Raw genomic sequence first — 61,585 nt, 5'->3', positions numbered from 1 at the left:
TGTCCTGGCCCTTATTGTATTGAAGCTACATAAGTGTGTACCAGTATTACCACAACTTAAAAATTTTTTTCTTGTTATCCTTTAGAACTGCCTCCAACTTCTCTCTTCAGCAGGCTTTAGCCGTCTCACCCAACCATACCTTAAATAAATGCATAGCAGTTCAACAGTCTATTACCTTTCCAGAGTTTCTCACATTTTTATGGCAGTATATTTTCAATGAAGTACTCTAAAAGAGTTTCCACAGACAGTATCGTATGATGCATGCAAAAGTATATGTACATTGGTGGATTTTTCAAATAAATTAAATTATAATTCAGATTAGCTAGTCATGTACTCATTAATACACATTCCAGGGATGATCAACTATTATTTTATCAGAAAGTTCAAATCCTTGATATGACTCATACAAATATTTCAGCTACCTTAATCTCTGATCAAGACCAGAAATGTTGCTAACTAGCAGAGTGCAGGTCATAAATAGGTTTTCATTGGTGAAACTAATTGTTGATTAATAATTATTATAAACATTATTTATGGGTTTTCCCTAGCAAAATTAGAAGTATTCAAGTAAGGAGTATTGGCTAAAATATTTTAGACACCCTAGATAGGTAACAATGCTTGTAATCTGTATCTTTAGGGAAGGTACCTGTGGCTTAATCCCTAAATGATCTTGAGTCCAGTTATCACTATGGAGGATTTCCTATTACCTCATGTTGACCAGAAGTGTAAGTGAAATCTGCCTCTGAAAATGAATCTTCAGTGAACCTTTCCTGTAAGTCAGTGGTTGAAGTATCTTAAGGAACAGCAAATTGATACCTTACCAGGTTATATAGAACAAGTTTTGTGAACTTTTTTGGGGTGTGTGTGCTGGCTTATACATAAATATTTGTTTGATAATGTTTGTGAGGGCAAAATTTGTTCTGTAACTCTTTCATTATAAACTATTAGCAAGGTGGTATATGAGATAAGTAAATCCATCTGTTTCAAACTTCACCAATAGATACAATTATTTACTAAAGGAATTAACAACTCTACACAACCAAATTAACTAAGGTTAATGTGCAACACTTAGTTCCTGAAATTTAATTCGCCTTTACATCTATAGTTCGAGAAAAGCACCCAAAAGCCAGCGATAGTTTTCCATGTTTGCAGGAGCTGGAAGCATTGTTATTTCTCTGCAGTACAAAATTATATATTTTTAGTTCCATATAGTGTTACATACTTTCTGCCAGACCAAATGACGTATTTAAGTGACTTAGCTTTTATATTCTGCTAAATGAAGCATTTGATTTTAGATCATTACTTAGTGAACAGTAGAATTTATCACCAGTAGTGTTATATTAACTTTGTTCTAACTAGTCTCGGTGGGATTTTTCTTGCCTATGATTTGAATTTTTATTTTATATAATTTTTCTCCTAAAATATTACTTATTAAAATTGCATGTACTGTATGCTATAGAGAGATATTGTCCCTTCCACTTCTAGAACTAAATCTTGTAAACATTCTTCTATACTTATGAATATTCAAATAGTTTCACAGCCTCTTCAAGAGTATTTTGCAGTTTTCATACATGTGTTGCATAAGGCCTTCCTAAAAACAAACAATTATTTATTTTGTTTTAACTATATCCAAGATGATTGAAGGGAAATAGGAAGTGAAGATAATTACTTTAATCATAAATTTTAACATTGTATGGCATGCTACTGGTATGGAAAATTAGTATGGAGGAAATTAAAAATCAAGTTATGAAGTATCGATATTGTCCATCTAAAAACTATAGTGAATCCTAGTGCTTTTATGCTAAGATTATTTTTGGCTAATGATAAAAGTTACCTCCTTGCTTCCACAAACCATACATGAAGCAATTGATCTTGGAAGTATCAATAAATTCTATAATTGGTTTAAACAATATTGCTATGTCTAGCAGTTTTGAAGTCCATCAAGAATCTTTCTCAACTTATTTTAATTATTTTAGGATAAGACAGTGTTGAAATTGATGTGATTAAACTTAATGATTCTATAGAAATGCTATAATAAACAAGTGAATTGCAAAATCTGAATCTTTATTGTTATTTTGAAATAAACTCATGTTTTCAAAGACTGGGCCTGAAAATGTTAAACTGCAGTAAATAAAACATTACCAACATACCAGAGACCCCCTTGTGCACTTTCTCAGTCTCCACCTACTCCATGAATATCACTATCATAACTTCTGACATTACAAGCATATTTTACCTGTATCACAGATTATTACTGGAAACATGTGACCTATATTCTTTTGTATATGTGTTTTTTCACAGAAAATTGTATTTGAGAGATTCATCATTATAACACAAAGTTCATTCCCAATACTGTATAATACTCTATTATATGAACATACAATATTTTAATTATCTATTCAATGGTTGATGAATTTTCAGATTATTTTAAGATTTTGACTATTATAAATTATGATGCCATAAAATTCTTGGTTATGCATTTCTATGCATAAGAGTAGGAGTTTTGAGGGTATATATCCAGGACTGAAATTGCTGGTCTTAGGTGTACATATGTTCAGTTTTAGTAGTTATTACTACACACTTTAAAAATTCCCATGAATCAATAACAGAAAGAGATAACCCAATTGAAAAATAAAATGAGCAAATACTTAAAGAGACGTTTTACAAAAGAAGATATCCATGTGTCTAGTAAACAAGAGAAGATCTCAATTTCATTAGCATCAGAGAAATTCAAATAAAACACCCAACGTTAATACCATTAGACACCCAGCAGAAAAGCTAAAATTAAAAAGAATGGCAATACTAAATAATGGCTAGGATGTGGAAAAACAGGAAGTCTTATGCTCTTCTAGTATGAATGTAAATTGGCACACCCAATTTTGAAAATCATTGATGTATCTGGGAAAGCTCAACAAATACATATGTACTTATACATCAATTTCACTCTTAGAAATATCCTGAGCAGAAAGGAGTGTATATATTCACAAAGACTTATGTAAAAAAACTTTAAGCTGTGTCAACTGTAATAACCCCAAATGGAAAATATCTCAATTATTCTTCAAGAATGGAATGAATAATGCACAGTATTTTTATATGATGGAAAAATATACAGTTATGAAAATGAAAGAACTCTTACTATATCCAACCACAAAGATAAATCTCACAGATATAAAGTTGAATGAAAGAAAAGAGAGAGAAAATAATACATATTACATGATGCTATTTATATAAATTACAAAAACAGTCAAAAGCTATGGCATTTCAGAAGACCAGGGAGTGAAGTAGGTGATGCACTATTGACTGGGAGGGTACACTGGGTAGCTACTGGAGTACTGGTAATAATATATTAAATTGAAGAACATAAATTTATCATTTTTGTGCTCAAAAATGGTCAATACTGGCAATTTCATATGGTTCAACCTGTCATTTCAATACCTGAGTGCTGCTACATGGGCATATTTTCTTTGTGAAAATTCATCTAGTTGTATACATAAGTACATAATCCATAAAAATGTGTTAAAAATGAAACGGATGGAAATAAAAACACATTAACATATAAAACCAGAAGAGCAAAGCTTAGGATAAATGGGTGCACTTTATCCAAGAAACCACAGACAGACTCTGGGCTCAGATATAGATAGAGCAGCAGAAGGGGGTGGTAAAACTTAAATTTGAAAATAGAGGAATTATTTAAAAGCCTGTATAGATAACTCTGTCAATTGGTAGCTCAACATCCATGGTCCATCTTACAGACAAAGATAAGCATCCCTATTTATCTATATTTAAACTGTTGATAGCAAATATTTATAAGGAGCTTTCTCATTCATCTTTGACACATATGAGTAGCAACAAGTAAATTCTCTAGGAAAATCACGGTTTAAATACATTTGAATAAAACATACATTTGAAACAAGTAAAGTAGTTAAGTTTCACATCCATTTAAAATGATTTACCTATGTCCCTTTATGCTTATTGATTGATATAATTCATTCGTTAAGATAACTTTGAGTTCTTATTATTTTTCTGGACCATTTATGTTATTTGAAACGATAAAAAGACTGAAAGAGTTAGCCTACTTCAGTGAATATCAAAGAATATTTAAAGAATTCAAAAGGAAAAAAAGATATTTTATTTTATGTTTATGTCTAACTCAATGATGCAAAAAAATGCTGAGTTGAAAGTATTGCTCAAATTTTCACTATCTACACATTCAGAAGAAATGTTATTATAGCCTAGACAATAGCATCATAAAAAATCACAAAAAGTCTAAGTTTATAGTCATAATGATTTGTTATTACTTCCTTGTAGCAATTAGTCAAATGTTTTTCAAACTATCTGACCATAATCTAGATATTAAGACCCTTATGTTTTCCAACTTTCATGCCTGCTTGTCAACCATACTTTGATTGTTTTTTTATTCCCGCATTAACTTTAACACAGGACACTGCACTTTTAAGTTTCCTTAAAATTTTTACTTTACATAAAAACCCACAGGAAACCCAATTTTAAAATCCCCCTTAGATATATGTATATTCCTATTTGTCCCCTTTCAGCAGCATTTCAGCATCGCTGCACTTCTCTTTGATTCTTTTCCAAATGCACCTAGCCTAGATTCATATCTTTTTTTCACTCAATTTCAATATACTCATTCTCTATTCAATTATGTGGAACACTTTATCCCTATCCCAGCCCTTACTTCTGAGCTTGCAAACAGGAGCCCATGAAGATGTATGGAGAAAAAAAAAATCCACAAGTAAATATTAAAGCGCACACACACACACACACACACACAAATATATACATACATGCACATAGAGACACACACTCCTCTCAAAAATTAATAGACCAGCTCTTTACTCCCTTAAGTAACTGTCACATTTACAGCAAACGATTAAGGTTTTTTCCCCTGTTGTTGTAAGGCATATACAAGAAGACAGGATCCCAAGATATGTTTGTGGAAAGATCTCTACACTATACCCAGTCATCTCTCTCCTGGTGTGATAGAGGGTGCCACCTTCCCTACTGTCAGTAGATAGATTTTACCTCTGGTGTTTCGTGTTTAAATAGCACATTCATCTCCTCTTCCAACCAGAACTTTTTGGTACACATCAAATTCTTATAACACAATTTGCAAAACTCTTCTCTTAAACAAAGTATGTGCCAAGGCCCATATTAAGCACAACACAGTATCATAGTACATATACATATTCATCCATGATTTACTTCCTTATGCATTTCACAATTTTGCAGAGAGAACTATTACAACCCAACCAACTCATCTGTAATTTTTTGTAGTAATGCTACTTCATATATGAATGACATATTTTATAGTGTTGATATTAAAACTATACATCCTTGAGAGTTTTATAAATATATGCCTGTTCATGATGTTAGCATACAATTGTTCAAAAAACATAGGGTTGAGTTCTTAATGAATTTCTACATTTAATATCCTTAATGAAAGACTCACTCTTTCTTTTCAAAACAATAGAAAATAGAAATTTTATCTGCTTTTGGTCCCTATAGGTAATATATATTATTGAAGAACATAATATTTCCCATAAAAAACAGAAATTAATCATCTGCATTCAGAAAAACATTAGGTTTCTAAATCCAAACCATTTATTCTTAAAAATTTTGGAGTCATTTCCTGTCTATATATCTCATTTATTTTAATTATTATATTATATTTTATGTACATTTTTAGACATATGTACTGTATTCCACTCATTTCTAGAATCATTTATCTTTCTTTTTTTAGACTTTGTAGCTCTATGTCTGAACTCATTTTTGTTTTGAAATGAGGAAAAATACTTTTTTTTAAAAGGACAATTCTACCATTGCCATTTTGTTGCCTATGGTACAAAAGCAATATAAATGCTCATAAAATCCTGTAAAGAATTGAAGACCTCTGTAAATCAGTTTTAAGGTCAGCTGTCTTACCCTTGATGACTGGAAATGCACTTAGCCTTGAGATCCTTGCAAGCAGAGAAGATGGTAATTCTCCTTACTTGTTGCCTGACAATACACTTTAGTTTAAAAACTTGTTCCTTTCATCATTCCAAAAGTATCAAATCCTAAGTTTTGATTTCTTTAGAAGTTATTTATATTTTATTTTTTCTTTTCAATATATATTTTTATCTCCATATTTATTTCAGAAGATTGCATAAACATTGATTCACATGGAACTTAATGTTTTATTATAAAGTTTTAAATATTTTAACAAATAATTTTATTAAAAAATTGTATTACATAGATGAAAAGTTGAATAGCTTTGGTCTTATCTTGGCTATTTTGTAAATCACTAAATTCAAGGGAATTTTATTACTTAGTTTTTTTTTGGTGAGGAAGATTGGCCCTGAGCTAACATCTGTGACCATCTTCCTTTATTTTGTACTTGGGTTGCCACCACAGCATGGTTTGATGAGCGGTGTGTAGGTCCACACCTGGGATCCGAACCTGCGGACCCCGGGCTGCTGAAGCAGAGTACATGAACTTAACCACTATGCCACCAGGCCAGCCCCTTTATTAGTTAGTTTTAAGGTAGTAATTTAAAAAATTTAAACCAAGCTAGAATTAAGTATAATATTGGGAGATATCTCTCTAGGAAAATTATCATCTCTCCAAGTAGAATGAGTTATTTCCTTACCAAATGGTGTTACAAAAAATCAGTGATATGATTAAAAGCCCCTATAAGATTTTTGCTCTGCTACTTCCAATTGTTGATCTTTAAAGAAGCTATTTAACTTTCTGTTTCCATTTCAATTTCATTACTTACAGCAGAATTTTCAGATCATGAGCTCTTATTTTCAGATTGGTTCATAATTTTTTTCATCATAAAAGTCTCAGAGTTCTATGTGGCAGTGATCAACACAGTTGGCCTTTGTTGGTCCTCAAAAGGGCTAGCAAGCATCTCCTAAGCTTTCTTGAGTTGTCAGATTTTGATAAAGAATTACTTCTAAAATTTAGAGGTAAAAATTTACCTCTTAGGGGCCGGCCCCGTGGTGTAGTTATTAAGTTCACATGCTCTGTTTCGGCAGCCCAGGGTTCATAGGTTTGGACCCCAGGAACAGACCTACACACTGCTCATCAAGCCATGCTGTGGCAGAGTCCCACATACAAAATGGAGAAAGATTGGCAGGGATGTCAGCTTAGTGACAATCTTCCTCAAGCAAAAAGAGGAAGACGGGCAACAGACGTTAGCTCAGGGCCAAACTTCCTCATGAAAAAAAAAAAATTTACCTCTTAAATTCAGAGAATAGTCCTGATTCTAATAAAGTTCTAGCCTATAAATACAATGTTTTCAGAAATCAAAATAACAGGAGTTGGAGAATGTAGTCGTTATGGACCAAATGTTTGGGTGCCACCAAAATCCATATGTTGAAACGTTACCTCCCCCCATGTGAAGGTATTAAGACATGGGGCCTGTGAGAGGTCATTAGGCTGAGATGAGGTCATCAGGGTAAAGTCCTCATAAACAGGATTAGTGCTCTTATATGAGTCACAAGAGAGCTTGCTGCCCCTCCTTGTTCTCCGCCCTGTGAGGATAAAAGGAGACATCAGCAGTCTGCAACCGGGAAGAGGGCCCTCATCAGAATTTGACCATGTTGGCACCTTGTTCTCAGACTTCCAGCCTCTAGAACCATAAGCAATAAATTTCTGCTGTTTCTAAGCCATCCAGTCTATGGTATTCTGTTATAGCATCCTGAACTAAGAAAGCAGTGTGTTTTTCTTTGACAATTGTACATGAATGTTGTGTTTGATACTGCTTTTCCTACATATTTTACTTTATGAATAAGGCTAATCCTTATACAATCTAGTTTTCTTGTGGGTCTCCCAATCATTATCTTCCCTGGATTTGCCAGATACTGGGAAGCTTATTGGTTTTTCAAACACTAAACTTGATTATTCTAGTCTCTTCCCCATATTTCGTTATATTAGTGACTGTGATTTAATCTTATCTGGAAACACTATCACTAATATTTATACCATGAATAAAAAATGCTCCAGTTAATATGGGAATCACATTGAACAAGAAAAAAAAAAATTAGTCATTCTCTCAGGCACATGGCAGCATTCCCAGGCCAGCTCCCAGAAGGAAAAAAAAACACTTTATAAGAACATTATTCTTGACACTACGATTTATCCTTATTTATTAATAGAATTTCTGTCACTGAAAAAAAAATTGGCTTTCTGCATTTGTCCTGTGATGTTAACAATGTCAGTGCTTCTCTGGGAGCTTGGAATTTAATCTTTTTAAGGTATTTTTATCATTTAGATCCTCAGAAATTTAAGTTTTTTCAGTTGAGCCATACGAAACACCAAAAAAGGAAAACAAATGTTGGAAATCTTCTGTAAATCAAACTTATTTGCTTCATCTTTTTTTAATTCATTATTAATATAATATAACTGGTGAAATCAAGCACTCTAAAAATATGTATTCTAAGCTTTTCTCTTAACAAATAATAAGAAATTGGTTTGACCTATTCTTACTCTCAGGAAAAAAGTTATTTATGCAGGGTCAGATAATCCTAATGTCATTAGAGATCAATATCGCAATTGTAGCTGGCACCTAAAGAAGAAGGAGGATCCAGAACATAGAAAATCAGAAATAACTTGGGAAAGGAACTTCAGTAACAAAAGAGAGTGTGGTCTAGAAGGAAAGGAAATACGAGACCAGGAGGCTGCAGAGAGCCATGTTTCTGACCCAGAGCATCAGGTTTTCAACCCCAACTCGGCCACTTTCACTTGGTAAAGAAATGATGGGCTACGGCAAGATCAAGGTAGCCTGATAATCAGAGCTCTTTTCAGCCTTGCTGTTATGTTTCAATGGGTGACATTTGGAGGGTAACTTAATCCCTTTTCTGCAAATTTCCTCATCTGTAAAATAGAGATAATCCAAGTACCTACCTCATAAACTTGTTGCGAGGTTACATAGATTAATTGGCAGAATGTGCTTAGAAGCATATCAGCCTTAGTAAGTGCTAAATAAGCATTATCATGTGCCTTTATTTGATTGTAAACAACTTCAATCAAATGTTCTTCACTCTGCCATTAGCATAAATTTGTTTTTTGTTTTGTTTTCTTTTTGCCGCTTTCGTTTTTCTTTGCAGCACCAGTGTTACCTTCCCAGGGTGAATTCAGCTGTCTGAATTGGCCCCACAAACTTCACATTACTGTCCTCTCTTTTGTTGAAAGAAAGTTTCCCCTGCCCCAAATTTTCTGAATCACAGGCACTGGTAAACTTTCACTCAAGTGTCTGAGATCCCAACTTCTACTGAGAGAAAATATGAAAACATAAATTCAAATGGAAATTTTATATGGCACTGAGATTTATACTGATTCTGCCTCTAAAAACATATATACATTTCTAAAGTTTAGGAAAGATTGTTCTGAGAAATCTGTTTTGATTCCTGTCTCCTGGAAAGCCTGGATATGCACAAATAAGTTGTAACTGTCAGCGTTTAGTCAGGAAAACAGAGACCACTTGTATTATTTTCCGAGAGCTGCCATAATAAAGTACCACAAACTTGGTGGCTTAAAACAAAAGAAATTTATTCTCTCACTGTTCTGTAGAGTGGAAGTCTGAAATCGAGTTGTCAGTAGGGCCATGCTCCTTCTGAGACTCTGGAGAGAATCCTTCCTTGCCTCTTCTAGCTTCTGGTGGTGGCCAACAATCCTTGGCATTCTTTGGCTTGGAGCTATGTCACTCCAGTCTCTACCACTGTCATCACATGACATTCTCCCTGTGTATCTCTGCCTTTGTGTTCCTTTTCTTTCTTATAAGGACACCAGTCATATTGGAATAAGGGCCCACTCTACTCCAGTATGACCTCATCTTAACAGATTACATCTACAAAACCCTATTTCCAGATAAGGCCTCATTCTGAGGTTCTGGAAAGAACATGAATTTGAGGATGGAGGGACACTACCCAACCCAGTACTTCTCTCAAGTTTTATTTTTGTTTTGTTTTGTTGTTAATTCTAGAATGATGTTTAATCAGGGAATTAGAGACATTTATAACTACTGGAAGATTGTGGGAGTCATGGTCAGGAAGTACAGGGGCACAGAGAAGCTACTACGACTGATCTCAGCTGCCTGCAAAACCAAAGTGATGGCATCTAGGATGGTTTCTAGAGACTCTGGAAGTTCTCATTGCTCATCTTGGTTGTTTGAAGTCTTGAAATGGATGAGTCTCAAGAGGACATGTGAAAGTCAAGGAGAGAAGTCTTCCATATGGCAATGCCCATATCTTTCCACAGCTACTACCACAGAAAGACTGCATCTCTCTTTTGTCTTCTAAATCTCTATGAAGTGCCCCTCATGATTAAACTTAATTGAAAAACTCTACTCGCAAGTGAGATGAGGAAACATAGTTTCCAGTCACTCCTTTTCCCTCACTCCCACCTTCAGTACAGGGAGAAAGTAGAAGAGGAGGGCAGGTGCTAAGGACCACAATTAATGTCCTTCACAGAAAGATTTCTAATCACCCTGCTGAGACAATCACCCCAATGACCGTGCAGTGGAACATAAATATGTCGTCCTCTCCTTTCATATCTCCTCATAAGAAGCCCCTAGTAATCACTGTGGAAAGAAGGAATGTGTAGTTCCATTTGGAATGAGCAACTGTCATTAAAATAGCACTATGCTATTAGAGGGTCAAAGATGACTTTAAAAATGGGCAGAGTTCATGGAGAAAAATGTTCTGTTGTTTTTCTTTCAAGGCAAAGTCAAGGATCACAATAAGATCTCTAATCACAATAAAATGGAAAAGAGCCATTCATTCCCAAACTCCTTCCATGCATGTCCATCAGCCTGGGCTACCTGTCAAGGCATTCTGGTTACTTAGCCACAAATGAAGATAATTCTGGCTTCTCACATTGCGCTACAATCATTGAGCAAGTTCTACTTTGGTTGAAGATGCACAAGAAAAGATCTAGGACTTTCCTTCAATCAGCAACAATTTTATGACCACATATTCATAGTTCCCCCCTCTCCCTATGTGTAAGTATTTGTATGTATATATATATAGTAAAAATATATGGTAAAATAAATGTACACATACAGCAATATATAGATAGATACTTTCGTATATATATAGCCATACGTATATAATGGCTAGCTTTCTAGCTATCTACAGAGAGAGAGAAATTGATTGGAGTAGATTCTAGGAGAACTGGGGAAAAATATCTACTTTCATTTACCAGGCAAAATGAAGGACATCACATTTGTTTTGTACACCCTAACCAGAAACTTGAGATACTCCAATACTATGACATTTCTAGATAAAACTTTAAAGAGAAGACGAGCCAAATTTTGAGAGATCAGTACAGGGAAACTAACAACTTTAGCTAGGATCAGCACAGAACAAGTATTATTTAACTCTTATCAGATATCCAAGTGTCCCTTGGGCCCCCTCTGTCTACAGTGAAAAAGCAAAGTGAAAAAGAAGAAAGTATTCCACAAAGTGTTAGTTGTCTTCAATCTGTTTATGTTCTATCATGGACTCTATTTGGAACAATCTTCTTTTGAAATAATTCTCTACCTCATGCTTTATGCAGAAAATCCAATATATTTAACTTGGTAATCACAATAAAATAAAAAGAAATAACCACAAGAATATATCACTCAAGTTTTTGGCTGGGGTGTTGGGGGGGTGGTTAGGAAAAGGGGTGTTAATATTCCAATATAGAAATCTTCCAATCTCTTAAGCATATTTACATTATTTTTCTCAAACAATTTTCTCTTAAACATTTTTCTCTTAAATCAAAATGACATATTTTAGCATTTTATATGAATAACTGATAAAAACATTTTAACGTGACAATACATTTAGTGCATAAAATGGATTATCTCTTCCAGAACCAAAACTATGAATATCTGAATTGCTCTATCAGATATTTAACCACTAATTTCTACTACTAGCAAAACAAAACAAAACAATAAATCTAAGAGTAGGTCAAAGAAGTTGCAATTGTTTCTGGAGGATGTATTCTTTGAGTATGGCAATTTGTACCAAAATGGCTTGAAAGAGTTAATTTTGCTTCCAAACATAATAATTGTTAGTAAATAAGTATATTAGTTGCCATAGTAATAGAGTTAAACAAAAGTAAGGTAAATAAATAAATACAGAAGAATGATGGTCTTTAGCACATAAGGCAATTGACTAAGTTATTCAATTTCTTTGGTTACTTGTAAAAAACATAGATGCAGAAGCAAACAATGATAAGCTGGAAAAAACATGTAAGTTTTAATGTTTTAATAATAAGTCACTTCCCAAGATAGCAATAACCGTTTTAAATTATATATTTAGTATTTTTGATTAATTATTTTACTTAGAATAATCTTCGTGTGAATAGTCACAAATCACTGGAATTATCATCTTAACGATTCTTTAATTCAATAGTTTTTAGGTAACTTCAAGTATAAACATTTATCTGTTGTATCCAATTACAATGACAAACCTATATTGCTGTACATTTCTATTTAAATTTATGTTCTAAAATTTTCTTCTAAATACAAATCAGAGATTGTTTTCAATAGTAATGTAAAATGAGGCCCTGACTTTTTAATTATTCGTAAGTTGTAATTGTGAACTATGCTTATTGCATTATGTAAAAACTCTTGTAAAGTTATTTAACACAGTTCCCTGATCTTTATCGTTATAGTTCAGTACATAGACAAATAAGATGATGGTATTCACCTAAACTGAGGACATTTGTTATAGGAAAAGATAAAAGCTATGGTCATTGTATTCCCTGTCTTCTTGTCTTGCTTTGTTTTTTTCTTGTCTTGTGTAAATTCCAACTCTAATTTTGCATTTTCTAATATAAGCCATGCTCTGGTTCTAATGCATATTTTATTAATGTTCATTCTTTATCATTTTAAAATCATTTGGATATTTGATGTTTTTGAAATGAAAGGAACATGTTCATTATCTATGACAGAGGTGCATTTTGATTTCAATGAAAAATATTTATAAAAATTGAGAATTACACTTATTAATTTAAACCAAAGAAGTTATCAGTCATTTATATTATTCCTAAGTAGTCAGAAACTATCTTTTTAGTTTTCTAAAATAAGTCATTTCAAATGTAGTACTTCTAGAAATAAAGAAGTTATTCACTTGCATTTATTTTGTTCTCTTTTTTCCTCTTTTTCTCCCTGTCTTTTTCCATCTAAATGGCTCAACTAGAGGCACAACAAATGTATAACTAGGTCCTTCTCCGACAGAAGAAATAAGAGCAGTCAAGGAACATAACTCACAGTGACATAAGCAGTAACAAAAAGTCACCACGGTCTTTGGCGTGATTCCCAACGGAACAAAAACTGAAAGCCAAGCCTCCCCCAAGGCAATTCCAAGCCACTTAGAGTTCCAATAATCTCAAACATTGTGTTGGCTTTAGACATTGGTCTTTAGACTTATCCCCTTTTCAATGGGTACTTGAGTTGTTCTAACTACTCAGGTTTCTATGGTTACAAATTTCTCAAGCAATTATCCTTTCTCTTTGGTAGTGGTTAAGACTTTTGGTATTAGACATCTAAGTCATGGGCACTGTCAGTGTTTGAGGAGTCTTTTTACCAACTCCCCTTATATTCTACAATCCTTTATCCTATCCTCTCGTATAGGATACTGGCCACTGTGGCCAATCCACTAGAGAAAAGAAACCCAGCTCCAAATACAGATGAGGGTTTGGGGCTGTACTTAATAAGCAATTCAGCCAAATATTAAGGTTAGGATGATTCATTAATGAGGTAGCTAATGTTTAACATCTAAAACTAATAACCTAATGTATCCCGAAGTAATAAATCTGATTCCCTATACAAAGAAACTATATTTGAAATTCTCTGGTGAACCTTTAATAGACTTGAATCACCATACATAGCAGACAAACCATTTCTAACTTAATTTTTAAATTCTAGTTACAAATAGGAATAGATCCTGTTCATATGGTGTAGTAATAAAATACTTTTACTGTCTTGATTTTCCTAAGAAAATATTATATAATAACCTTTCAAGTAGTAAAAAAAAAAAAAAAAAAGATGTAAATATGATGATATGGCTTCAAATGAAAAACTGTTACTGCCCAACGTGGGCCTTCTGCTCGCCGCAAGACATGCCAATAGTCAAGAGGCAAGGTGGTAGGAAAAAAAGGACTTTATTATTACAGCTTGCTAGCAAGAGGGAAGATGGCCGACTAATGTCTGAAAAAAAACATCTTAAGGAGGCACAAATCTTCCAGCAGTTATATAGACGGGTGGGTTATAGGGCAGGGAGTTAGGAATATTGACCTTCTGGTCTTACAGACTGGAAGTCACCACACCAGATCTTTCAGTTTTCATTGATGATGGCTATTAGCATAGATTCTCTGTTCGGGGGTCATCACATTCCTAAGGAACTCAGAAGAACAAAGTTATCATCTTAGCACAGCTGGGAGGTCCATGCACAAGCAGGGGTGGTAAAACCTACCTAGCAGTTAGATCTCCTGGAGGGTGCAGACCCAGCTGGGTTAGTTTGTCGGAGGTCATTCACAGTTAACAACAGAGTTTTTCTTTTCTACTATATGGCTTCCCTTATGTCAACCTTGTCTTGAGCCAGTATCAATTCCACGTTACCTATTATTAAAAATGATATAAAATATAAATTAATTAGATATTTTATAGTCTATTTTAAATGTTCTTGCAACTAGAGTATCTCTTAATTGGAATATTAATTTTGTATAAATTATATATTTATTATTTTAAATTTGCCTTAGATGTATGCAATTCTTTTTCTTGTATTTTGATAAAAGAGTTGAATTAAAACATGTTTTTGAATGATGCAAGTGGTATCATCTTATTACAATAACTGGTATTAATAAGTTAGAAAACTTTTTTGCAGTGGAATTTCATTTCTCGGTAAAACTAAATTAATTATATTTCACTTTAGGTGAACAAAAACATCACTTATTGAAATAATATCATATTACTCCTTAAATATCAGACATTAGACCCTTGTTTGGTATTAGTCTCTGGAATCAGATGTGAAATGGAAAAAAAATCAACAACAAAGAAACGAAAAAACTCCTTCTATGAGATTTCAACTTAATTCGTAATTCAATCAAATGCAAATATGATTTCTAAAATGTTATCTGATTGGTGGGAAGATAAAAAAGAAATTGAGTTTATAACAATGTATAAAAAAATACTATGTAATATCAATAAAATAAATAATCATTTATAGAAATTAGTTACTTATAAACCACTTAAGTTCTATTTAATGTAGCTTTGTGCATTGCTCCAACTGGGTGACTCACGAGTCAAGGTATGCTATACACGACTTGTAAAAAGGGTGTCCCTGTGTTTTCAACATATCAGACATCAGAGTAACTTATTAAGTCAATCACTCTCTAAACATACCGTTGGCATGTTGCCAGTGCATTTCATTGGGTAACTAGAGTCAATAAACAGATACTTGGTCTCATGCAAAGACAACTAACATTTTAAAGATTGGAAGTCATTATTTAAGGACATATTATTATAGTCTGAGAAATGACTAGGAAGACTTTAGTTCTAAAATTGATGAAAGTACTAAAAGTCTTGCTACACTTTAAATCTAGGTTATTAAACTTTTCAAACCTTTCCCTTCGCAAATCATTTTTATTTTTATATTAATTCTACCAGGAGGATAGGTCATTCATCTAAATTATTTAATATATCTTAATTTTAGACAATTCTGATTTAAAAGGAAGCTGAAAATGACAGAAGATATGATTGATAAAATACTATATTTCTAATTAGTTTCTGATTTTATATCTTACTGCTTGCAAAATGATATTACACCATATTTTATTATGTGAGACCTAAATGTCTAAAATTATACTCCTTCTATAATAGTTTAAGTTTGTCTTAACTTTATAAAACTTTACAAGAGAATTTAACACAGATCAAAGCCTGGTAAACAATAATGTCAAGAAATAAGCATTGTTGATTTTTTGTAGTTCTGTTCTGTATCTAACCTATCTTCCCATTAATATCCTGAAACAATCAATAAGACGTATTTATGAAATAAATTGTAGTCTCAGTAAATTTCTTAAGTTAGAAAGCATTTATGACATTTCAGACCTGGTATAGCTGAATCAAATGATTTTTCCTGACAGGCTCAATAAATTCTAACAATACCAAGACAAGGTAAAGGACTTATAGGATTCAGATACTTAGAATTTTTTCTTTTTTCTTTTTCCTTAGTATATTAATATATTAAAACAACCTGAGAAGTGATATTGAACCTTTAAAATATTGGACCTTTGTCTATAGGCTTAAAAATATTTTCAGTTCTCACTATATAATCTCATATAATATTATAGATTCAAAATTCCTATTTTCTGTAAAACTCACTCTCAATTAAAACATGAAGACTTTAATACTGTTATATTTACATTCCTTAACTGCAAGATCATAAGGTATGTCATGTATATACATGACACAGCTTATGGAGAGCTGTGGACAGAGGTTAGGAAAGATATAGATGTTCTGCTAGAAGTACTGCTACTTCACTGTAGACACAGAACATTCTGAAACTTTGCAGGCTGTACTTTCTCTGAGTGCAGTTAATGACTCTGACTTGATCTCCAGTAATCTCCAACACCTAAAACGAATGACCAGTTTTCAGTCTTCATGTCACTTGAGTTATCATATCATTTGGGATAGTCGAGTACTCACTTGTTCTTGAAATATTTTCTTTACTTGACTATCAGGACAATATTTTCTTTTGGTTTCTCATCTATTTCTTGAATCGACTGTTCTTCTTCCTCTTCATCTCTCTTACTTTTAAACTCAAAATGCATCAAATGGAAATTACAGGTTCACAAATATTCTTCTTCATCCTAGACTCTTCTTCTTAACTTGAGACATGGATGTTAAATAGATGTTTTGAACTCAACACGTCCAACTTTGAATTTCATTTCTCCCCTATATGTTCTTCTGCTCGTTTATTGCCAATTTCAATTAACGGCATCTCTGTCCTTCCAATTACTGAGGTCTAAACTTTGGAATCATCCTTGATTACCAACTTTCTCTCAAATCCCACATTCAATTAATTAGAGAATATTGTTAGCTCTATCTTGAAATCATAACTGTAATGTGACCAGTTTCTATCTACCACCTTCAATGCTACTACTCTGGTACAAGCTACAAACATTCCTCATCTATTTTATAGCCTTCTCATTGGTTTCCTTCTTCTATCCTGATCAACTCTCCCCTGCAGCCAGAAATATCCTTTAAAAGTATAAATTAGATCATGTCAGTCCTCTGCTCAAAACCCTTTAATGTCATTCCAATCACTCAGAATAAAATCCAATGATCTTTCAATGACTGAAAAATCTATATGACCTAGCCCCATTTCCTCTCTGGCCATACCTCCTACTCTTCTCCTCACTGTTCACTCAGCTTCAGACACACTAGTTTACTTGCAGTTCCTATAATAGACTAAGGATTCTCAGGCCTTGGGGGTCTGGACTGGCTGTTTTCTATGCCTAGAACTCTTTCTCCCAGCTTACTCCCGCACCTCAGTTCTCCATTTATATGTCAATTCACGCTTTACCCTTTCCCTGACAACACTGTGTGAAAAAAGCATATCTTTCTATAAAAAATTTCCCACTTAGCCACACTTATTATTCTCCATAGCATTTACAACTAACTGCTATTAAACATTACCTGATATCTTTCTATAAAAAATTTCCCACTTAGCCACACTTATTATTCTCCATAGCATTTACAACTAACGGATATTAAACATTACCTGTCATACTATATATGAATATTTATTTATTGCCTACTATGTGTTCATGTATTAAAGTGAAAATCCAAGCTTTTGTAAAACTCATATTTTACTAGGTGGGTATAGGTAGGTCACTACTTTAAAAATTAATAAATTTTATACTTGAAAAGTTATACTAAGTATAATATTATTGAAAAGAGATTACCAAGTGTGAAAAGGAGGTGGCAATTTCAAATATAATCATCAGGAGAGGATTCATTAGAAAAATGTCATTTGAAGAAAGACTCGAACAAGGAAAGAGTTAACAAGTCATGTGTACACCCAGAAGAAGGACATTCTAGGCATATGGAATACTAAGTGAATAGCTGCTAAAGCAGTAATATGCCTGGTGTGTTTGAGAAGCAGCGAAAATGCTGTTGTGACTGGATTAGAGTAACAATGAGGAGGAATTGAAGGTAGTGTGTAAGAAGTATTGCAATTTTAGGCGTAGTTGTTAGGACAGGCTATGAAGATACATTTAAGAAAAGCCCTGAAGGAAGTGAGGGATCATATATGGGGAAGAACATATTAGACAAACTAAAGAGTGCCAAGTCTCTGAGATAGGAGCATGCCTGACGTGATGAGGGGGAAGCACAAGGCAGAAATAAGGGGAGACTGTTAGGAAATGAAGTCAGAGGTATTGTGGCCCGATTGCTTAGAACCTCTCAGGACATTGGGGGGACTCAGTATTTGCTCTGAGTGAAATAGAAAGCTACAGGAGGATTTTAAGCAGAGAAGTGACATAAGCTGATACACATTTTTTTTTTTTTCTTATTTTATTTTTTCCCCCCAAAGACCCAGCGGATAGCCGCATGTCGCAGCTGCACATCCCTCCAGCCGCTGCACGTGGGACTCGGCCTCAGGAGAAGTGGTGCCTCGATGCGCACCCGGGATCCGAACCCGGGCCACCAGCATCGCAGCGCGCGCACTTAACCACCAAGCCACAGGGCCGGCCCAAGCTGATACACATTTTAACAGCATCATTCAAGCCACTATTTTGAAATACTTCTTAGGTGACATTGGTAGAAACTGGAAGAATTTGAAGGCTATTGCAATAATCCAAGTGAGACATGATGGTGGCTTAAACCACAGTGTTAAGATTTAAGATACAATACGAAATAGAATAAGAGAAGATAGGAGGGAGAGAAGTGAAGTCAATTCTTTTGAAGATATTTGCGTAAACTTAGAGGAAGGAAGTGGTACAGATTCCGAAGACAGAAAGTGGGGAGGAGAACACTTAAATGAGAAAAATAACAGTATGCTAGTATAATGAAGAGAAGTCGTCAAAGATTAGATATAATTTGAGATTAAGTCAACACTTGTCTATTTCTTCATATTTCTCTACCACACTTGAATGAATACAGGTACCTTGTCTTCTTTTGATTATTTCCATATCCCTAGGGCCTACGAAGTGTCTAGTACCTAAAATGTAACCCATAAATATTTACTCATTAAGTAAATAACATGAAATACGGAATTGCTGCTTAACTTGCTAAAGAATTAAAAGCAACAACAATGCTAGTTTCTGTATGTCAATGAGAGAGTATTGAGTCATGAATTACAAAGCAGAGGTGACCAAAACAATTACACTACGTACTGGAAGTAAACCTCACTTCTTCTAGCAACATCTGTTACATATAAGGGCAACTTGCCACTGTAAAATGGCTGTGAAATTAAGTATCATATATATTTTCCCATATTCCAAACAAATCTTACTGAGTCCAATAACATTTAATGCATGCCCACTATGTATCAAGTTGGAGAAAAACAAGAATGAAGAAGATATAGCCCTTGTCCACATAATTTAAATAGTCATAAAAATTAATTTTGCCTTAAGTAAGCCAAATCTCAGAGATAGGCCCACATTATAGGAAGGCTTTTATTGTTGGGTAGGATTTTGTTGGATAGAGAGGGAGAAATAATCCAGACAGAAATAATATGATTTACAAATATAACCCATGCATAACTGAGTGTGAAAGAATTAATTGGAAATACTCTCTGATTTTTGCAGCTGGAGGAGTGTTTTCTGGTATAACACAAAATGTAGCTTAGCATCATGCATTGGAGAAAATTATTTTATGTTTAAAGCTTACTTAAAGTTATTTTTTAATCCCAAATAACAACAACAACGCCAAAAACAGCAATAGCAGCAATGACAACCACATTTAAAGCAATTCTCTCTTTATTGTAGTTCACAGACTACACAGTAAATTCTGCCTGGAACACTTTCAGTTTATTTTGCATCCAGACACCATTAAACATTTGATGAATGTTATAACCCTTTTCCACAAAAATTTAAAGTACATTTGTGCATACACACAAAATTTTGCACACTATTTCATGTGAATTATAGCAAGTCCATGAAACACAACATTGAATGACCATTTCAGATTAATTATTCACGAGACCTACATTTTGCAGAACCTATTGAATAAAGCAATCTTCCGAAGCAATGAACTGCTAAGGACTATATCACTAGGGAAGTTGAAGCATTTGCAGATGTAAAAATCGAAAGATGTTTAATATGGTTTTAAATAATTAGAAATAAGAACATCAAGAATATCACTCTTCCAAGAGCTTTACACAACTATTTCCTTTTCAAAACAAACTTCAGTATTAAAATTGTTGTTACTTCCTTTAATAAGGAAAATTAGAGAGAGAAATTAAGCAATCTGTCATAGCTACATTTGAGTAAATGCAGGAGCTGTGCTATAAACCCAGGTGGTTTATCACAGATCCTGCTGTGTTAATCAAAATACTATATTGATTTTAACCAAGAGATCAACAAAAACTGAAATAAGATCATTAGAGTAGATTAAAACAGAGATTACTATCTATTCCACACTGGTTAAACATTATAGCCAAGTTTGAGTGAAGAAGAAGTTGATGTTTGTTTAAAATCCACTGAGGATATCTGCCTCCAGTATTGGCAGAACAGCTTGTTACATGTAGAACAACTCATCCACTGAAAAAGCAGAGCCAAATAGATAAAAGGATATCTTTGAAAACATCAGAGTACTATCAAGGAGGTGAGCACTTGAAGAATCAAGATCCAGAAGAGAAGGGAATCACACAAAGGTGAGCCTCCAAATTTGCGCTTCTGTCCTTGAGAAATTTGTGGAGCATAAGCTGTAGCTGTGAGTTGAGAGGTTCAGCAGCCACCGTACAGAGAGGTAAAGGGAACAATACTGGAGTTCGGAGTGCACCAATAAGGAGAGGCCTTAGTCGACTCCACATGTTTTCATTTGAAGACCACAGAGGTCCAGACCCTAGGAGTGGGGATGAAACATAATGAGACAACCCTCACAAAGACTGAACATAGCATCCAAACAGCTAAATCGATAATAGAATTAAGGTGATCATTCACCCGTGCTAATTGGCTGCCTGAAGTAAAAGCAAATTTCCCCATGGAAGAATTTGACCCCATTCTAAATTACCTCTCTATAATTCTTTACACATAATGCCTTATATATAGTAAAAAATTACCCAGTACACCAGGAAAAAAAGAAAACAAATGACTGATTAATAAGAGACGAAACAGACAAGAGAAGTATGTTCACAGAAGATATAGACAATGCTGTTATCAGACAGTCTTGTATTAGATATAATTAATTTATTCTAGAGTTTAAAAGTCAAGATAGAGAATTTCAAGATAAAGTGGAAGACTATATAACGGATGTAAATATAAATTCTAAAATTGAAAGAGACAGGAATAAAATGTGGAATTCAATTGTGGTTTAATTGATGGCGGATTAGATGCACCAGAAGAGAGACTAAGTGAATTGGGAGATAGGTCACAAAATATAATCAAGTTAAAACACAGAGAATTATAAGAGACAAATGGAACATTCTGAAATACACACACACACACACAAACACACACACACAGAGTCTAGAAGGAAAGGTGCGAGATAATGAGACAGAAGCAATATTTGAACACTTAATGCTTTTAATTATTTCAAAATTGTCCAGAAATAACAAATCGTAATTTTAAAAAGCACTAGGAATAGAAAGAAGGAAAAGTATAGAGAAAACCATGCCTAAACACAGTAGCAAAACTACTAAAATACAAAGCAAAAAGTTATAATGAAAAAGCAAATACATACACACACATTACATTCAAAGGAGGAAAAGCAAGACTCTCTAGCTAAAACAATGGGAGCTAGAAAACAAAGAAATTGTATCTTCATAAAAAAGAAAGATGATAGCTATGAACCCAGAATTCCACATCCAGTAAATATATCCTTCAAAAATGCAGGAAAATAAAGATATTTTCAAGTATACAAAGCTGAGAAAATTGCAGTACAGATAAGTTTCACATGAGAAGGCAACGATCTCATGTAAAAACTCGGAAGTGCTCAATGAAAAATGTAAATATATAATACATTCTACATGAATATTGCCTATATGCAGCAACAGTAGTAATGTCTTATGAGGTTTAAAAGACAAAATGAATAAAAATACATTACAGATCTGTCAGGAAGCTTAGGGTGACGTAAATAAAGTTAAGAGTTTCTATTCGTATTATTCATTAGTGGTAAAAGATAAGATTGTATGCTGTAGGGTAACACTAAAGAGTTACTAAATATTGTGTGTATGTAAGTGTGTATAAGTAATAAGTGAGTGGGAAAATAAATACCAATAAATATGATTTAATCTAGAAGAAGACTAGAAAGGAGAGAAAACTATAGAACTGTTGGGAAAAATGAAAATAGCATTTTAATACAGTAGATTTAAATCTGAATGCAATATTAATTGTAAAGAAGTCAGATATAATAAAGATCTTTAGAGAGAACATATTAGACTATTTTAATTTCATAAGACAAATAACTCATTCTTGTTCATTGTCTCAATATAACATTTAAATTGATATAGAATTTCATATTTTTCTTTTTATTCAATATTGTCAAGATTGGTATATTACAAGTAAACCCAAGTTACCACAATGTTGCTCAGTCTGTTCAAATATCTCATCAATTGAGAAGAGTCTTGATCTATAATGTCTAGAAAATAATCTTTAGAGATATTACATTTGGGATTTTTTATAAACGAATATCTTCTCTCACAGTCTGAAACAAATTTGGCTACTATTTTATAATTAACTTTTGTTTAATTCTAATGTTACATTTATTGATATTTCACATGCTATTTATTTCCCTTTAGAGAAACAAATTTGCCTAATATTATTTAGAGTATTTTATTTTAGTATTATAATATTAAATTATATATATTAGATTTATACATTTAATAATATATATTGAATATTAAATGTTAGATATTTGAATAATATGTAAATACAATTTTAAAAGCATTTTTAATCTGTTAAAAAGTAAAATAGCAAAAATAGATTTAATTGGTTCTGCTGTAAGCTCTTGTTAGTAAGGTTAGTGACAAGTAATGTCTCATACAAATAAATGTGAATAGTAAAAACCAAAAAGTAATTTTATTTTTCTCCAAATCTTATGAGTTTTGATTATTTGAGAATCTTCTATTGTTTAAGTGCATGCTATATTTTAACTAACTTACCTAATTAGTTTAATAAAATTTATTGGGCATTTCCATGATATTTCTGAGAGTGATTCCATGTTGAATTTGACCTGCTTAATCAAGATGTTCTTTGTGTTGCTCCCAAAATATTGTATATATAATTTGAATTGCTCTCAATATATCATTGCTGTGAACATAATTAAGACCATGCCTGATAGTATTAAATTTAAACAATGTGTCCTACATTAAATAGAGAATGCTTCTGAATTTTCTGGATTACATACCTATTATTTTACTACATTGGCACCATAAACCACATAAACTCACAAGTTTATCTTGACAATCTTTTAAATCAATGCATAATATTAAAATTTGTTTTATTTGTTATTTAAGTATAAATATATACTTTGTAAACTGGTATAAAACAATGACACGTTAAATTTAATTCACATTTTTTCTCTTTATATTAGTTCAACAATATATAATAAATATTAACTGTTCCACATTATTTCTTCTCACCTCAATAGAGTAATATTTTTCTCTCATTTTATATATATAATATTATGTCACCTTATTAATCATATCATTAACAACCTGATTTTGAAATTGTCATTGTAAAAATAGTTTTTTATTATTTTTTGTATGTTATATGCTCAGTCATCGTAACATCAAATTTCAAGATCATATTCCATGATTTCTGTAAACACTGTGCTTTTAGTGCCAAGAAATTTATTTTCGTGATTAACATATATTGAATAATGGCTTATGTATATTCTCTCACGTAAAAAGAGTATGCAGATTTTCTCTAACTTTGTTTATTCATCTGCATTAAATATTATTCATGCTGTGCTCTTTATTCAACTTTTTTTTTCAATTCTAGTGTTTGGCATGAAAATGACATTTACTATTCTTCTTTTTGAGAATCTAAGTATTTCCAGCATAATACCTGCATAGGTACTGCTTATCTTTAAAATTGGTTTTGAAAGAGGTAAAATTAAACCCTATCTTTTTAGTTTGTTTTCTTTTTGGTATGACAAAAATACACTTGCCTTTTAATTTAAAATATAAATACAGTTACTATAATTTTTTCTCCATTTCTCATTAATTTGGTATAAAATAAAATAGTAAATTTTCAGTCATGATTATCCATTGGAAAAATCATGATCATTAATTTGAATCAAGTAATGTCTTTTTAGATACCCAATGCTGTCATAAAGATGACTTGGCAATTTTCCAAAAACATCCTCTAATAAATATATTAAATCACCCTGTTTGATTTTTCCTGTCTAAATTACCAGTATCATGAATATAAAAGTGTTCATGTTCTAAAGGGTGATCCAAAGTTGCATATGTTGGACATTTCTATTTCTTTATTCAGCTGTTTTTAATGACATTTGTTTTATATTAATCTTTATCTAATATATTATTATTCTTTATAATTCAATGGATTATAGTATAATAAATGTAAATGTATAAAATGAAAGGAAAATAAATGAAATATATTTTTTTGGCATCGAAAAATGGTTGATTCCCTTCTAAAATTTTCAAGATCATATGGTAAATTAAAAAGAGAAATTTGTGCTATATTTAAGAATATCAGAATTACAAATCAAAAATATTTAATTCAACCATGGATTTTATTCATTTCCTGAAGTATTTATTACTTTTTAATTAAACATTAAATATTCTTAATGAACATTTGAAAATCTACTCTTCAATATCCATTTATATTGCCAAGGTAGTCATATATACATATATATTTATATATACGTGTAAGTGTAATATAAATTATTTAACATTGCAATTTATTCCTCAGACACCAAGTGCAACCACTACCAATACTGGGCTAATAGATGACTCTAACTGAATACACACAATTTAACACAAAGAGAAGTAAGAAAGTGGTTGTTCAGCACTGCTGTGAAATTATTCTTTATTATACAAGAATCTAAGTGGAAAGATTTGGCAAGATAATTAATTTTTCTCTTACCTAAGTGTTTCTGCTGATCCCCATCCTCTAAATCAATATTTATCTCCAAGTCAGTAGCAGCACAACCTACACGCATTCTTTGCTATCAAATCAAGGAGTCTTCAAGTGGTATTTTTTTCAATGACATGAGGCAAATGATTGGGAGAAGCATTTCTCCGTGATCTGAACAGTGCTATTTCCAAGAATGCATGTTTAGGGTCTTAAATCATTAGTACTGGCCTTAGATCTGGACAATAGTTTTCTCTTCCTTAGGTGAAAGTTGTAGAGGACGCGGATCTAGCCTTGACAGCTATGTTGCAACCTAAAGGAGGGAATCTGGGGGCAAAGGGAAATGCTCACCCAGATTCCATATGTACCCTTCTTCCAGCAAGAACACACACTTTAGATACTTGAAAACCCAGAATTCCCGGGCTAAATTTCTTAAGCCCACTTCCAAGGTCTTTCTGGGAATCTTCACTTGGTTCTTGCACAAAAAGTCAGACTACGCCACCTGTGTTTGAACTCCTATATCTGAGACTTTATATCTGAGGGTTTCTAAACTGCAGCGCCAATGACATTTGGGCCAGATAATTCATTGTTATGGCAGACTTTCCTATGTACTGTATATTTAGCAGCATCCATGACTTCTACCCACTAGATGCCAGCAGTGTTCCCCACCCCGAGTTTTGACCACCAAAAATGTCTCCAGGCATTGCCATATGTCCCCTAGGGATGGCAAAACTAACCCCAGTTAAGAACTACTGATCTGAAGGATCACACAGAGGTGATTCTTTGTGAGGAGGAATAGACCGAGTTTGGATGTGTGGGCTGGACTATCCTTATGTGCACACTTAATGTTTGGGAAGTAGTTGGGAGTGAAAAAAAGGGATGAGTCATGAGCAGGAAGTCAAGGGACCAGCTCCCTCCGAGGTCCACATTTCAGTGTGGAATTTGGAGGTATCTAAAAATTGTAACTTCAAACCTGGTCTTCTATGACACTGTGAAAATATGCTTTATTGAATGGTTTGTTAGCTTATTTATTAATTTAGCTATTTAGAGATATCGTGTATGAGCCTCCCTTTGTACTCTTGCCCTGGTCCTGAAAACATTAAGGGACAGCAAGTGAATCATTGAACCACAAAACTGAGCTCTGGATCTGCAATGACAAAGGGGCCATGTGGCTTTCCAAAAATTATTACTTTGTATATTTGACATGTGGGGCTCACTAAAGTGCGAGGACCAGTGCAGGAACCTCTCTTGTCAGGTCTAAGGGCAGTACTAACTGAGTATGCCTGTTATCATGCATCTAGACATTCCGTTTCTAGGTATAAACCAAACAAAAACACACACATACACACAATAAGACTTATACTAGAATGTTCACAGGAGCATTTTTCATAATAACTCAAATCTGGAAACAATCCAAAGATCCATCAAAAGTAGAATGGAATAATCATTTGTGATAAAATTACGTAATGGAATAATGTATGGCAATGATAGTGAACAAATTACTACTACATAAAACAACATGAATAAGTCTCCCAAACAATGTTGATCAATATATGCCAAACACAGACAAATATATACTACATTGTTCCATTTACATGAAGTTCAAACACAGTCAATTTAAATCAATGGTGATAGAAGGTAAAGTGGTGTTTACTTCTGGGGAAGAGAAGGGTGGTAATAATTGGGAAGAAGCACAGGAGATCCCATGGAATGTTGGTAAACTGGGGGGATTATCTAGGTGTGTGGACTTTATGATAATTTGTTAAACTGTAACATTAATATTTCTGTGTCATTATGCACTGCAATAAATTTACCTAAATTTGAGTGTTTATTTTAAAAATCCCATGAAACATTTTGGTATGTTTGGCATGTTTATATTACTGAAAATAGAATGAGGAAGGCAGAATAATGACTCTCAGCCTCCCTATCCCCCATACCACCAAAGACTTCTAGATCCCAATCCCCCGGAACCTATGAATATGCTACAGTGCATGGCAAAAAGTATTTTGCAGATTTGATTAATGTTAAGAACCTTAAGATGGGGCGATGATCCTGGATTACCCACTTGGGCTCCATCTAATCATATGAATCTCTAAAATTAGAGAACCTATCCCAGCTGAGCTGCAGAGAGAGACAGAGAGAGAGAGATTAACATGAGAAAGATTCGATACTCACTGCTGATTCTAAAATGTAGGGGATTTAGGCGCAAGGACCAGAGAAAGCTGCTTTTCTTAAGAGCTGGAAAGGCAAGAAAATGGATTTTTCTCTTAAACTCTCATAAAGGAACGCAACCTCCCTGCTACATCGATTTTAGCCCAGTGAGACCCATGTTGGATTTCTGACATAGAAAACGGTAAGATAGTAAGTTTGTGTTATTTGTGTGTTGTGTTGTGTGTTTACAATAAACATAGTAAGTCACTATGTTTATTGTAAATTTTTACTGCAGCAATACAAAACTAATACACAGAGTAAACTATATTACATAACATTCTGATTTCAGAAGGCCAAAACAACCATTCTTAACAATTATTTTTGGTGGCTTTATAAGTACAAAGGCACCAAATTTTCTGGAAATTTTCTCCGAAATCTGGAGGAAATGTGAAAAAATCTGGATTTCTGGAGGAAAAAAAACAAATATCACGAATTTTTATATGTTTATGCATATTAGGGATATGCTGTGAAAATGTATAATCAATAATCTTTTATCTATAATGTGCAAAACCAAGGAGCCCAAGGAGAAATGGCAGTACTGGAGGTCTGGTGAATAAAAACGAGAGCAGTGAGCCAAAAAAAATGCGAGTTAAACAAGTTAAGGACAGAAAGAAAAGTATAGACATGGAAAACATCAAAGAATGTATAAGGAACTATAAATTTTGAAGGAGAAGATAAAAGTATCACATATTGCATATGATATCATTTTTTACCTGGAAAACATCAAAAGATCAAAACTTCATTAAGATGGCAGGATACCCAATTAGCATGCAGAAATTGAATTCATATATTTAAATAGCTAACTTATAGGAGATATAGTGGAAAAATTTTAAAATATCAATAAAAATATTATGTCCTGGTGGTAAAAATGTTTGTAGGATTTGAAAAAATTTATAATAAAATAATTGTGACAGGGGCCGGTCCGGTGGCGTAGTGGTTAATTTTGTGCGTTCTGCTTCAGCGGCCCGGGGTTTGCAGGTTGGGATCCCAGGCATAGACTTACGTCCCGCTCATCAAGCCATACTGTGGCAGCATCCCATATACAAAATAGAGGAAGAATTGTATAGATGTTAGCTCAAGGCTAATCTTCCTCAGCAAAAAGAGGAAGATTGTCAATGGATGTTAGCTCAGGACCAATCTTCCTCACAAGAAAAAAAAAAGAAAAGAAAAATAATTGTGAAATAGTTCCGAGAAAAACTTGCACAAATGGAAAAGCAAAACATGTGCTTCAATAGAAAGATACAACTTTACAAGTAGGTCAGATCTCCCTAAGCTAACCTATAATTTTAATATGGTCTAAACAAAAATGTAAATAGGTTGTTTTGGAACTAAAAAGATGAATCTATAGTTCATATAGAAATATAAGAAAGTATAAAGGGGGAATTTCTGAAAAAAATAATGTCATTGATTTATCCTACTTCATATTACATTAAAATATACTGCAAAGCATCACTATATAAACAGTGTGGAACTGGCACATGAATAGATATAAAGGATGATAACTGAAAGCCTAGAAACAAACAAACATGACATTGATGTGTGTAAATGTTAATATTTCAAGGCTATGGGGAAATTTTGAATTTTTAAAGAAATAGCAATCTAGAAGATAAAAAAAATTCTTACCTCCTAACTCACAAAAAGATAAATTCCAAGTAAACCACATATTTAATTTTAAAAAAAGCCAATCATAAATATACTAAAGAAAACGATAAGCTAATTCTTTTACAACTTCAGAGTGGAAAAGGCCTTTTTAAGTAGAACACAAAACCTCTCATACTATAAAGTAAAATATTGATGAATCAAAATGTACAATAAAAGTTTTCTGCATAGACAAAAAATGATAAGCAAAATCCAAATAAAAATAATATTTGAAGTTAATATGAACCAACAGTGTTTGGGCTGGCCCAGTGGTGTAGCGGTTAAGTGTGCGCTCTTTGCTTCGGCAGCCCGGGATTCACAGGTTTGTATCCTGGGTTCGCACTGACGCACTGCTTGTCAAGCCATGCTGTGGTGGCGTCCCATGTAAAGTAGAGGAAGATGGGCATGGATGTTAGCCCAGGACCAATCTTCCTCAGCAATAAAAGAGAGAAGGATTGCATCAGATGTTAGCTCAGGGTTAATCTTCCTCAAAACAAAAAAAATAAAAAGAAACAGTGCTAATTTTCTTAACATTGAATTCCTATAGGCCATTGAAAAAAAGACCAATATCATATAAAAAATTAAATGGACAATTTTAAAAAATGAAATGCTAATGATCACTAAATATAGGAAATCAAAACATTTCCTGATAAGAGAAATAAAATAAAAATCATAGAGATACACCAACTTTTACCTATCATACTAGCAAAGATCCAGAAGTTGTATAACATGATAAATTTATGAGAGTGTGGAGAAACCATAGAGCTCAGCCATTTCTGATTAGACTATAAATGTCTGTAATCTCCATCAAGGGTAATTTTTCAATATCTGTCAAAGTAAAAATATACATTCTAAAAATTACACTTCTAAAAAATTATTCTATTCACTTATTAAAATAAATGTGAAATGATATATACAAGGGTAATCACTGCATCTTGTAGCATTATTTTATCAGTAAAATATCGGAAACAATCTAAATATCCAACAATAGTCAACATTAAATAATTGTGGTGAATCAATTAGCAGAATAATTTTTGAATCCTTGAAAAATAATGAAGTAGTTCTTTAGTTTACTGTAAAAAAAATTCCAAAAAATATAACCAAATAGACATCAAAGTGTATAGTGTATTTGTGTAAAATGATGGGCAAAATAAAATAAAGGTGTGTTTAGACATATATAATATATCTGGAAGTATGCCTAATAAAGTACTACCTGTATTTACTTTAGGGAAACTGAATTGTACTAATGAAATTAGTAAACATTAATAAATACAAAATTAAAAATTAACTGAACTAAAATGTTATGAAGTAACAGGGTCCAGAAAGTTATGTAATTCACTAGGATATCATTAAACGAGAAGAAAGGAACTTCTACAAAACAACAATGAAAGCAGAGATTGTAGAAAACTAAAGCTCCTCCATGTTATACTCCACTGAGTTCAGTCTGCTCAAAAAAACCATTTTAAAGGTTTTTGAGGTGAAGAGTAATGAGCCTCTGGGAGAAGGTGTGCTCTACTTTTCTGTCACTTCTGGTACATGGTTTAGGGAAATCTCTGCCATCGACAGGAATGGCGGGGAAAGAAGGCTGCCTTCTTCGTGACTTCCTCCCTCTCTATCACAACTGGAGATGTCTAATATTTCTAGGCAGACTCTGTCAATTGCTGATCTTCTGGTCAAATTTTAAGAATTTACATTGTTAACATTAAGTAATAAGTATTTATTATTTTCTTTATGCATTCAGATTATTTTTCCTATAATATCAAAACACTTGAATTATTCATGACATATAAATGTTGATTATAAATATTAAATTCAGAGCAAAATGCAAAATTTTTAAATAGATGTATTTTAGTATCAGTTAAACCCTATTTTATGTATTGACTTTTTTCTTCCACTACATATAGACTTTCTCCACATGGTAGGACAAATATTCATTGATAGCTGCTAAGTCTTGTATTTTACAAGTTCTAACACAATGGTTTAATGAATTTTTCTTCTGAATTACATCTGAAACCTTCCTGAAAATGATCATAATAAATCAGTTGCCTACCTCTGAACTAATCAACGACTATTAGAGGACCAGAGTCAGATAAGAACTTGGCACTCTACTGAGAAACACATCTCTAGAATGAAGAATGTACAGTTCCTCAAAGAACTGGAGTTCTTGCCAAAAGAAAGAAGGAAGCTTAAAAACAAAACAAAACAAACAAACTAAAAAAAGAATAAAAAACTATACAGACAGCATAATAGATGAGATAGATATCGATTGATATAGATAGATAAATGATAGATGACAGATAGATACATGTCTACAGACATAGATATACAGATAGAAACATAGACAGACTCATAGGAAAAAATATTCTCTATATAACACACACAAACCCCAAGATTTATAGTGATTATCTCTGTTCGGTAGTATGTGGATGACTCTGTATTCACAAAATTTCTACCAAAAAAAAAAAAAAAACCCAAAACACATGTATTAAGCTTAAAATCAGAAAAGAGTCAATACATAAACATATGTATTTTATAAATGAATACAAAAGGAATTTTATCAGCAACATATGTTGACAGTTTAATTTAAAAGAAAACTTTTGGTTTGGAATCACTCAGACAAACTTGGGTTTGAATATTTAAGCCTTCTCAGCCTCAGTTTTTTATAAGCTTATTTATAGAATAACTCCTAATTCAGTTGGCTCAAAAAATGAGACAATCTATGCTAAAGATATAGGAAAATGTTCTGCTTTAATATCACATTTTACTGGTAAGATTATTACATGCCTTTAAAAAAAATACATGACCGTACTTTGGAATTAATCTTTAAAAAAGCAATGCACAATCACCATTCAGAATTAAAATACTTTAAATAGTGGTGCCTGAGCCACCTGAAGAGCTAAGGCACTTTCTAAGAAAAATTATATTACTGCCAGGAGTATCTAAAAGTACAGGGAGATTTTTAAGCATATAATATTTCCTCACTCACTCTAGTCATTTATGGTAGATGAAAAAGAAATTCATATATATACTAATATGATACATATCCAAAAGTTAAGTTTAAATATTTATTAATCTTACAGAAATTAAGAAAGTCATTATACCACTACTTTTATTTTAGCTCTCTGGTACAAGATATTAGTGAGAGAACTTTATTTAATCAACTAAATGCTCTCTGCTCCATAATACCACATGTTCAAGTTTCTCAGTTTGAATCCAATCATTTTCATGAACACTGAGCACAATTTATCAATATGTTTTGATGCCTTGAATGACACAAATTACTTTCCAGAGATCTCTGCTTGGGGATCAGTCAATTCCCCGAGTTTTGTAAGTAGGGCATTTACCATCTGGCATATTTGTTTCATGTTAATGGAGAGTTACTAACATATGATATATATGTGCTTTACTGATATTTTTATTCTTAACTTTCTCTCTCAATGAATATCAGTGTTCATGTTGACAGCATTCTTGGAGAAATAAAAGATTGTTTGCCATATTCTCACAATCTCTAGCATAATTAAGTTTGCAAATATGTTCTTATCAGCGATACTCAAACTTTTGTGAGTAGAAGCATCACCCAGGGAGCTTGTTAAAATGCAGATTACATTTTAGGAATGTAATCTTGGAGGTTTCAGGATCTGCATTTTTATAAATCATCCTGGATGATGCTGTCAAAGGTCATCCGCAGTCAATTAACTTACTCAAAATATTAGTGTCTGTGATAATCACAAGCTCTAATTTTAATGCCTCATTTTGAAAATCCATTAGAATAAAAAGACAACAAGAAATCTTGGTCCAAAATTTGCCTAACCTTGATAATGGAGAATTTGTCCCAACTGCCTGTGTCGCCATGAACTTGTCCAAACAAGCTTAAGGAAGTTTATAGCTCAATCCCTCTTTAAACTTCCACTCTCATCCCATGGTACTTTTTATTATTATCGTTATCATTATAAACCTTACTATCTGTATTCAGGGCAAATTACCCAACTGTTACACAATTCAAAAGTTATTTCTCTCCATGCACCTAAGAGCCAGGAACACAACCAAAACAACACGATATTGAATAAAATATTTGCGGTTCAGTGATCTCTTATTATAGCTAGGTGGTTACTCGAGAGAAGTTTCAAAGAAATTCAGTAGAGTTGTGTCACGAAACCCTTGTATTTCACTAGAAAGTGGCAAATGAAAATATGTGAAGGAATAATAGACATAATAATATCTTCATCATCACTAAATATGGAAGAAATGCCTATTCAAATATTGAAATATTGTAACCTCTTAAATAGAAAAAGATTAAAATACCATAAAATCTAAAGTCATTTATAATGTGGGTAAATTGACCCTTCTCTCATGCCTCATATTTACTCTTTCAGAAAATTATGTTAGGTCTTCTTCCAAAATATATGAAAGAAGTATAACACCTCATAAAACCCACATCTACCTTTTGAAACCAGTGATCCAGCAATGTTGTGTGATAATAGGCAGGGAGTATTGCCAAGCAAGGAAGTTCACCCAGGGCCCAGCATTTAGAGTTTTTAGTGTGGCTTCACCATGTAGGCATGATTGATTTCCCATGTGGCTGATTTCATTTTCTAGCACTTTGAGGGGTTGACTGATGTTCTGTGTCCCAAAGCCCTCACCCTAAATCACATTGTGTGGCCGGCCCTCACCCCAAAACTATCTGGAGTGGCCAGCACCCATTCTAAATCGCATTCCTATACTATCCAGGTGATCCAAAGCCCTCAAGCAAACAATAATACTTCATTCAGGCATGATATTTCAAGGGATTAGAGATCATCTCCCAGAAACTGAAGGCCAAAGTTATTTCTTCAATACACTATATATATATATATATATATATATATATATATAAACTGTATATTAACTCTATATATACAGTTAAAAGGTAAACTGAAACATATTAAAAATTTTAAGAGTTTATTTAGTCAAAATTCTATTCTAATCAGACAGTATCCACTCTAGCAGACAAAAAAGAGCTCTGAGGAACTGTACAAAACAAAAGACTTTTATAAGAGAAGGGAACAGGAACAAGGAAATTAGACTAGGTAAAAAAACAGGTTGATTATTGCAAAGCTACTTTCCTTTAGGAGACGGTGGGGGTCTATCAGGCAGATTACCTAACTAGTGCTGATCAGGGGATTCCTGACTGACTGATTTAAGATTTCATTTCCGAGAGAGGTGAAACTGTAAGTTAAGTCTCAATTTGATGATATGGGGCTTAGCATAAGTGACTCCATTTTGGGCCCATTATCTTGTTTCTAACTGTATATATATATTCCCCCAAAAAAGTTAATTCTTCAGGGGGATAAAATCAACATGCATCAAGTTATGAAGATTCTTGAGGAAATATAGGAAGCTGGTTGTATCAGATCCACAGGAAAACAAGTTTATATATTTAAGCTCAGCAGATAATCCAAGATAGACTCATTCTGAGAAGTTTGACCTTGGTGTCATGATAGCTCTATATAAAGTTTTGATAGAAGCAAGAAATATGATGTTTCCCAGAGCAACCATACAGGGGATTAACTGAGTGAACTTATTTGGAAAAGCATGACAGCTTTATCTTCTCTCCTCCCCTATTTGAATAGCAGGGACATTTGCTCCCCAACTAAAACAATGACTAGAGTTGCAGAGTCAAGAATGTGCTCGCTGTACTGTTAATCCCCAAAATTAATGAGAAGCTATGACACTCATAATACAAGGAATAAGCACATTCTGGCTAGCATCAAGGGTCTGCTCTTGTCACACCTTTCTACATGAATCTCCTCCGAGGCAAAAGTAACCTAAGCATAACCCATACCCCTTGGCAAGCATACAAGAATTATCAAACATAAAGATTAGCAGAAATTTAAGTATTAACACTTAATAAACCAGTACCCTGAATGAAGAAACATTAAGTTAACAGAGGAATAAAATCCAAAGGGATAGTAAATAAGGAAAACAAAATAAGAATTTAGTAAGGATGTAATGAACATACAGACAGATAGTGAAGGGGGAACTGAACTAATTTAAAGAAGTAACTAGAAATTGTGTAAAATTAATATATGAATATTGATTTTTTAAGTTAAAAGGTTAAATAACAAAGGAAACATTTATAGCCTTAAAACAGGCCCTATAAGTAAAACATGAAAAGTAAATTACTTGCTGGAATTGTAGAAGGTTATCATATTTTTGATAGAATGTGGTATAAAGCAACAAAGTGAGGGAAAGTATGAGCGACAAGTTAAAAGATAACATGCAGTTAGTACAGAAGTCCCAGGAGGTTTTTAACTGAATATCCATCATGGGAAAGAAAAAAGTTTAGAAGAGAGAAAATACTCAGTGATGTAATAAAAAGTAAGTTCCCGGAAAGGAAGAAAGACATTGCTTTCAGATTAAAATGGCAGAGTAACGCAAATCCAAATATATTATAAAAACTCAATATATTGTAATAAAATTTCAGAACACTGTGAAAAAATTCTTAAAATTCCCAGAGATAAAACAAAACAACAAGAAAACAAAACTGGCAAACTCCAAAGGAAACAAAAATTTATTAATATTTCCATCAGATGTCACATAAAACATATCTGAAAAGTATGAAAACTTTTTTTCATAAAAACATTTGACAAATTCTAATAAGCAACTATTGTGAACCTAAAATCCTATTCTCAATCAAAAAATCATTCAAATTGGAGCAAAAATCCACAAATTTGAAGACTACTAACATTAAAATATTGAGAATTTAAAAAAAAGGAATAAACATGTATCTATCCACCCTTGCATACAGATAGACATAAATATGTGTAGATTTTATGCCTCCATCTCATCATAATAACAACAGAATGGTAATTATATGAGGCGAAGGATGTGTTAACTAACCTTATGGTGGTGACCACTTTGCAGTACATCCATGTATCAAATCATCACATTGGACACCTTCAACTTACTCAATGTTATATGTCAATTACATGAGATGTAAAATTTCTTCTTTTCAATAAAGACTAGTCATTGAAAAAAAAATCGTGACTCCAAAGAGCAAATAAATATGTTCTGCAATGGTCCATTGCTAAAATGAAATAAAGTTAAACAAAAAATTTCAGTTTAATATATTTAAATCAATTTTGTATAATAGCAGAAACAAACTGTAATTTCAAACTATTTAGGAATAAACAATAATATGAGAACTTAATATAAACAACTGTGAGATAAACACCTTGCCAAAGAAGATATACAGATGGCAAATAAGTATATGAAAATATGCTCCACATTGTATGTCATCAGAGAAATGCCTACTAAAACAACAATGAGATACCACTACACACTTATTGGAATGGCCAAAATCTGGAACACTGACAAATGCTGATGAGGATGTGGAGGAACAGGAACTCTCAAGCATTGCTGGTGGGAACACAAAACGGAGCAGCCACTTTGGAAGACAGTTTGGTGGTTTCTTACAAAACTAAACATACTCTTACCATGCAATCCAGCAATCACATTTCTTGGTATTTACCCAAAGGAGCTGGAAACTTAAATCCACATAAAATCCTGCAAGGATTTTTCAAGCAGCTTTATTCATAATTGCCAAAACTTGGAAGCAACTAAAATATTCTTCAGTAGGTGAATCGATAAATAAACGGTAGTAAATCCAGAGAATGGAATATTATTCAATATTAAAAAGAAAAGAGCTATCAAGCTGTGAAAAGACGTAGATGAATCTTAAATGCACATTATTAAGTGAAAGAAACCAATCTTAGAAGGCTTCATACTTTATGATTTCAACTATATGACATTCTGGGAAAGGCAAAGTATGAAGACAATAAAAAGATCTGTGGTTGCTGGGGTAGGGGTAGGGGGATGAATAGGCAGAGCACAGAGGATTTTTAGGGCAGTGAAAATATTCTGCATGATATTATAATGATGGATATGTCATTATACATTTGTCCAAACCCACATAATGTACACACCAAGAATGAACTCTGAGGCAAACTATGTACTTTGGGTGAATATGATGAGTCAATGCAGGTTCATCCTTGGTAAAAAAAAGTAATATTCTGGTGAGTGATGTTGATAATGGTGGAGACTATTCATGTGTGAGGGAAGGGAGTATATGAGAAATTTCTGTACTTCTCTCTTAATTTTAATGTAAACCTAAGACTGTCCTAAAAAATAAAGTCTTAAAACAATCAGAAGCACAAAATCAGAAGCCTCTCACATGAGATGTGAGATGCAGCAAACAGTACTCATAGAAAAATTTATAGTTATAAAATTGACCCCATAAGTACAAAGTGCTTTTGTCTTTCTTTTCTAGATATTATATAATTTAACTGCAAAGACACACTGGGGATAGTACCATAAACATCTTCAGGGCTTACAGTTTAATCAAGATATAATAATATGACCACTTAACATATGTCTGAGCGGAGAAACAAAATCTTAACCATTTGTAACTTCTTCTCCAGTTAACTAATTGCATCAGGCCACTGATTTAGATCCCTCTGACTAAAGAGTACACCAAATATTTTAAGGAAGTGTCTGAAAATTTAAAAAATTTTCCCTTTATCTTCTGAAGCTACTTTCTGCCATCCACCATTATAATATATGATAAGGGAAATGTCCAGGAATATATGGGATGATTAGACACCATTTTCAAGATATTATTAATTTCACAGGAACAACAATTATGGTCTTTTACCTCATGGAGGTGGTTTATGAAAGCCAGGTGATATATGGGAAAAAAAAATAACTTTATTGTAGACAATGGGTCCCTGCACCAATCCCAGAGTTAATTCTTCAGATAGTTGGTCTTTAGTTGTAACTATAATTGGCATAATCCCAAAATTAGTTCCCTAGCCTACAGGCTAAGATCTATTACAAAGGGAAGAGGAAAATAAATTACCTAGAGCCATTCATCCTACAAAACTACAAGATTCAAAATAACAATGTAGTACTGGGATAATCCCAAAAATTAGTGACAGCATAAAAGATTTTAAAGATTCACAAACGGTTACTCTTAACACAGCTACAATGAACTATCCAGTTTGGACTATATTGAATATGGTTATTTCTAAGAAATTAATGGTGAACTATTGTAAACACATTAGATTGGTGGTTTCTTACACAGATGCTTTCCAGATGAGTTTTCTCCTGAAGCAAATAAATTTAGCCGCTGGTTCATGGTATGTAACTTTTATCTGGAAGTGCTTTTGATTTTATTCTGTAAACAGAAAGCGCCAAAGTAGATTTTCCTTTATTTGACAGGGAAAACAGTCAATCAAATCAGACTCACAAAAGTAAGGGATCTTATTAAATATCAAACCCATTCAATAATAAATACATCTATCTAAGAAACTTGTTTTGCTAAAAAGGAAGTGGCAGTGGGCTGATGGCATACACGCTTCATTAAAAATGTGATACTTTATTCAGGGAAATTGTAGTAAATATGGAGAGAGGATTAGAAAAAGAAAAAACTGAAAGAGACGCCAAATTAAAGAAGGTGGAAAAAATATAGTGGAATAGAAATAACCATTCTTCAGTCTTTCTCACGATAATCATTTCCTCGCTCTCAATCATAATTTTACCAACTATGGACAATTCCATAAACAATATAGCTTAGTTTAGCCTGTATATGAATTTTATAGTGTATGTTTATTTTTTGTTTTGCATATTTTCCTCAATGTGATTTTGTGATTTTGTGATTTAAATGGTTGTTGCCTGTAGCTGGGATTTGTTCATTTTTCATTGCTAAATAGTATATCCCATGGTATGAAGAGAACACATTTTCTTTTCAGTCCTTTTTGATACCAGTAAAAATTTATATTTTTCACAGTTTTGAACCATAATGGAAAGGTTGGTATGAACATTTTGGAACATGTATCTTAACTGCACAAACACTTGAGTTTCTTCAAGATATTTATTTAAGAGTGGGTCATGGGCTCTGGATATCTTTACTTACCTAGATGATGTTACATTGTATCCAAAGAAATTGTATCAATTAATAGCAGAATATTAGTGTTGTCTTTGATCTATAAGCTCACTTTGGCACTGTCAGATATTTTTAATTTTTGAAAATCTAGAATGTGTCTACTGTGATTGCATTTCGATATTCACTTTTTATTTCCTAGAATATAAATGCCATTAATTATTTTTAATACAATCATTGCAATTTGGATTTACTCTTTTGTAGTGGCTTTTCAAGTCATTTGCCCATTTTTGTAGAGTTTATTTATTTATTTATTTATTTATTTTGTGAGGAAGATCGGCCCTGAGCTAACATCTGCTAATCCTCCTCTTTTTGCTTAGGAAGACTGGCCCTGGGCTAACATCCGTGCCCATCTTCCTCTACTTTATATGGGCCACCTGCCACAGCATGGTCTGACAAGCAGTGCGTAGGTGGGCGCCCAGGATCCAAACCAGCGAACCCTAGGCCACCGCAGTGGAGTGCCCGCACTTAACTACTTGCACCACGGGGCTGGCCCTAGAGTTTATTTTTTTAATTGATTCATATATACTTCTTTCTATAATTTGGATGCCTGTCATCTATTGATTATGTGTGTTGAAAAGTATGTGTTGAAAATAACTTGCTACGCAGTGTGGTTTTTTCACTCCCACATTTTGGCTTTTTCACACACTGTCACGTTTTCATTCTTTTTTTGGTGTCTTGTGATTAACTGAATTCTTGATTTTAATGTCCTGTCACCTTTTCCTTTAGGATTAGTACTAAATAACTCTTTCATTATCATGGTTTGATTGACATCGTATGATACCTTTTCAATATTCTATGGTTTTGCCTTTTACAATAAGGTAATTGATTTACACACAAGGGATCTATTTTATGGGCCGAGACAAGGATCCATTTTCATTTTTTAATGTACTCCCAGTATGATTTATTTGTCTACCCTTTCCTCATTTTTCTGAGTGCCACTTCTGTCATATATCTATATATGTGTCTGTTTCTGTGTGCACAAGACTGTTACATTGATTACTTTGGCATCAATATGGCTGTATATATCAGGGCATGGCTTTATAAAAAGTCTTGATATTTATAGAATAATGTTCTCCCCTTTATTTTGTTTGTTTGTTTACATTGTCTACTTGTTTCTCAACAGTATCCACTTAGTTGTCAGACAACTGGTCTCTCCTGAAGTTCCAGTGTATATGGAACCCAAGGAGTAGGGAAAAACTGAGGACATTGTTCTATGGCTCTTTTGGAAGTGTCTTATCTCTGGTGGTGGAGGTATGGTTGACGTGAACTGAAAATTCTCATTTGGATAATGAGTAAAAGAACTGCCTCTTCTCTTGTGTGGTGTTATAGAAGCTGGATCATGAGACACCTACATTCTGAAGCAGTGCACTGATGTTATACCATAAAATGTTTATCTTTTTTCATTACTATTTCTCTGTTTTGTAACATAGGGTAGCCAGGAGCAATTCTTTGTTCCTAGGTTTTTCATTTACCTCATTTTGAAAATGAAATACTTGAATTAAATTTATTTTAATCCTAGTCCTAATTTAGACAAATTAGTTTCTATTCTAAAGACTCTGTTGAAAAAGATGTTCTCTTAGGTGCTTTCATTCTGACGTTTTTAGATGGATGTATGCACATACATATATTGCATAATGCCCCTTGCATATCTGTTCTTCTCAAAAATAATAATATATTTTTTTAAAAATATCTTTTTTACCCAAGAAACATTTGTACCAAATATTTTGTGTAATTACTTAATAATTGAAGATTTTATGGTGAAAGAACCTGTGTATTTGTTCTCTTTAGTATATCCTTTGGTATTTTTATTATCATTCACTTTATAGGAAGATAAATAATAGTAATTAATGATAACAGTAGGTTTATTTAGAATGAATGTGAGGTAAGATTGTTTCTGATTTTGTACAGTTTAGAAACATAAATAAGAAAAGCTAGATTATGGACTATTGAATGCGGTCTACTGAATTTAAATCTTTCAGAATCCAACTGCTATCAATGTGAATTATTGCATTGTTTGTGTTTTCCACGTACACACAAAAATGGATTTTTCCCATTTCTTAAAGAATGCAATGCATACTAAAATAGAACAGTCAAAATTGCTCATTTTGCCAAACTGGCTGTTATCTATATATTGATTATAACCACAAACTTAATTGCTTCCCTTTTGCTGGGTGAGAAACATTATATTCTGAAAAGAATATTTTTCACCTTGAATGTAAGTCAAAATATACAAACTCAATATATATTTCTCATAACTAGAGATGTATCAAAATCATCGGTGGGACACCTACATTACAAGCCATTAACATAAACATTTTGTTATCAATGTCAGCTTTTATCTCCCTGAAAATAGTCATCTTCTTGAGTCAGAATGTTCTGTTACGTTGCATCTTTTTAAAGTCTTGGATCAAATAACGAAATCATTTTAACATATTTCATATTTTAACCTGCCTGGGCTCAAAATGTGTTCATTTCTTGTAAAGAAAACTATAAATAATCTTCTGACTCTTTTACAAAGTTTTAAATCAACCACATGCAGAAAGCTGATAAGTAAAGGGAACAGAATAAATTGCAGTTCTATTATGTTCTCTTTTTTCAGTACACGTTTTCTGGTAGGTTGTTTATGATGCATTATCTCCTGTTTCCAAACTGTCAAAATGTTTAGTAGAGATACACAGTATAACTTCCACTGATTTTAATAGAAGTAGCTGGGCAATTTTTGAGGTGCCAGTTGTCTGGCTACACAGACAATAGGATTAGCCAAAGGGCCTCCTGATGTGACAAATGAAGGAAATGAATTTCTTATTCTAATTCTCCTCATGTCAAGCAAGCTTACATGCAGAGAATAGTCAAAATCATGATATTTTAGGATTCACATTAAATTTTCACTATGTATTTAAAAAAATCACATGGATTTCCATAGACTTTGTGAATAAAAGACAATTATTTAGGGAATAAATTATTCTTTAAGGAGAACTTTGAAATATTTTCTGTGAAAAATAATCTTCTAATGATCAGAAATTTACTCAAATTTTAAGGCTAAAATTTTATAATACAAAGATTAATATTAAATGTAAATACTACTAAAAGCAAATACAAACCAATCATTTAGTTCAATTAAAATTGAGAATTACATACTCCGTAGTATACAGTAATTTGTACCAGTTGTAATCAATGTTATACCATGGAATGTATATAAACGTTGGATTCAGTGTTTGGTTCAAATCCACACTTTCAGCTCTATACCAGATATGTGATATTGGGGCACTTATCCTTTCTGAATTTAATTTCTTCATTTGTATGTGATAACAGCATCACAGACACAGATTATAGCAACATCTATAACAAATTTGTGAAATTTACACAAAATTAAATTGGATGATGAGACCAAAGCACCTTGTACTTACTGGTAGTAGTTGCTCAATATATTTGCTTTTTTCCCCCAATGTCTTATTTATACGGTACTTTTTTACTCCTTTTTAAATCTCATGCACATATCTTATTTAATTTTAGCAATCTATCAACTATATTTTGTTAAAGTATTATTTCTATTGGGGGAAACTTACATTTAGAGAAGTTAAGTCACTTGCTCAAATAGTAGTGCTAATGTGGAATTCCTACTCCAGACGTAGAGTTAGTTTTTAAGATACAGCAACTTAAAAAATTAGAAAACAAACATGGACTAAATTATACACATAATTTAGCAGGAAAACTAACATAAAACAAATAATTAGAAAAATTTTGGATGGATTTTATAATTAGTGTGATAGGTATAAATCTGGCTACTAAGAAAAAGAAAGAGGAATTTAATAATATATCAGTTTACTTACTTGTTTGTTTATTTTACAGAATCAGAACTCTCTAGAGATGAGTGATCCAGGGCCATGCAGTAACTCCACAGTGGCATTATTGTCCCATCTTCCCTCGATCTTCCCATTTCATTATTTATAGAATGAGACACCCATCCTCAAGTTTTTACCATATCTCAAAATGGTTGCTGCACCTCCAGCCACAGAATACATGCTCCAGGCAGGAAGGAAAAAAAATCAGAAAAGGCAAAACTTTATAAGTCAGCTAAAGGGAGAAAAAAACAAAAAAGCCTTGAATCCCTATTATTCACTTAAACAAAAAAAAAATCTTAGTAATTTCAAATAAATGATGCAAAAGAAAATGCCCTCTCAAGACCAATAATGCCATCACACTAAACACATCAACTTTGTCAATGAGTATAATTTATACTCTTTAAAAAATGTTTTGTTTCATATTGTCCCAGGTAAGTGATCCAGTATATTAGTTTCCTATTGCTGCTGTAAAAATTACCACAAACTTAAAGTGGCTTAAAACAACACAAATTAATATCTCACAGTTCTGGAAGTCAGAAGCCGAAAATGGGACATTAGGTATGTTTCATTCTCAAAGCTCTGGGGAGAATCCATTGCCTTACTTTTTCTAGCTTCTAGAAGCTGTCTGCCACTCCTCAGTTCATGGCCCCATTCTCCATCTTCAAAGCCAGCAGTGTAACATTGTTCAATCGCTCTCTCTCTCTGACCTCTGTTTCTGTCATTACATTTTCTTCTCTGACTCTTCTGCCTTTCTCTTCCACTTTTCAAGAACCCTTGTGGTTACATTGGGCCCATTTGGATAATTCAGGATAATCCCCCCATCTCAAGGTTCTTAATTAATCACATCTGCAAAATTTCTTTTCCCATCCATGTATTCACGGTTTCCAGGGATTAGAACACGGACATTTTGAAGGAGTTATTATTTTAACTACCACATTGAGTGGATTACTTATTGAAGTTAATTCAACATATGAATATGAAGTGCCTGTTAAAAAGTCTACATATTCAAACAGACTTGCACCAACAATAAAATAGCTCTGGATTCCACAAATTGATTGATGTCTTAGATTTACCTCTCATCCCTTACTTCACTGAATCTTGAAATATCCTCTTTGTAAAATTCATCTATTAATTATTTATTCTAGGGTTTTTTTTTTAAGGATTAAGCAAACTCAAATTCCATACTATCACGAGCTTTTTAATAAATAAGGCATACGTTTTTATTATTTTGATAGAAAAATTGTTGAATGCCATGTCATTAACATACTTGTATTACCTCAACTAAGACAGAAATGCCTATAAATGCTAGAAGGGCTTCTCTAAAGCACCTACTCCAATACAAAAGTTTATAGAGTTTTTATACTTCCCAAGCTTTTAGGTTATAGAGAAAAAACAAAGCCTATTTGGTTATAAGTACCACTCCATCATCATCTTTCTTCAAATACTAACAAACATCATAAAAGGTTGGACTATAAAGTTGTTTGGGAAATGACCTAATCCTGCCCTGACTTCATGACATTCTTTATCTAAGTGATTCCTCACAATCTGAATATATTTAGTTATTGAAACCAACATGTGTAGTTGCTCAATTCATGACACAACTTAATCCAATTACTTGCTGTTGCATAGTCACTGAAGAACTATATTTGGAAAAACTAAACAACCTACCATATGTGCAAATAATTTTAAAAATTTTAATCCTTCATGGCTGACCTGTCAAAATTGTGAGTCCTGCACTTAAAGTGGTATCTAAGACACTACAACACGTAGAATTTGAAAGCGTAACAATTCTACAGCACTGTAATAAACTTAAATTGCTTTGCAGTTTCCAGAATACATGTGTAAATAATAATACTAAACTGCTTTTCAGCTTTTTCAATAATTATTCTTCAGATGACCAGCCACATAGAGAATTTTTTTAAAAGCTTCATTTTATTATTTTCCATTTTATGTTTCATATTTTGTCTAACCCTAAGGGAAAACAGCATATTTATCTCTTTCTAGGCAAAATAAACTTAGAATGACAAAATATATTTAACTCAGAGTCTAGGTGAAGTGAGTTAGGAAAGAAAGAAATATAAAGAAAATGATATTTGAGTTGAGAATTCCCTGGACAGTAATAAAGATTAAATTAAAGTTTATATTACTTCATCTTATTTAAACTCCACTGAGAGATATAAAACTTTTCATATACATAAGGACATGTATTATTATTCATGACATTTTTCTGTCTAAAGAAAAGTACATAGACAATACATGGCCAAAGTAGTGAAGTGCCCACCATAAATTAGAAAATTAAGAATACTTTTTACAAGGTAGCATATGAAAGGATATATGCTGCAGTTATTGCTCTAAATACAGAAGTTATTTTAAAAACAGACTACCTTCCAGGTCAGAAGAGAGAATAGAAAGAAATTATACATTGTGTATTCATTTCTGTCTTTCTTCATTCATTCAACAAGCATTTTTAGAAAAGCTACTAGACACCAGGCACCATGCTAGGTGCAGAACGACACAAAGAAGTTTATGACTCAATTGGTGAAATAGAAAACAAATAAGTAAACACACTAATCAAAGGATAATTATAAATTTGAATAAGTGCAATGAAACCGAACAAGGCCCTAGTGAGCCAGGGAAAGAATTAAAGTCACTCACTGTGTAATGAAGTTTCAGTCAATGACAGACCACGTATACAATGGTGGTCTCATAAGATTAGTGCCATATAGCCTAGGTTTGTAGTAGGCTCTACCATCTAAGTTTGAGTAAGTACACTTTATGATGTTTGCACAATGATGAAATCTCCTAACGACACATTTCTCAGAACCATCTCCCCATCATTCATTAAGCAATGCATGACTGTACATAATATAAAGTTATAGACTTTAGGTTGGAGCCAGACTATGCAGAATTACCTAGACTACAAAAGACTGTAGCCCTGCAAGTGGTATTATTATACCTGAAGAAATGCCTAGTCAAAGTAAATGGGAAATCTATATGGAGACTAGAGAGGGAGGATTGAAAAGATTAGGAATTTGGCATTCTTTATCTGGTAGCTCCAGTAGAGAATCAGTGAATCGCAGTTAGTACTGAAGTCCCTGTGGAAGAGTATAGCTTTTTCACAATATCAGCTCCGTGTTTGTTTTTCTCCCACTCTTGTATCCCTCAGAATAATTCTGAGCATAGAATGGGCTCAAAATAAATACAGGTAAAATAAACAAATAAAAGAATTAGTAAAAGAAGTTCTTACAGTGGTCTTAATGACCTCTTCCATGAAATTTCTAATTTCACTTTGTGTTTATTCCAAGTTCACCAAGCAATCTTCCACACTGGGCTTCATAGATTTGTCTTATAAGGAAAAAATTGTCCTTTCTCTGTCAAATTTTTTCACAGTAAATAATTTTGCTTATAAGCCTGAATGTTTATGACTGGGTTATCATGAGTCAATTCTTCAAAATTTAATCAACACTTGTATCTTGGGAAACTACAAAATTTGAGGAATACTTTGCCATACAAGGTGCGACCACTATTCTTAAAGTACATAATACAATAGAAAACACAAAGTGTCCTAAATGACCCTATTTTATCATAAGTCTAAAATCAAGCTCTGCAGGGAATATATTTCGCTAGATATAACCTTATTCTCCTTACTTTTACAGGTGGGCACTTCCACAGTATTCTCAAGTAATAATTCTAAACCTGAATTACAACATCATGAACATTGATGACCTCATGTACTTTCTATGCCTGTGATATTCTGCATATGTAACCAGAAATGATCTATTCTATTTCTTTATAACTGCTACAAAGATCTGATCAAATATAAGTATTTGATAAAGCCATGAGAAAGAGGTTCATTTCAGCAAAAAAAAAAAAAAAACACTCTATAATTGAGTACATATTTGTGATATATAAGACAAATCAAGAAATATCATTGACTACAACAAGGAGAATTTGGATGATGATAACAACTAGCTTAGTATGGTGTTTTCAAGTGTATCCTCATATATCGTTTGGTCTTCACAACAATCCTATATAGTAGACAAAATACATGACATTATGCACATTTACAGGTGATGAAACTAGTACTCTGATTTTAAATGAGTGCTTTTGGAGTGTAGCAATGCTAGGATCAAAATAGATTGGAAAAGGCACACATTTTGAATTTGATGGCCCTATGCTAAAAGCACAGCTGATACGCCTAACTAGCCATGCGGCTTCAACAACTTACTTATCTTCTCTGAGTTTACTTTTTTCTCTCATCTCTGGATTGGAAGTAATAATACCTTTCCTTGCATGTGTGATAGGAAGATAAGAGGTAATGTAAGTATAGACTTGCCAAACAAGACTCATTTAACAAATGTTAGTTGTCTTTATTATCAACAACATTCTGAATATTGTTATTAACTCAGGTCTTTCAATTTTACATAAAATGATCCTTAATTATGAAATAAAAGGTAAATAAAAAATGAACTCTCATTTTCTTTCTTTGAACACAACAGAAAATAATATGCAACATAATTCTTTCATTCAATATACTTTAACAGCTTTATTGAGGTATAATTTATATACAACAAACTGCATGTTTAAAGTCTACAATTTGATTCATTTTGACTTATGTTTGAAATCATCACTACAATCAAGAAAATGAAAATATCTGTCAAATAAACCCAGTAAACATTAATCTTAAAAATATTATGCACAGCTAATATAATAATATTTTTCCATAGGAGATATGAGAAAATGCATTTTATATTCTCATTTTTACTTGACTGATATCATTTCTTCTAAACTCAATTAGTCTTTGCTTCCTTGTTATCTGTTCAATACATAGTCTATCTATCCAGATTATTATCTAATATATAAATACACATAGACACACCCCCAACTGTTTGAAGTTGTTGGAAATATCATTGTGTCATATTTAATAGGTTTCCCTACAAACTGTGGCTTAGGCAATATAGAAATTTAATTCTCAAAAATAAAAAGTGTCTTCATAGGCATTTCAAAAGTGATGCGTTGACTTCATTATGCTGTCATGTACCCAACCTTAGGAGGTACTTTCCATTTTTAAGCCTGTTGATATATCGTCACATGTTGGCTGTTGTAGCTCTAAACAATGCAAAAAGTTTGGAAAAATTGGAGATAGAATCAGCTGTGATTCCTGACTCATGATTTTCCTTTCATTATGAAAGCAAAAAGTTAACCAAAAGCCACCAACACACTTTCCTTTGGGATTAATTGGCTAGAACTGGGCCTTAGCGACATATGTCATTGCAAGGAGTATGAGAAATCGAGTCTCCAGGAAAGGAGAAAAAGACTATCATGGTTGGATTAGGTCAATAATGATGCTGCAATTGCATAGGAGCAGTGCCACATTTAAAAGATCTTGGATCTAATAATAATAAAGAAGGAGGAATGAAAATTAGGGACAAAATTAGCATGTCTGACACAGCCATACGATATCTCTACACGAAATCTAGGATTCATGAGAAGATGAAGACATATGAGTATTCAAAATGAAGCTTGACTTTTTCTAATACAATTGTAATTGTTTACTACTGAGTATGAGAAAACATGACACATGAGAATAGAAGAAAGTGCTTAAGAAAAAAGGATTTAAAAGTATAAAAGGAAATGCTATTAGAAACAATGTAACCAAAATTTTTAAAGGAAATTATATGAAATATATGAGGAAAGTGTTAAAGTGACATATTTATGGAAAAACAATAAAATATCATATCATCTCTTTAAAAACAGAATAAAGTAAACCATGCTTTTGTTAATATAGCCTCACAGAGTTATAGATAGAGGAAAGCCATATTTTCATCATTCCTTCTGTTATAAAACCAACACAAGTTTGGAGATAAATAAAGAATAACAAAACTAGCAACCCTACGCCTACAATACTTAAGTAAAAATAAAAAAATAAGCAAAAATAAAGAAAATGTATCTACATATGTTATTTTCTTTAATTTCATCCAATGCAATTTTAAAAGCCTATGTAGTTTATATTATGCCATAAACAAATCAAAGGCTAAGTAAATTTTAATAATAGCTATTCATTTAGATTGCAAAAGGAAAGTGTATTCCACAGCGGTTATTTAAAGGATTAACAAATCCTTTAAATCCTTCAAATACTTGGATTTATCTCACCAGAAGGCAAGATTATACTCATATAATATTTTAAGTAAATAACTCCAACCAACTGTGCAAAAAATTTTAAAAAGTGCTAATCAGTTCATGTCTGAGTGACACTGACTCTAAAAAAGATGGCACATTTGTATTTTAATACCTATTCTTTCATATCTGACAATACTGTTGGAGTCAAATCATGAACTCTCAGGGTATCATTGAATGGTTACAATTAATAATGACAGCATAAGCTCTATTAAAATAAAAGCCCAAATATAAAGTGATGTCCGGGAGGAGTTAAGCAGAGCCTATTGCGGATTTCTGAAATATTTAACAAGTACAGTATGTAAACAATCTTTAAATATGGGGGAAGCCATAAAAAAGAACATGTAAAGGTCAAGTTTACATAATTTCTTCTGTGGTCTCATTAACAGACTCTAACGAATAAATATGTACCATGTCCTTATATAGTTGGAAAACTGCACTGCCATATAAGATACTCAGGCAATTATCCAGAATCTGCTGATCTCTCAATAGGATACTTTTTTCATCCAGACCTAAATTTAAAGCTTCTTGGTGTTTAGAACCATATAATCTATTATATATTTTGTACAATATACTGCTAAGGACTGAATTGGGCCCCCCTCCCAAATTCTTATGTTGAAACTGTCACCCCCAGTGTGACTGTTATGTGGTGAAAGGATCTTTAGGAAGTAGTTAAGGTTAAATGAGGTCATAAGCATGGGCCCCTATGAGGTCACAAGGGTGGGGCCAATAGGACTATGGCCTTAGAAGAAGAAGAAAAGCTCTTATGCTCTTCTGCATTCTCAGAGAAAAAGCCACGATGTGAGGATAAAGAGGCCTTCCACAAGCCAAGAAGAGAGCTCTCACCAGAAACTGACTTGGCCGGAAACCTGTTCTTGGACTGCTAGCCTCCAGAACTGTGAGAAAATAAATTTTTGTTGTTTAAGCCACCAAGTCTATAGTATTTTGTTATGGCAGTCTGAGAAGAATCAGATATGCACCAAGAGCTTTAAATTTAGATGCTTTTTAAAAATTTAACAATGAAAAAATTGAAAAAATAACAATATTTTCAAATGTATATGGTATATTTACCATGGATTAACCATATCCTGGGCCCCAAAGTAATAAATATAAAATGTTGAAATCATACACAGTATTTCTCTAACCAGAATAGAATTAAATTAGAAATCAATACCAAGAAAATAGCTAGGAAAACACAAAAATTTGAGAAATTAAATACTAAATTTCTAAGTAATCCCTGGAACTAAGAAGAAAATATAAGGGAAGTTAGAAAATATTTTGAGCTGAATTAAAATGAAAACAAACATCAAAACTTATGGTGCACATCTAATTGAGTAATTGAGGGGATATTTTGGTAATACAGTTATATTTAAAAAGATAAATTCAGTGACCTATGCTTCCACCTTAAAAGGCTAGATAAAGGAAAGCAAAGAAAGATCAAAATATGTAGAAGAAAGGAGATAATGAAATAAGATCAGAAATTAACATGTAGAAAACAGACAGTGGAAAAATATTAAAGTCAAAGCTGTGTCTGAGAAAAGACAAACAAAATTGATAGTCTCAAAGCTACACAGATCAAGAAAACAGGAAAAAAATACAAACCATTAGTATCAATGAAAGAAGGTTAATCAGACAGAAACTAGAGACATCAGAAAGATAATAGGACAATATTATGAACAACTTGATCCCAACAATACTTAGCTAAAATGGGCAAAATTCTGACAAAATACAACCTACCAAAATTGATACAAGATTTTTCTTAGATTAACGTGAAATTTAAAACATCATAAAATATTCACAACAGTCTTGAAAATCAATAAAATAATTAGTAGACTCACTATGTGATATCAAGATCCATTATGCATTACAATAATTAATATACTGTGCTACTACCCTAAAGAATGACAAATATACAAACAGAAAATGAGAATCCAGAAATTGTCTCACAGTTGTCTCATACAATCCTTTCTTTTTTCTGCCAAGTCATCAAAATAATTCAATGGGAGAGGAAAGCTTTTCAACAAACGATTCTGGAGTAACTGGATATTTTTACGGGGAAAAAAATAAACTTCAACTCCCTACCTCGCACTATACACAAAATGTAGTTTATGATAGATTATTGACTTAACTATAAAAACTAAAACCATAAAGCTTTTTAAAAGAAACATAAGAGAATATCCTTGTAGCCTGGGGCTAGCCAAATGTTTGTGAGTTAAGTCACAGAAAGTAATAACCAAAAGAAAAGAAAAAAAATGATACATTAGAGTTCCTCAAAAGTAAAAACTTCTGCTCATCAAACATCACCAATAAGATAATGAAAGGGCAAGCCATAGACTGGGAGAACTTATTTGCAAAACACATATCTGACAAAGGGTGGGTATCCAATAAATATAAAGGACTCGTATAACTCAATAATAAAAAGTGGGGAAAAAAAAACCCAAAGTAGTCAAAGATTTGAACAGATAATTCACAGAAACACACACGGCCAATAAGTGCCTGAAAAGAATTTGAACATTATTAGTTGTCAAAGAAATAGGTACGTAAGATTTATGCATATATTAGCCAGCATTCTACAGAGAAACAGAACCAATAGGAGAGAGAGAGAGAGAGATTGATTTTTAAGGAATTGGTTCAAGGGATTATAGAGGCTAGTAAATTCAAAATGTGCAGGATAGGCTGGCAGGCTGGAGATCCAGGAAAGAACTTATAGTGCAGCTCACGTCAGAAGTCAGAAGCCAGTCTGTTAGCAGAATTCCCTCTTCTTGGGAGGAGATCAGTCTTTTTTCTGTTAAGGCCTCCAACTGGCTGGATGAGACCCAGCCACATTATAGAGAGTAATCTGCTTTACTCAAAGGCTATTGATTTATATGTTAATCTTATCTAAAAAATAATGGCAACATCCAGACAAGTGTTTGACCAAATATCTGGGCACTGTGGCCTAGGCAGGCTGACACATAGAATTAACCACAGTGCATTTCTTTGTAAATTTTGCATGAAAAAAATTGCAAATAACTATTCCACTCTAACTAAAAACACAAATGCCAAAGTATTGGGGTGAATTGTATTAATGACTGCAATTTACTTGCAATGTATCAGGGAAATCTGGTGGATGAGTAGATGAAAACAGGGAAAGATGGATGAAGAGATATGTGATAAAACAAGAACCATGGAATGCTAGAATGTAGGTTGTGGGTGTATGGATGTCTATTGTAAAGGTATTTCATGTTTGAAAAAAATATGTATTGAGCATATATTTAAGGGTCAGATTACAGACAAGAGACTTGAGGGGAGGATGAATCAATATGGGATCATTTAGTCACCATACATTTGAAGCATGATCTTGACAAATGAGAATAATGTCAATAACCAGAGGGAAAATATGGAGAAATAATTCTTAAGGTAAGGACAATTGAGGCTTCAAAGAAAAGAATGGGATATTTCTCCAGGAATAAGACATTTATGTTGGAAAATGGTAACTTGAATATTCTCCATTACCTATGCAATAAAGACTATCCTGTTAGCCACTTAAGAGTCTGAGTGATCTGAGCCCCTTCTCTTTTCCAACATTAACCTCTATTACTTACATATGTGGGTCATCTAATCTAATTAGACTTCAATTGAGATTTAGAAAAGATTTCATATCTCTAAACCTCTTCTCAACTTACTGTGACCTTCTGGAATGCTTTCCTCTCCCCAGCACAGACTTTCCTTATATCGTCTATCTGTCAAAGCTTAGTTAAAATACTATCTCATTTGATTTCCCAAAATGACCAAGATATACCTCTTTCCAGTGATTTATCAAACCACTTCATCTGTATTACTTTTATAATATTTGTCATATTATGTGTTGATTGTCATTTTTTATTCTTTCATCCATGCATTCAATTATATTATAATTATATGTAAGTAATGTCTTAATTGCCTAATTAGAATGTAATCTCATTCTGGTCAGGAACTGTGCCTTATTTACTTTGTTTCCTTCATAATTCTCAGTGTACAGACTTATCTACTATACAAGGTGAAAAAATATTTAGTGAGTACGTTAGTTATATATTGCTGCCTAATAAATCACTACAAATTTACCACATTAAAACAACACGCATTTATTATTGCATGGTCAGGAGTTCAGAAACAGCTTAATTGGGTCCTCTGCTCAAGATCTAACAATGCAGCAATCAAAGTGTCTGTTAGGAATGTGATCCTATCTGAGGTCCTCTTCAAAGCTCACACAGATATTGGCAGAACTTATTTCCTTGCTTCTATAGAACTTATCATGACTTCCTTCTTTGAAGAGAGCAGGAGAGAGAAACTCTGGCTTCTTTCATCTCTGGTCTCAGGATCCTCTTTTATAGGGCTCACAGATTAGATAAGATCCAATTAGGAAAACTGCCTTTTGATTTACTTAGAGTCAATTGATTATAGATCTTAATTACATCTGAGAAATCTCTTCACCTTTGCCACATAATGTAATATCATCACAGGAGCGACATCGTATCAGCTTTGCCATATCCTATTGGTTAGAAAAAGGTTACACGTCTTGCCCACAGTAAAGGGCTGTACAAGGGTATGGGTTATTAGGGGTTATCTTAGAATTGTACCTACCACAGGGAGCAATAAAGAGCATTTATTTATATTTGCAAAATGAATTGAAAATGTCAACAAACCCATGGATGCAGGTGCACACATTAATTCACTGAACAAATGAGCAAGGACTGGTCAACATAGGTGTTCCCAAAGCACTCAGTACATATTTCTGTCATAACACTACAAATGCTATAATTGTAGTTATTTTCCAATAGTTCTTAATTTCTTAGAATATTGACATTTGTCTTTAATTAATTGTTGTCTTCCCCAGTGCCTAATAATATACCTGGTTTAAATAAGATTTCAATAATAGATTAATAGATGTATTAATACTCAAAATATATAAAATATTAGAAGGGATCTTTGGAGGGAAAGCACTGCATGTTAGCAATGAATGGTAAAGTATTTCCGTAACAGAAGATACCGAGGTCAAGTTCCTTACCATGAAATTTTGGTGGACTAGCTACAGTCAGAGGCATTTCTGTGCTCAGACTTCCTTTCCGTTTTTTAAAACCCTTGCTCAAAACTTGCTAAGGTGTTGCAAATAGAATATTGCCATATTTTAAAATTAAAATAGCATTTTGTATTTTCATTGGAAACAGAAAGAAGTATACACACTACGAAGCAAATTTCCTAGGAGCATAACATATTTATAGCTCAAAGGATTTTATGTTTAAGGGCTTCTGACTCTGATTTACAATAATAGTCTATGCTTAATGAGCTAACAAATTCCTTAAAAGCATGTTTTCTCAACTCCAGCATACAATGAACAAATAAAAACAAAACTCAAAAGGGAAAAACAGTATTGGCCTTTTTTCTTTGTTGTGGCTGGAGGACAATAATTGGCTTAGACCCAATTCAGAGAACACTAATGCAGCATTTGAATGGCACATTAGTGCATCCCTTCTACGGAAGAGAATTTATTGCCAGTTCTCTTCTCTTGTGAATCTCTTCCCTTTATATCATAAAATAGTTGTAAATATAAGTATAGCAGAAAAAGTAGAGTAATATTGTTTCATAATGTGTTATATTATCTCATGAATTGTTTATTTTATTAAAAGCAGAATAGTTTTGCAGGATCATCTTAGAGATCCTAACTGTGGGCAAATTGTATTATATGATTTGTGTTAAAATTTAGAATTAAGGTTTAATTACCATAGCAAATTCTATTTCAAATAGGATATATATGTATTGAAAGGGTAATGTGGTGTACAACTAAAAGATGATGTTTGCGGTTACTAGACCAAATAAACCAACACTTAGAGCCTTTTATTTTTAACAATTATATTTTTATGAAGCTATTAAAAATGGAGCTGGCTCTGTGAAATAAAATACTCATTCAGGCAAAGAAATTGCTCTGAATACAGTTTTCTTCCCCTCTCAATTGGGCAGCAAAAAGGTTGAAGAAATCCATAGTTTACTTTTTCTGGACCTAACTACTGATAGAAATAAGAAAAATATTAGTAATAAATGGAGAAAGTGAAATGCTGTTGCCAGAAGCACGGAATTTGAGTTCAGCCTACCCGTGCTCAAAACCTTTTTTTGGTGGTTACTAGAGCACATTACTTAAACAATCTTTGCCTTGGTTTCTTCATTTGTAAGATGATAAAGATGATAAAAACACCCACCTTAGAGAATTGTCATGAATGTTAAATGAGTAATTACATGGGAGACGCGTAGAACAATGCCCCTCATAGTGTAAGCTATTTAAGCATTGCAGGTATTATCTTATTGTCTCTTGTTTAGAATGTTTCATTAGTGTAGACACATTTATTGTATTTTTGAAAATAAAAATTTTATAATGTGGTGACTTTACATTCAATGAAATCACAGTATAGCAATGCTTTACACAATAGGAAACACAAAGAACACTAATAACAATATTAGTATATGTTCCTCTAACATTTTTCAATAAATCTTTATGCCTGAGTTGTAGCAAGTCATAAACTCTGCCGATCAAGCCACTGAAGCTAAGTAATGATTAAAGGTTTGACTTTGTGTCACACAAATAAGTGATAAAAGTGAGATTAATTGTGGTTTCCAAATCCAAAGTCCATACTTCTTATTCTACTTGAAATATGTAAATAGGAACTGCCATATTTTATTATTATTATTATTATTTCTCACCTCATAAAATTAGTGGTGATTAGTCTCCCTTTATTTTGGAGCTGGATTTTTGTAGGGATATTTTAATACAAAGTGTATGAAGAGGGGTAACTTCTCAGTTAACCAGAAATCAAAACTGAGGATGGGGGTTAAATTTTAAACTCAGACTTTTGAATTGAACATATTCAATTGAATTGAATTGAACATATTCAATTTCCCTACACATGTAATGAAATAGATTTGTATTAACAAGCTTCACCACAGAGACCTGAAAATGAATGATAATCATAAATTTCTTAACTTCAAATTGTTACAGTTTATGAGCTCTGTATTGGGAGTAAAGAGTAAACGGAAAAGAAATAGTATTTCACTAGATTGGGCTTAAAGTTAATAAGAAGTTTGTGGATATTGCTAAAGATAAAAAAAGGTATTAATCAATCATATGAGAATCAAGAACATGATTCTGATACATAGGTAACTCCTCTCTCACAATGACTAACGGAAGTTTAATCTCTGTTTTATTTCTTGAAGGTATCTATTGGCTTTATGTTATGAAAACATAAAACAGTAAATTTATATTTTGATATGAGAACAAACAGTAGTCATTCTTATGGTCTTCTTGAAGAAGTATGTTCTGCTGATCTTACCTCTTTATAAACAATCATATTGAATTAATTCCTGCTTTTTAACGTTATGACATTTCGTTCAGTCACTGTGAAGGCAGACTTTCCAAACGCACTTTGAAATGAAATGAGAGACCCTTACAGAATATGGGAAGCTTGAGCAAGTGGCAGTTCTTTGGACATAAGAACCCACCAAATACTGTTCACCTATATGGAAAGAATAGTCTCTTTTGTAACACAAACTGAGTTCTACTACTTCCTATTATCTAGCCTTTTTGATTCTGTTTGAGAAGAACTAACAACTCTAGGAACACAGTTACATGTATATTATTGATTTATCTGGAATAAATCTCTAAGTTATGTAGGAAAAAATATCATGCCTTTCATACCTCAGAGTTTCCAATGTGGGGGGCGGTGTGTGGAATGTAGTGTGGAAAAAAGTATAAATGAAAAAAGTATATCATTTAACAGCTGAAGAAATTCACTTTGTTTTTTAAAGTCTTAATAAAATTTGAAAAAAAAAACAGGTGGTAATCTGAGTATGAAAGTTAGCAAGTGCCAAAAGATGCAGCAAAAGTTAAATACAGCTTCCCTTTCTTAATAATAGAGGAAATTGTTTCTACTTCTGAGAGATGGGAAGAACACAAGAGAAAGAGGCAAATATCAGAAGAAATAAAAAGGACTTAGCAAAATGGTGAAATCCTAGAAATCCTTTATCCTAGTGAAGTACAGGATTGATGATGATAACCTCATAGTAGAATGTACTAATCCTTCTCTCTTTCACAACCAAATTTAATGTTTGTTAGTTTCACACTTACCTCCTTTTTCTCACTTCCCACTCACTTAGTAAACTATACAAATTAGGCTTTCAGTCCTGTAGCACATGCAAAGTAGCTCTCACTGAAGTCAGTAATAACTGCATTGACTCCATGTTGCATCATCCGAGTTGAGTGTTCTTGAAAGTGGAAAGGAAATGGTTAATACTAAGGCCAGGCAATAGACATAAAATAGAATCTTCCCAGTCAAATCTGGTCCTTGGTCATGTTTAATGGAGATTTTTCAGGCTTCATCTCATTTGATTTCTAAGCAGTACTTAGCACTGTTGACAACTTTTCCTCTTGTGATGCTCCCTGCTCAGAGGTCTATGTTGCATTTCTCTCCCGGTTTTTCTGCCATTGACTACTAAATTTCAGTCATCTTTGTTGGTGTGGGAGATCCAAATTTGGCCACCCTGAAGTATGTCTCTTTACCTTGATTATTTTCTCTGACGGACATTTGACCTCCCCCAAACTGCCTAAAGAATTTAACATAGGTCTGTTTCAGGAAAGAGCCACAACATATGATGGCTGTAATATAATGTAAAATAGATGTTACAATAGGAAAGGCACCACCAGCCCACTTATCAAAGATTCTGTCTCTCCCAGGCCACATTCTCCAGGTGGCCCTGCAAAGGGTTGCCAGACAAACTTACATTTGTCTGGCATTTCTCTTACATTTATAAGGGAAATCTCCATTTGTAAGGGTATCTCCCTCTCTGTAATGGGAAGAGGGGGGATGACTTCATCTCTAGAAACTTACCAATGTGGAAGGTGAGAGCTTAAATCTGCATACTTTTGTTTACTGTGCTTTTCTGGTAATCTCCCATAACTGACTCTTCCACCCCCAACATCCTCCTTTGTCTTTAGTTGAAGATAGTATTTAAGATGAGAATCTCTGCCATTTGGTAGAGAAACTCAGTTTCCCTGGTTTCTCTCATGTATACATGTTATTAAACTTGGTATTATTTTCTCCTGCTAACCTGTCTTTTAATTATTTGGCCAGCCATAAGAACCTTAGGGAAAGGGCGGAGGGGGATTGTCCCTCTTCCCCAACATAGGTTGAGCTATTACCTGTTTGGAGTTCCTCAAAGCTTAGTTTTAGGTCCTTACCTCTTTTTACTTCAAGTGCTAATGTCATAACTCTTTTACTCACATTTCTTTGCTGAGAGTCATGTAACACCAATTGAATGTAAGAGTTATACTTGGAGTTATACTTGGCTCAAACATACACAAAGTCTGTGAATTCAAATAACAGAACATGGAATGGATTTTATAGACTGGAAATTAGCCAGGATTCAGCAGTCATTTTTTACTAAATGACAACAAGAAGTAAGCATCTCTTTAGATGTGATAAGATTTACAGAAAATTTGCAGGGAGCAAGTACCTAGGTTTCTACTGACTGGAAAAGAAAAGAAGAGCCATGTTAGATAAGAACAAGTCCCTATGCCCTTTATTGAAAATTTCTGCTTCAAGCTCCTGGCCCTGGATTTTCCTTGTGTATGAGGTTAATTGGATAATACAGTCATATTGGACAATCTTGGAAAACAGAAGAGAACATCTCTGAAATCACTGTAATCTTTTAGGGGGTAGAAGATTAATTAGAAACTATAAAAAAAAAAAATCCCAAACAAAAAACTTTTGGAATGATTCTGGTTTCACTGACATAAATGATGTGTATATAAAACTTCCATGAATTCCACATAGCCAATTATTTTACCTAGAAAACTTGTTCATTTTTGCCGAACTTTGGTTATCTGTAGCAATTATATGGTTGCAATTGATAAGCAGATATAGTTCTGATATGAATGTTCTTGATATTTCCATTTACCTTCATGACAAAGGTGAAAGTAAAGCAGCAAAGACAAATGTCAGAACTTCTTTCTTTAATGGTAGGATTGTATGTCTATCAATTTAGCGTAAACCCTCACAAGCCAAAATACCAAGCTCTGTTTTGTTTTATTTTCTTTACAAAGTGTTCAGATACTTGTATTTTTTCTTATCTTTCTTTCCTTTTATTTTTCTTTCTAAAAATTTATTTCTATATCAGTATATAAATATCAACCTTATTATGTTTCATTGCTGAATAATAAGGGAGTTTCATTATTTAAATATTCCAGTATTGATAGACATCAGTTTCTGGCCTTATCTAGGTTTTTGATCAGGCTATTTCTTTTTTTTTTAATTTTTTGTGTATTGCAGTAACATTGGTTTAGAACATTGTAAAAATTTCAGGTGTACATCATTGTACTTCTATTTCTGCATAGATTACATCATGTTAACCACCAAAATACTAATTACAACCCATCACCACACAAATGTACTGAATTATCCCTTTCACCCTCCTCCCTTCCCCCTTGCCCTCTGGTAACCACCAATCCAATCTCTGTCCCTATGTGTTTGTTTATTGTTGTTATTATCTACTACTTAGTGAAGGAAATCATACGGTATTTGACCTTCTCCCTCTGACTTATTTCACTTTGCATTATACCCTCAATGTCCATCCATGTTGTCACAAATGGCTGGATTTCATCGTTTCTTATGGCTGAGTAGTATTCCATTGTATATATATACCACAGCTTCTTTATCCATTCGTCCCTTGATGGGCACTTAGGTTGCTTCCAAGTCTTGGCTATTGTGAATAATGCTGCAATGAACACAGGGGTGCATGTACCTTTACAAATTGGTGTTTTCAAGTTCTTTGGATAAATACCCAAGAGTGGAATAGCTGGATCATATGGTAGTTCTAACCTTGATTTTTTTGAGGAATCTCCATACTGTTTTCCATAGTGGCTGCACCAGTTTGCACTCCCACCAGCAGTGTATGAGAGTTCCCTTCTCTCCACATCCTCTCCAACACATGTTGTTTCCTGTCTTGTTAATTATAGCCGTTCTGACGGGCGTGAGGTGATATCTCATTGTAGTTTTGATTTGCATTTCCCTGATAGTTAGTGATTTTGAACATCTTTTCATGTGTCTGTTGGCCATCTGTATATCTTCTTTGGAGAAATGTCTGTTCAGGTCTTTTGCCCGTTTTTTAATTGGGTTGGTAGTTTTTTGTTGTTGAGATGCATGAGTTCTTTATATATTTTGGAGATTAAGCCCTTATCAGAAGTATGGTTTGCAAATATCTTCTCCCAATTGTTAGGTTGTCTTTTCGTTTTGTTGATGGTTTCCTCTGCTGTGCAGAAGCTTTTTAGTTTGATGTAGTCCCATTTGTTTATTTTTTCTATTGTTTCTCTTGCCCGGTCAGACGTGATGTTTGAAAAGATGTTGCTAAGATCAATGTCGAAGAGCGTACTGCCTATGTTTTCTTCTAGAACTTTCACAGTTTTGGGTCTTACATTCAAGTCTTTAATCCATTTGGAGTTAATTTTTGTGTATGGTGTAAGGTAAGGGTCTACTTTCATTTTTTTGCATATGGCTATCCAGTTTTCCCAACACCATTTGTTGAAGAGACTTTCTTTTCCCCATTGTATGTTCTTGGCTCCTTTGTCGAAGATTAGCTGCCCATAGATATGTGGGTTTATTTCTGGGCTTTCGATTCTATTCCATTGATCTGTGTGTCTGTTTTTGTGCTAGTACCATGCTGTTTTGGTTACTATAGCTTTGTAGTATATTTTGAAATCAGGGAGTGTGATACATCTAGCTTTGTTCTTTATTCTCAGGATTCCTTTAGCTATTCGGGGTCTTTTGTTGTTCCATATAAATTTTAGGATTCTTTGTTCTATTTCTGTGAAAAATGTTGGAACTTTGATAGGGATTGCATTGAATCTATAGATGGCTTTAGGAAGTATGGACATCTTAACTATGTTAATTCTTCCAATCCAAGAGCACGGAATATCTTTCCATTTCTTTGTGTCTTCTTCAATTTCTTTCAGAAATGTTTTATTGTTTTCGGTGTACAGATCTTTTACCTCTTTGGTTAAGTTTATTCCTAGGTATTTTATTCTTTTTGTTGCAATTGTAAATGGGATGGTATTCTTAATTTCTCTTTCTGCTACTTCGTTGTTAATGTACAGAAATGCAACTGATTTTTGTATGTTGATTTTGTATCCTGCAACTTTACCATATTCGTTTATTACTTCTCAAAGTTTTCTGGGGGATTCTTTAGGGTTTTCTATATATAAAATCTTGTCATCTGCAAATAGTGACAGTTTCACTTCTTCCTTTCCAATTTGGATCCCTTTTATTTCTTTCTCTTGCCTGATTGCTCTGGCTAGGACTTCCACTACTATGTTAAATAGGAGTGGTGAGAGTGGGCAACCTTGTCTGGTTCCTGTTCTCAGAGGGATAGCTTTCAGTTTTCACCATTGAGGATGATATTAGCTGTGGGTTTCTCA

General features: G+C 33.1%; 1 long non-coding RNA gene across 2 annotated transcripts; it reads right to left on the bottom strand.

Annotated features, from left to right (window-relative positions):
- Positions 1 to 14,435: 14,435 nt before the first annotated feature.
- LOC131410254 (uncharacterized) lies at positions 14,436 to 57,456 on the bottom strand. Of its 2 annotated transcripts, none has more exons than XR_009221200.1 (3): positions 57,245 to 57,456; positions 42,925 to 43,168; positions 14,436 to 14,617 (listed from the first exon to the last, which is right to left on the bottom strand). It is a non-coding gene; the product is annotated as an uncharacterized LOC131410254 (long non-coding RNA). The 2 variants fall into 2 exon arrangements; XR_009221199.1 differs by having other exon boundaries at positions 42,925 to 43,117.
- Between the last annotated feature and the right edge of the window lie 4,129 nt (positions 57,457 to 61,585).

This window comes from Diceros bicornis, chromosome 9 (assembly GCF_020826845.1).
Source record: "Diceros bicornis minor isolate mBicDic1 chromosome 9, mDicBic1.mat.cur, whole genome shotgun sequence".
In the NCBI taxonomy this organism is placed as follows: Eukaryota; Metazoa; Chordata; class Mammalia; order Perissodactyla; family Rhinocerotidae; genus Diceros; species Diceros bicornis.
The sequence above is the reverse complement of the archived record's forward strand: the minus strand, read 5'-3'. Positions and strand labels throughout refer to the sequence as shown.